The 72,089-nt window shown below is 37.3% G+C and overlaps 2 protein-coding genes across 5 annotated transcripts; one reads left to right on the top strand and one right to left on the bottom strand.

Annotated features, from left to right (window-relative positions):
- Nucleotides 1-31,585: 31,585 nt before the first annotated feature.
- LOC147406257 (protein RSI-1-like) lies at nt 31,586-33,377 on the top strand. Of its 2 annotated transcripts, none has more exons than XM_086434225.1 (3): nt 31,586-31,740; nt 32,708-32,738; nt 33,065-33,377. In XM_086434225.1, the coding sequence occupies exons 1-3, from the start codon at nt 31,657-31,659 to the stop codon at nt 33,244-33,246; spliced, it is 297 nt and encodes a 98-aa protein (XP_086290351.1). In that variant the 5' UTR covers nt 31,586-31,656; the 3' UTR covers nt 33,247-33,377. The 2 variants fall into 2 exon arrangements, with proteins under 2 accessions (XP_086290351.1, XP_086290350.1); XM_086434224.1 differs by lacking the exon at nt 31,586-31,740 and adding an exon at nt 31,798-31,920.
- Nucleotides 33,378-35,762: 2,385 nt separating this feature from the next.
- On the bottom strand, nt 35,763-61,397 carry LOC147406256 (sulfhydryl oxidase 2-like). Of its 3 annotated transcripts, XM_086434223.1 has the most exons (12): nt 60,994-61,396; nt 50,418-50,442; nt 50,241-50,333; nt 48,910-49,091; nt 46,663-46,732; nt 46,498-46,566; nt 46,334-46,407; nt 46,098-46,254; nt 44,724-44,764; nt 36,872-37,018; nt 36,294-36,782; nt 35,763-36,162 (listed from the first exon to the last, which is right to left on the bottom strand). In XM_086434223.1, exons 1-11 carry the CDS (start codon nt 61,209-61,211, stop codon nt 36,305-36,307), a joined length of 1,554 nt encoding a protein of 517 aa, XP_086290349.1. In that variant the 5' UTR covers nt 61,212-61,396; the 3' UTR covers nt 35,763-36,162; nt 36,294-36,304. The 3 variants fall into 3 exon arrangements, with proteins under 3 accessions (XP_086290349.1, XP_086290347.1, XP_086290348.1); XM_086434221.1 differs by having other exon boundaries at nt 46,334-46,566; nt 60,994-61,397; XM_086434222.1 differs by having other exon boundaries at nt 36,339-36,782; nt 46,334-46,566; nt 60,994-61,397.
- Between the last annotated feature and the right edge of the window lie 10,692 nt (nt 61,398-72,089).

Genomic DNA, 72,089 nt, shown 5'->3' with positions numbered 1-72,089 from the left:
GGTCATTCCTTCTTTCAAATTGTTTTTTTTTTTAATATGCGAAATGATTACAATGGCTACATATATCCCTTATGTAACACTCCGGATTTTCAACTCATATCTCGAGGAAATTAAATGGTGAGATTTGGAAGAAAATATCAAATGAGAGACTTAGAGTAAAATACTCGAATATTGTTATGATTAATTTTGAGGAAAACCGACTTCGCCATTAGATTCAAAAGGATCGGAATATATACATTAGCTTGTAAGCAAGTTCAAATTCGAGTTCGAAGGAAAAAGTTAACAAATCCTCGAATTTCGCGTTAAGTGGGACCCAAAACAGTGGAATTTCGTTAGAGCGAGAATCGAAAAGATTTGATGATACCATTAGGTCCGTAGCGAAAAATTATTCGAAATGGTATATTCACTTGTCAATTTTCGAGTCCGAATGGTTAAGTTACGAACGAAGTTAGAAATGATGGGAAAATTACAAGTATACCCTCAGCTTTATTATAAAAGAAATCTTATTTCTTTTATTTCATTTCATTTCTCTTCTTTTCCAAGGAAACCAAACGACAACCACTTCTCAACCCAAGGGTTTCAACCCATTCCCTTCAAGTTATAGCCCGAACGAAGCCGAGTTGAACCTCGACGAAGAAGACAAAGTTGTCGACCACGTCGAGAGCTACAACTTCACCACCTTTGGTTGTTCATTCTTGTTCGTTTTCTCCATCCTTCATCAAAACCAGCCGGGTAGCTCGAGTAAACCTCCACATCTTCCGTCCAAGGACTTCATCAAGTTAGGAGCTAGGTCTATACTTCATTTTAGAGGAGAAGGAAAACGTCATTGTCGGATACCTTGCAAACCCTCACTCGTTTCGCATCCAAGTCAGCCCAACCTCGACTCTTGAGCCATCCAACCTTGAGTTGTAGTGCTAGCTTGTACCCTTGGCGTCCACAACCAAGTAAGGGACTTCCAATTCTTATTGGTAGCTTTAGATTTCTCAATGTGCATTTAGGGTTTTGAAACAAAACTTATTGTTTGCTTTTGAATCGTAGACGGTTGTAGTTTGATTTCAAATTCATGATAGAAGTAGGTGTTTTATCTATGTTTTATCGAATTTTGACAACAAAATCGTGGGTGGGTTGAATGATTCGAAGAATGGAAAAGGAAATCGAAAAAGGGATCGAAAAACCCAAAAATCGCGAGTGAGGTTCAGGCTGTAGGCGGGTAGGGTCGGTTCCACCGGCACCTACCGAAGGCATTCTGTTGGTCCCACCGACAGAATGGAGCTTCTGCCACCGACGAAGCTAAACAGCGCGAGAAATTTTACACTGTCGGCAGGACCGTCGGTCCCACCGACATCTGCCGATGTGTATTATGTCGGTTCCACCGACAGCATCTTGTTCCTGCCGCCGACAGCCACCGACAGACACAGTTCTCTTCAGAACAGTGTTCTGACTCTTGGCTTGACCTCCTCACACCTTATACACTATTTTCCACCCTTTATTTCATTAAAAACATTGGTTTCAAGAACAAAACGTAATTTTCGACGTTTTCGGTAAGTTTTCAAAATGAAATAACTTTCGCGTTCCTTTGAATTAGATTACAAAAACTATATGGTGTCGAATCTCATGATCAAGACTTTCATTTCGAAAAACCCGTTTTTAATTTCGAGAACTTTGAAAAATTGAGTTTCTGACACTTAGCCAAATTTTCACCAGCTTTCATTATTTTTAACAGCTTTTGCCCCGTGCATCATCGGGACCTTGTTTTTGAATAAACTTCGGTGGTTTTTAATGGAAATACCAAAAGAATGACTTTGAATTATTGAAAATGGATGGTCGATGTGAAAAGATGAAAAATGAGAATGTTGAGAGAATGGGAAAAGGGAATGAACGGTAAAATGTCAGAATCACGCCCGAGGGGTGATGTCTGCATTTTACATTGTATGTTGTATGTAGGTTGGTGAAAGGATATCCAGGTTATTAATGAAAGGGTTGCATGTTTATTTCCGATTATGTTAGCGCGTGCGCTGAGTACTGTTATTTATTTTAGGCCGGGTGGCCACGGTTGCATGGTAGGAACTGGATATCCGTTCTCAACCCTGTTCTGTTAATTTCTCTTTTGTTTTAAATGAAAAATCATATATGTACGTAGCTATTTGTGAGCTGTTAAAGGGTTTGCGAATGCCTGAAGGGATAGTGTGTCACATCATCCGGAGGGGTACACTATCCTGGGATGTACGGTAGGGACCACCAAACTCATACGTGGTATGGGACGCGTATGAGAGTGGAGTCACAACTGGAATCCGGGTCCATTCCTTTCTTATCTTTACCAGTGAACGTGTTTTGTAAAGGTGGTCGTATACGAGTGGAGTGTCTTTTGGGAATCACATGCACGCCTGATAGGCATAGACGAAGATGATTAGTCAGTGATCACTAACAATCTAGTAGTAGTCGAACGTTCTGACACATCGAAAAGAGACCCATTGCTTACGGTCACGTCAAACGGCCAGCCTGAGCCGGATAAATGGTTCCGCAAGCGTGGTAGACACGACCAGCCACAAAATCAGGAACTACGATGTTATTGGGGAATATTATGTCCTGACTGGGAGCGATCCAGTCGTGAATCCCAACTCTTTAATTCCAATACTCCACCATTTGTATTATGTATCTGTTGTTATATTTCGAATTATAAACTGGAAAGCATGTCTATCGTTTTAATGTTGTCACGGTATTTGCATAGAATGGAAAATGTATAATGAGTATGGATGATTGATGCAATGTGTAATCTTTAAACTGTTTAGTTGCTCATCCCTGGCTATATGTACCAGTTGATCGTATTTTATCTTGTAAAACCTTGCATGTATTAAAATTTCAGTATGCTTTATTCGACATGCTTAGGAAGGGTTATTGGTAGGAATTGGCTGTGGACTTGCTGGGTAACTTTCGTTACTCACCCTTTCCTTTCTATTTTTTTTAGTTTCAGCACTTGCAGCTGTCGAGGCAGGCGTAGAGGCAATAATTGAGGAGTATCTGGTCGATCAGATCGACGATCAGATTTTATTGCCTGGTGAGCACTAGGGCCACATCCCTTAGTGTTGTGTCAGTTTCATCCAGGATGTATGTAGTTTTTGGATTTGAGAGTTTAGGCCTCTGTTAGAGTGAGAGTGTTTTGGTAAGCCTGTATATTGATAAATCTTCCGCACTCTGATCTATTTGCATGTTAGATGTAATTAGTCTTCCGCTGTTATTTTTTCCTGTATCTACATTTTTATATACAGGTTTTGTTATAAATTGGTTTATCAGGTTTGAGTTCCGTGAAACGCTAACATAAACAGAGGAGACCATGCCGAAATTTCGAGGTGCCACCTAGTACCTTGGGATTTGGCCTTGGGATTTGTGTTAGCGTTTGGCGGGGCGCTACACCTTAACCATTCATTCCTCGTAATTTATTATTTTAGTTTATCCTTCTCTCCTGGCCCAAGTTAATCCATTTTATTCAATTTGTTACAATTGTACTGACATTTTGAAGAATTCTCTAAAGGCTAAATCTCAAACTCTAAACTAATGGATTGTTATTGGGGTTATTTTTTTAAAAGAATTATTAAAAAATAATTAAATAACTATTTTTTTTATGACAGGGGTGTCTGAACTTACATCCGACTAGGGGGGAAGGAAGTGCTAAGGCCGGAGCAAAGCATATGGGTCCTTCCCCCAGGCACGTGTCTCATCAGTCAAGGAAAATTTTCAAAATTCAAGGATTTGACATTTTTTAGTCCAAGGAGAGGTTACCCTCAAAGATCTGGACGCCTTGACAAATTGTCGAATTAGGCTATAAAATGAGATATCACTGGTTTTGGCATTCGGATTTCGCACTATCTACCATAATAGATTGGCCATCTAGTTTGCTTCTACCCTCTGCCAAATAGGGTTATCTGTGAACACCCCATTTTTGCATTTGCCTAATTCGACAATTCGTCACCCAATTGTCATGATTTCCTAATGATGAGTACAAAGAACTCGAAAGCTTGTGAGTATTATTTTTTATTCCTTCCGTTTATAATATTTTCATCCCTTTACTCGTCACAATTCGACATAGAAATTTACGCACGCTAAGGATCGCTACGCCTTACATTTGACTTAGCAAGCACATACGCTTAGGTTTGCTACACAGTTCGATAATTTGGAGACTTCGCTACGCTAGAAAATATGACCTTGAGACCTAGAAATAATCACGTTGGAACTAGAAAAATCCTCACGTCAAAAATCATAAAACTTGCAAAAATCACCAAATGATGAAAATATCCCTCACAAATTTCAGACCTCCGAAAAATCTCGAAAATACTTCCATCGCATTCGGAATATGATTTCAAGTCTAACGGGACCCCAATCGACAAAAACAGAAAAATTTATAAGAAATCACAAAAATGATCGAAATGCTTTTCAATGTCCAATTGTAATGTAGAAACTTGATTCTTAAGAAACCATGATAAAAATTAATAAAATTAAAATCAATTTGAAAATCTAATAAAAATTGAAAATCCAATTAAAATTCAAAATAAAAAATGAACCGGCCAATTAAAATTTAAAATCAATTTAAATTTCAAATTCAAATCAACCCATTCAAAATTCAAATTTAAAACCAAACAAATCAAAATCAAAATCAAATTAACTCAAATTAAAAACAATCTTTGAATTTTGAAAAATTCTCCTTGACTAATGAGAATGCATGTGTGTGCAATAGTGTAGTGATGGTTTTGAAAGGGCACATTTCCATTTTGCGTATTCATGCTGGGAGAATAAAAAACTTAACAATGAACAATTGTGTAAAGTCAACATACTATGTACAAGCTTATCAGAGAAGAATTGTTCGGGCATTTGATAAAAGAAAAAAAAAAAAAAGGTAACACAATCCACTCTTAGGGAAGATGCATCGATTGGACCTTTACTCACCTTCTCCATTAACTTGCAGCAGTCCTTACCTTTATTCACCCATTCATCACGTTTTATAGTCTCATTTATTACGTTTTTACAGCCCTAAACATCACTTTATCCATTCGATTTTACAGCCCCATTCATCAAGGTTAAAGTTTGCGACTTACAAGTTGGAGACCTAGTACTTAAAGAAAATAGAACACCCGTCTTCAATCCTAGAGGTAAATTCAAGTCCAATTGGGGAGGTCCCTTTATTATCAAAGATGTGCTGCCTGGGAAAGCCTTGAGACTTAGAAATAACCACGTTGGAACTGGAAGAAATCTCACGCCAAAAATCATAAAACTTGCAAAAATCACCAAAATGACAAAAATACCCTTCACAAATTTCGGACCTCCGAAAAACGAAAATACTTCCATCGCATTCGGAATATGATTTCGAGTCTAACGAGACCCAAATCGACGAAAACAGAAAAATTTATACGAAATCACAAAAATGGTCAAAATGCCCTTTAATGTGTAATTGTGACGTAAAAACCTGATTCTTAAGAAACCATGATAAAAATTAATAAAATCAAAATCAAAATCAAAATCAAATTGAAAATCTAATAAAAATTGAAAATCCAATTAAAATTCAAAATTAAAAATAAACCAGTTAATTAAAATTTAAAATCAATTTAAATTTCAAATTTAAATCAACCCATTCAAAATTCAAATTTAAAATCAAACAAATCAAAATCAAAATCAAATTTAAATTCGAAATCAAATTATCTCAAGTTAAAAACAATTAAAATTCAAATGAAAAATTAACTGATCAAACCAAACAATTGAATTTAATTTTCAATTAAAAATTACTCAACCAATTAAAATGCAAAATCAAATTAAAATTTAAAAATTAATTAACCAATAAATTCAAATTTAAATCAATCGACCAATCAAAGTGAAATTAAAATTCATTTGGCCGATCAAATTGAAATTCAAATCCAATCGAATTAAAATCAAATTTCAACCAACCAATCAAATTAAAATTGAAAATCCAATCATCAATGAAAGACCATTAAGGCGACTAGCGTGGGATCACCTCTCCCATTCTCCTATTTAAGAAAGGTTGAAAAGAAAATATATATAAAAAAGGGAAACGTTAGAAGAGAAACCAAAAAATAAAAAAATAATTTTTTTTTTTAAAAGGCTGCCTTATACCCACGTTCTCAATTCCTTCTTCTTTGGTGGCTGAATTCTTCTCTCTTTCCATGACCTCTTCTCCAACTACTCCCATCACCCCACGTCCCTGCTGCATTCAACCCCTCGGCCCTCACATCCCTGCAACTGCCCAGCCAACCCCTTTGTAATCTTCATCATCTCCATAAAAAGGGTAACACAATCCATTCTTGGGGAGGATGCATCGATTGGACCTTCACTCACCTTCTCATTTACTTGCAACAGTCCTTACCTTCAACAAAAAAAAAAAAAAAAATTAAATTTCTTTGATTAAAATTGTGGGCTAACTCACTGATTTTGGTGCACATGGTGATTAAAAAAAATCAAATTTCTTTGATTAAAAACATTGATTTTGGCGCACATGGTAATTTAAAAAATCAAATTTCTTTAATTAAAATTATTGAGCCGACTCACTTATTTTAGTGTACGTGGAAGTAAAAATCGATTTCATACCTTTCAAGATGTAACCGAATCAATTTACTAATTGTTGAGTCAACTTACTGATTTTTATGCACATGGCATTAAAAATCAATTTCATATTTTTCAAAATGTGATCGAATTGATCTGTTAATTTTTTATGCCACGTAAACCTTATCAATCGTGAGATTCCACTATGAGAAATTCAAAGAACTCACGTGATAAAGATAAGTATTGAAAAAATCATAATTTACATGAATTTGGATATTCATGTAAACTCGAATTTTTCATTGATTTCGTGATCTTTCTAAAATCAAGTAATATTTGAGAAAAATTTTAATCGTGAGATTTGTCTAGTACCTTTGATATAAATTGATGATGAAGAGACTCGAGTTTGACCTTAGTTTTTTACTTGTTGACTGTAGGATAGTTTGGATCGTAGTAGAGACCGATCATATCGATAGGGTGGGTTCCGTGCCTAACACCTTCCGCAACCCGTAATTTGACCCTTTACCCATTTCTCTTACTTGTGGATCAACCCGATCCATTTTGGAGTTATCTATGGTTCCTAGACATAAACTAGGTGGCGACTACCTATTCTTAAAAATCCTCAATTTATCAATCGAACCCATATCCCCTATTTAGTAGAAAACGGGTCAAGGCGATTTCAGTAGCGACTCCACTAGAGACTCTAGGGTCAAACTTGATCTAATCCAAAACTATACTTAGGTTGACTTTTTTACTTGAGTAAAAAAGATTATTAAATTAGGCTAGATTTTGTCATTTCTTTTATTGGTATGTGATTAGATATAATCAATTGTTTATCTCTTTTGATTGGTTTGATGATTAGATGTATTTGGTTTGTATCGTTGGATATTCGCGAAAATGCCCCGAACGTAGTTTGTCCCATCGTATACACTCATGAGCATGCATACTCATATTTGCATCATGATGTGTTCTTATAAATCCCGTAGTCGGATCCAAACTAACATGGTCCTTCGGGACACTAGGGACGCCCGTAAATGCTACAACTTCAGTACAGTACCTTTGAATATATCAAACTGAAGTACCATGTACTGCTTGATCAGGTAAAATTGGGATAGTATATCAATGTTTCGAGCTGAAGTGACCTAAGCTTTGTCCTAACCTAGCCTCAATCATATAGTAAACCTATAACTTAGGTGCAGTCCCACTAGGCCATGACTTGAATCGACCATAAGTGCTCCTGGGTTGCCTCTTCTCCAACTGTTCCCATCACCCCACGTCCCTGCTGCATTCAACCCCTCAGCCTTCACGTCCCTACAACTGCCCAACCAACCCCTTTGTCATCTTCATCATCTCCACGATCTCCATAAAAGGGGTAACACAGTCCACTTTTGGGGAGGATGCATCGATTGGACCTTTAATCACCTTCTCCATTAACTTGTAGCAGTCCTTACTTTCAATCACCCATTCATCACATTTTTTACAATCCCAAACATCACTCATTCATCACAATTTTACAGTCCCATTCATCATGTTTTTACAGCCCCATTCATCACAATTTCACAATGTGCAATGCCCAAACATCACACGGGCCGGGTAAGTGAAAGTTTGCCCTCGCAGGTGGCCCCAAGGAAACATTACTCATACTATATCGAACTCAGAACCTACAAACTCTCACCGCTTATGGGATTCAAAATTTCCATTGAGCCACCTTCGCAGGGTTTAATTAATTAAATAACTATTAGTTATTAAAATAATAATAATTTTTTATTTAAAAAAAAAAATGAAATGATGGTTGCCTTCTAGTGTAAAACGATAGTCCCATCGTTGTTCTTTAATATTTTTTGTTCGTTGGGGAAAAACTACCCCCCCCTCGAAAAATGACACTTGGAGTCCAATTTTTCTCCTTGAGACCTTGTGGTCTAAGTGTTTTTTTTTTTTTCGTCTCCCTTTACAACTCCCCAAATCCCCTCCATCTTCATTTGCTCTTGCTCCCTGTTGCTTATTGTTTTTCTTAACGCTAGCCATTCAAACGCTATTTTTGAGATCAGGTAATTTTTTAATTTTTAATTTTAATTTTAATTTTACTTTTTTTGTTTATTTAGGTGTTATTAATATAATAAATGAAAATATTATTATGTTATACACATTAAAATATTTCAAATAAAAAATTAGTAAAATTATATTATAATTAAAGTATTGAATAATACAACCTTATGTAATAATTTAATATTTTTAAAATTTATTATAATGAAAATATTGTGATCATTTTCATGATGTAATATTGAATGAAATGGCACATTCGATTATTTCATATATAAAAAATATAGGATAATGATGCGATGGATCATTCAAATGGTGAGGTGGTAGCTATTGTATTTATTGTAGATGTAGTGGTTGTGATTATTGTTCTAATACTACTATGGAAAACCTATTGGAGAATCCTGATGCAACTCGTTTCACAAGAGGTGGTGCTACAACACTTTCAACTTAATGATGTTGAACATGCTTTATTACCTGCTAGAATCGAAGCATCAATATATGAGATGTGCTCAATGTTTCAGTCTCTAAAAAAGACTGGATCCCAAGGGGTTGACCTAATGGCAACATGTAGACACCTCATTTTTGCGTCCGCCTGATTAATCAACTCGTCAACCCAATCGCAACGGTTCCCAATGATGGATGTTTATTCCAATGCTTTATTTTGTTATCAGATATGTTTCAGAAATTCGGATGAGGTATCTCAAACCGACAAAGCCTTAGAAACCGCGCTACGTTAGGAAAATACGACTCTAGAAACATAGAAATCATCATTTTACAGACAAAAAGAAGTTTCACGATAAAAATCACTAAAAAATGACCAAATTACCAAAATACCCCTAACATCAAAACAACCCTAGAGCCTACGTTACGATTAGGAAAACCCTTCGAATACATAAAACAACAAATCGAAATCAAATAAATCATTTCACCAATTTTAACAGAATTCGACAAAATTACGAAAATACCCCTCATAAAGTTCATGATCATTTCACACAAAAAAATTTATAAATGACACAAACTAATATTTCCATTGAATTCCTTACAAAAAATCGATTCTAAAACATCCTAAAACATTAAAAACTGACTTAAAACGTGAAAAGTCCTCTTCAGGGGTAAAACGGTAATTTCACAATTTTCATAATTAAAAATTTTGAAATTAATAAATAAAATATTAAATAATTAAAGTGAAATATTAATGAAATTAATTTAAAATTTTGAACTAAAAAAATCGATCAATCGGGCTCTCATGAAAAATTGTTGAGGGTTCGTGAGATATTTCTTTAAGGACCCCTCCATTTGGGGGTCCAAAGAATTAAAGATATAATAGAGGGGGGTTCTCCAAAAATTTAAAGTCAATCAAGCAAGACTAAAATCAAAAGTAAAGTCAAAATTAAAGTCAATTAAGCAAGACTAAAGTCAAGATATTAAAAGTCAATCAATTAAGACTAAAGTCAAAATATTAAAAGTCAATCAAATAAGACCAAAAGTCAAAACTCTAATAGAATTCTAATTAAATAATAACTCTATTTAATAGAGTTCTAACTAAAATACAATTCTACCTAAAATAACTCTAATTAAAACACAACTCTACCTAAAACAATTCTAACTAAAATACAACTCTAACTAAAAGAATTACAATTGTGGACATAGGATTTTCAATATTTTTAAAATGGGTGTGAATGGTCACCCGAAGTTGTATTTTTGAAAAATATGTCATTTTGACATTTTTTGATGACTCTCGTAGGATAAGGTGCATGGTCCAACCTTTGATTCAAGGTAAGGAGATCCATTTATGGAATAGGGAAGGTGTTAGGCACCCTACTCCATCCACGTAATGTGTAACCTCGGATTCGATCTTTTGAGATAAAAAGAAAATGAAAATGAAAGAAAATCAATGTGCGCCCTCAAGTGTGAGGGACTTTCGATATCGATTCAAATCATTGAGGGCACCCTTATGAAGATGGGGCCCTTGGGTGATTTAGACCATAGTGGTGTGTGCAAATGTGTAGAGAAAGGGAGAGTAGAAGATGGGAGTTGGGGGGTGTGCCTTTTTATTCAAACCTACCTTGTCCCAATCTTGATCTTCAAGGATGTACCCCTTTGAGTTGACCTTGACTTGGTTGAGGTTGTAAAGATGGAAGTTGAGGATTGAAGGTTGAGATGAGTTAAAAGTTGTTAGTGGTTAGGGAGTTGAGTGTTGAGAGTAGAGAGTTGAGGTGAGTTGTGATTTTTTTTAGAGGTTTTTTTGTCAAATTTTTATTAGTTGTTGTAAGGGGAGAATGAAGGGATTTTTATAGAAGTTGGGGAGTTATTTTAGGGGTAAAGTTAGGTGAAATGATGAGAAGTGGTAGAATGGTGTGGGGTTTAAGAGAAGGGTATGTGTAAATTGATGGGGTTTAAGGGGTATTTGTGTAAAAAGGTTAAATGGGTGAGTTTTGACCCAAATGATTTGGATCCTACCCAACCCATTTGGGTGGAGTGTTTGGTGAGGTGAGTTTAAGATGGTGGTTGTGATTAAATGGTATTTGATTTTAAGATAATGGAGGATTTAAGGGGGTGGTTGATGATATTTTGGTAGGGTGAGGGAGATGATGACATGTATCAAAATGGGTGGAAATGAATGGTTGAGATGAATTGATAGGAAATGATGAGTGTTTGATTTGAGAGGATAGATGTAGGTTTAGGTTGTAGAGATGGGTTTTGTAGGGAATGATGAGGGTAGATTAGGAGAGGGTGATGGTTGGTTAGTAGGGAGTGATGGTAGTAGGTTAGGGGGAGGTGTAGATTGTAAGTGTTTGATTTGAGAGAATGGATAGAATAGGTTAGGGGAGAGGTATAGATTGGAGGTGTGGGTAGATGATATTTAGAGAGAAGTTAATGGAAAATTTAATTGTTTAGAGAAAGGTGATGGGAGTTGGTGGTTGGTGAGGGAGGTGAGATGGGGTGATGACATGTGTCACACCTTGATGATTGTGGTGATTGCTTGTGATGTTGGATTGGGTTGAGTTGGGTTTGGGTTGAATGATTTGGGTTTGGGTAAAGTGTTTGGTTGGGCTTAGGTTGTTGGTTGAATAGGAATGGGTTTGGGTTAAGTTGAATAGGCTTGGATAATCGGTTTGGGCTTATGTTGGATTAAGTTGAGGAGTGTAGAAGGGATTTGGTCCGTGGGCCACGTGAGAGGCCTTGGGTTGTTTATTGAAAATAGGATGACAAAATACGTTGTATTTTTGTAGGTTTGGGCCTCGGAGCCCATTCTAAATTTTGCGATTTTTGGGGCATTTTGCGTCGAGGGCCCGATCAAATTTGAGTGTCTACAGCTGCCCCTCTTTGTAGGAATTGCGTGCAAAGAACTGCAAAGAATAGACGAAACCTTGATTTGTACGGGCCCGAGGATTTTGTTCAGACAAGTTTGAAATCTCTGATTTGATTTGACGAATTTGATGGTAAGAAGTGGCTACCCAAGCACGGGGTCTAACAGGGTGAGCCTTTTGATTTCCTAGTCCTCGTGGCATGGAGCTCGTGTGAGGTCTCGGATTTGTAATAGTTTGGAGAAAAACTTTGAAATGAGAGTTTTCTAACAAGTCTTGGACAAATGAGTTGAGTTTTTGCAAAAATGCTATTTTCGATTTTTTTTTTTATTTTTTAGTTTTTGATTTGTTTTTTATTTTTTGATTTTTTTTTATTTTTTGATTTCTTTTATTTTTTTTTGTTGTTTTTTTTGTTTTTTTTTATGGTGCATTTGATTCTCAACGGTGCAAGCAATATGGTTGTTAACAGTTGCCACAGATCCAAGAGAGAGTTTTGCTGTTGGTGCACAAGCAATATGGTTGTTAACAGCTGTCACAGATCCAAGAGAGAGTTTTGCTGTTGGTGCACAAGCAATATGGTTGTTAACAGCTGTCATAGATCCAAGAGAGAGTTTTTCTGTTGGTGCACAAGCAATATAGTTGTTAACAGCTGTCACAGATCCAAGAGAGAGTTTGCTGTTGGAGCACATGTAATATGGTTGTTAACAGCTGTCACTGATCCAAGAGAGAGTTTTGCTGTTGGAGCACATGGAATATGGTTGTTAACAGCTGTCACAGATCCAAGAGAGAGTTTGCTGTTGTAGCACATGCAATATGGTTGTTAACAGCTGTCACAGATCCAAGAGAGAGTTTGCTGTTGGAGCACATGCAATATGGTTGTTAATAGCTGTCACTGATCCAAGAGAGAGTTTTGCTGTTGAACCACAAGCTAATCCCCTCGGCATGTTGTTTACAATACCTTACAAAGAAATTCTTTCAAGTCGAAACCAGAGGTGGAGGGACTTGAAATTCTGCTGTCATCACTTGAAGGGCTCTATTATGATTTTCTACCAGCCTGTTGATACGACCTCAAGAGTCATTGTTCTTGAAACAATGCTAGAAAACACGGTAGGCCACTGATTCACATCTATAAAGATCTCAACAAGGTTAATGTGTTTCATGATAAAAACGACGATTTCTCGAAAAGCTTCTGACTTCAATCCAAATGGTTTTGGCCCAATTCCCCTCGAGAATGTTTGCATGTACTCGTCTTCACTAGAATCTCATAAGCATGATTAAGGTTATGTACCTACAATGGTTCCCCTCAGTAGGCCCGGAGAATGATCTCAGGAGAGGCTTGCTTAGGATTTCTACTCTGATACCTTCGCGTCTTACCTGGTGAGTCATGATGTCTTGGACGCTGAGGTAGTAGTGATGAGGCAAGCTGTCGGAATCCGTGCCTTGGAAGAGAGATTTGATTTTTTTTTTTGTCAAGATGCGTGATTGGCACATATTTTTTTGAAAAGAAAATAGGTTTTTTACTTACTTAGCCTCAGGTGTATCTATTGCTTTGAAAACATGAAGTTTGAGTAAGTCCTAGATTTTTCAACACTGGTCAAAATAATAGTTTTGAAAACATTTGAATTTTTGGTGGTTTGTCTTTGTCGAATAGATATTTTAGATCCAAAATATGAAGTTTTTTAAAAAACCTTTGTTATCTCGATGATATATGTACTTTTGCCAACTACTGAGGATATAGATGTCAGTAGTTCTCAAGTTTTTTTTTAGAGTCATCCCCAATGCCCCAGTATTGGGTGAATATCGATTGAGCAAGGGATTTGGGATTTTGGGAAATTTTCGCCGTTCACAATTTATACTCATGTGGGCCAGGAGTTTTTCATTTTATTTTTTTATTATTTTTATTTTTTTTGTTTTGTTTTGTTTTTTTGTTTTGTTTTGTTTTTGTTTTTGTTCCTTATTGCCCCTAGTGCCAGTTACGATTTTCACCAGACCCGATTTTCACTTTTTTGCGCATCGATGCCTTTTTGGGTTTTCATCGTGCCGGTGGCTTTGATCTTGCCATAGTCTGATTCTTTTACTCATAGCGCCCTTTCAGGTTTTCACTATGCCCTTTCAGACTATGCTTGTATTTTTTTGGATTTATACATTACAAATCTTGTTTGGAGCCTATGTGTCTTTGTGGCTTGATGACTCAAGTTAAGCTGCGAGGTCGGCGACTCTACTTTTGTAGTGGTACTCTTTCTTGAGTAACAGATCTAGATTCCCCTCTCGAGTTTGCTGACGACTATTCGTGGCTTGGCAACTCAAGTTGAGCCGCGAGATGGGCTACTCTACACTTCAAGTACTCTTTTTTTCTGAATATCCGACTTGGATTCCCCTTTCGAGTCTTCCAACGACTAATAAGACTTGAGGTCCGGATCAAGTTACCAGATCATTGGTGCTGCCACCGTCATTATGATGCCTTAGAACATTCCCTGATCCGAAAGGACTTTTGATGGGATGAAGTGTTGGCTAAGGTTAAGTGTAGTAGAAAGATACAAAAAGGTTAAGGTAGGTTCGTCTATTTTTGTTTCGAAAAGGTGATCTATGTCTTCTCCCAGCGTCTCTCGAACTTGTTTAGGCTGGAGATTTTGGTCGAGCTCAGATCAAGTGTCCGAGTTTTTGAATTTTTTGATTTTTTTGTATTTTAGTCGTTCACAGTTTATCCTCATGCGGGCCAGGAGTATTTTAATGCTTTGACTTTTTGATTTTTTTTTGTCTCATTTTTTTTTGTAACGTAGACTTGCCCCAGTCTTAGGTTAAGAAATGAACGTGATGGCTCAAAAGGGTTGACTAGGGTTAGATAGTTATTTTTAGGCTAGCAAAGATGGCCTTTCTTCATCTCAGGGTCAGATCTCAGGCATAGTACTTCTTAACGGTGTCAGGATTGATCGGTTGAGGGAAGACTTGTCCGTCCATCTCTGTAAGGATCAAAGCTCATCCCGTCATCACCTTCTGCACGATGAATGGTCCCTCATAGTTTTGTTTGAATTTTTCTCTAACATCTTCTTGTATCGGTAAAATATTTTTCAAGACAAGATCTCCTGGTGAGAAATTCCGAAGTTTGACTTTCTTGTTGTAGGCCCGTGCAATTCGTCTCTGATAGATCTGTCCGTGGCAAATAGCTACAAGGCGCTTCTCTTCAATTAGATTTAGTTGATCAAATCGAGCTTGAACCCACTCTGTTTCATCCAACTCTGATTCTTTTAATATCCGGAGGGAGGGAATCTCAACCTCAACGGGTAAGACTGCTTCCATCCCATAGACCAATGAATACGGAGTTGTCCCAGTTGAGGTTCGAAATGAAGTCCAGTAAGCATGAAGGGCGAAAGGCAACATGTCGTGCCAATCCTTGTAGGTGACTGTCATTTTCTCTATGATTCTTTTGATGTTTTTGTTGGCAACCTCAACTGCTCCGTTCATTTTGGGTCTATACGGTACAGAGTTGTGATGAGTGATCTAAAAGTCCTCGCACATCTTGATCATATCCTTGTTTTTTAAGTTTTTGGCGTTGTCTGTCACTAACCTGCTGGGAAGCCCATATCTGCAGATAATGTTGTTCTTAACAAACTTCAGAACGCTGCTCTTAGTGACATTAGCATAAGAAGCTGCTTTTACCCATTTTGTAAAGTAATCAATAACGACTAGACTGAAACGGTGCCCATTTGAAGTTTTTGGCGAAATCTGTCCAATAACGTCCATGCCCCAGAGTGAGAAGGGCCAAAGAGTAGTCATATTATGCAATTTCGAAGGCGGCGCATTGATCTTATTGGCGTAGATCTGACAGAGATGGCATTTACGGACGTGTTGATAATAATCACTTTCCATAGTAGTCCAGTAATATCCCATTCTCATGATCTTCTTAGCAAGCATATGACCATTCATGTGAGGTCCGCAGACTCCACCATGTACGATTTCGATCAGTCGTTTTGCCTCTAGTTCTGCTACACATCGGAGTAGGATTTCATGATGTGATTTCTTGTACAAAATGTCATTGCTCAGGAAGAATTGGCTTGCCAGCTTCTGAATAGTCCTTCGATCATTAGACGTTGCATCTGATGGGAGAGTTCGATCTTCGAGATAGGCTTTGATGTTTGATTACCAAGGCTTTTCTTCGGATTCTTCAACTTCGAGGGGTAGACAGTAAGCTGGCTCATCTTGAAGTCCAATTTTAATAGGATCAATGACTAAATCCTCTGAGATACTGATCATAGAAGCGAGCGTTGCTAGTGCATCAACAAATTGATTCTTAGCTCTCGGCATATAAGTGAATGAGATTCTATTGAAGCATGAGCTTAGTTCCTCTAGATACTCATGGTAAGAGATCAATCTCTGCTCTCGAGTCTTCTATTCTCCAATCGTCTGATAGACTACTAGGCTTGAATCTCTGAAAACATCGATCTCATCTACCTCGAGATCCAGTGCCGCTTTCAACCCTGCTATGCACGCTTCGTATTCAGCCTCGTTGTTAGAACATTGGAACTTCAATCTGATTGCAGTTGGCACGTGGGACCCATCTGGTTTGATCAAGACTGCCCCTATTCCGTTCCCTTTTTGATTTGCTGCTCCGTCAAAGTACATTTTCCAACTTGGTTCTTCGTCATCGTCTTCAACCTCCGTGAGTAATATGGCTTCGTCAGGAAAGTTTATCTTCAATGGCTCATAATCAGGCAGTGGATGCTCGGCTAAATGGTCGGTAATGGCTTGCCCTTTGATGGCCTTTTGAGTGACATAGGTGATGTCGAACTCAGATAATAGTAATTGCCATTTTGCAGTACGACTCGTTAACGCTGGCTTCTCGAAGAGGTACTTGAGAGAATCCATTCGAGCGATGAGCATAGTCGAGTAGCTGAGGAGGTAGTGGCACAATCGTTGAGATGCCCAGACCAATGCGCAACAAGTCTTTTCGAGTGCCGAATACTTTACCTCATAATCAGTGAACTTTTTGCTAAAATAGTAAATGACTTGCTCTTTTCTCCCTGGCTCATCGTGTTGTCCCAGTACACAGCCCATAGACATTTCTTGCACCGAGATATACATCAGTAAGGGTCGTCCTGGAGTAGGGGGAACCAAGACTGGTGGATTGAGCAAATATTTCTTTATCTTGTCGAAAGCTTCTTGACAATCCTGGTTTCATGCTTTTGGCATATCTTTTCTGAGTAGCTTAAATAATGGTTCACAGATAGGCGTGAGTTGCGCGATGAATATGCTGATATACTGTATTCTACCCAGAAATGCTCGGACGTCTTTTTCTGATACCAGTGCTTTCATTTCAAGAATGTACTTGGTCTTTGCTGGGTCTATCTCAATGCTTCTTCTACTGACAATAAAGTCCAATAGCTTGCCTGATGTTGTCCCGAATACACACTTTGCTGGGTTGAGCCTTAAGTTGTATTTCCTTAGCCTGTCGAACAATTTCTTGAGATTTATCAGATGATCTTCTTCTATGCCTGATTTAGCGATCATGTCATCTACATAGACTTCCATTTCTTTATGGATCATGTCGTGGAATAAAGCCGTCATTGCGCGTTGATAGGTTGCCCCTGCGTTTTTAAGCCCAAATGGCATGACTTTGTAATGAAAAGTAGGGTGTAATGAATGTTGTCTTCTCTTGGTCTTCTTCTGCCATTTTTATCTGATTGTATCCAGAGAAATCATCCATGAATGAGAACATACCATGCCCTGCTGTGCTATCGACTAGAGTGTCGATGTGAGGTAATGGAAAATCATCTTTAGGACTGGCTTTGTTCAAATCTCGATAGTCGACACACATTCGTACTTTCCCGTCCTTTTTTGGTACCGGAACGACATTGGCTAGCCATTCGGGGTACGTGGAGACTGCGAGAAATCCTGCTTGGAATTGTTTCATTACTTCATCTTTGACTTTGAGTGTCCATTCTGGCTTGAGTCTTCTTAACTTTTGCTTGATCAGCTTGCTCCCAGGAGCGATCGGCAGCTTATGAACAACAAGATCCGTGTCCAAACCAGGCATATCTTTCTAAGACCAGGTGAAGATGTCTTGATAGTTATGCAGTAGTTCAATCATTTCTTCTTTTTGCTGAGGGGTTAACAAAGCTCCGATTTTTACAACACGTGGGTCATCTTCAGTGCCGATATTAACTGAGTCTGTATCCTCAATGTTTGGTTGAACACCTTTTTCATGTCGTTCTAACAGGTCCTTGATTTCTTTAGGAGGGTAATCCATTTCGTCCTCAGACTCTTCTTCAATTCCCATGAGATCGAAGTCATACTCATCCTTTTCATATTCTGTTCTGTCCAAAGGTCCATTCGATTGAGACAAATCCCTTAAATTCTGAGAAAATTATTTTTTTGGTTTTTGAAATATATCTATTTTTTTTTAGATTTTGAAAGCTTTTTGATTTTTTTATTTTTTGAAGGCTTTTTGATTTTTGAAGAATTTTTGATTTTTTTATTTTTGAGTGCTATTTTCCGGACATCTGAAATAAGAAGAGCAATCATGCATTAGTAAAGATAGGGAGCCCTCAAAACAGTCTTTACCCGAGGACGAGGGCTCGTTATGATCCTCAGGCAAACTGATGTTGCCTAACGGTGTTTTTTTTTTAGGCTATGGTAGCCTCAAGGGTTATAGGGAATTCTTCCCAATTGTCCAAACTCTCCCCTTCTCTGAGGGGGCAGATGAGATGTGAAAGTGATTTGGTTTGTGGTTCAGAGATAACCATGATCTCCGAATGATTGTTGTTGTTGTCAGGTTGGGGCATAGTCCCTCCCAGACTCGGTGGGATGACGACTGATGCCCAGTCAATACCAGTAGGGAAAGGTGATTTTTTTCCCTTACTCTCAATTGCTTCTTCTTTTATGGGTTCTTGGGTAGTCATTGACAGACCTTCATCGGAATCCCTATTAAATAGAACATCAATGCCTTCTACGAAGGATGGTTGGGACTCAACAACTGAATCTTCTTGTGTATGTACGGGTTTGAAATTTACCCTTTTTGGCCTTTTTGCTGGTAGTGGTTCCGATAAGCTGTTGGATCTAGTATGAGATTTTGGGAAGCTAATGCTGATATGCGGAACTCTGCCCAAATTCCAAACATTTGGCTCATGATTTTGCCTTCTCGCTAGTCGAAGCTCTTTTTTCTTTTCATTCATTTCTGCAATATCCCTTTTTGTGGGCCTGAACCCGAGACCAAAATAAGGAGTATGCTTTTTGGCTTCGACTGGTGTAGCTCTCCCTCTTCCTCTCGGTCCTAACCCTTGTCTAGGTCGGTAACCTACTTTTTTCATAACCCGACCAATCATCAGATTTGTTCTTGATAGCTTTGCTTTCACATTCTCCTGCCCCTTCTCAATATGATTGACAGCGGCGAATTGATAAGAGTGATAAAGTGTTTTGTCCTTCATTATTTCAATGTCGATAAATGGCGCATCCAGGCTCTCCCAGCCGGGATAAGATTTTCTACCAGCACAGATATCATCTTTTGCCCCATGATGAACTTGACTCTTTGGTGTAGAGAAGATGGTACTGCCCCGGCAATATGGATCCATGGCCTGCCCGGTAGTAAGTTGAAAGTCGTCGGTATCTCTATGACCTCGAATGTTACTTCGAATGTACATGGGCCTATTGTGACAGGTAGATCCACTTCTCCTAGAGAATCCCTTCTCGAACTATCAAAACCTCGGACGACCTTATTGTTGGGTTTGACATGTGACCAATCAACGTTAAGCTTCTTGAAGGTTTCAAGCGGACAGACATTAAGTGCTGACCCGTTATCAATCAATACTCTAGCAACCATCATGCCCTTGCATATGGCCATAATATTTAGTGGCTCGACGTGTTCTGTTCCTTCAGGCACAAATTCACTTTCAGTGAAAATAATAGGATTGGGGGCTATGATTTGGCCAACTGTCTGTTCCAACTGTGCCGGCGATGTAGTTGCAGGTACATGCGATTTTCCCAAGACTCTCAGTAATGCCTCCTGGTTTCCTTTGACTTTTGCATCAGACCCAGAATACTGACTTGAGCTGGCTGTTTGTTTAGCTGGTCCACAATACTATGCTCACTTTTGCGAATAAGCTTAATGAAGTCTGCAGCTTCCTTGTCCGTTACTTTAGCCTCAGCCTCTTTATTTGTTGCTTTCACCTCATCTTTTTTCTGGTCACTTTCGCTCATTTTTCCCTTTCCTTTTACCTTTCTCATCTCTTCATCTGTCATCCATTTTGTCCTTTCTTCAATCTCTTCCTTGATGCTTACCCCTTTTGCTGATGTTTTTCTGCATCTCCCTACCCTTGTCATATTACCGATATCGGCCACCATTGCCTTTTTCATAGTTTCAACCCCTGCGGTTGTGGTGATGGTTGTCTCGTAACTCCAAGGAACTGCCTGGATAAAGTTATATGGGAATGGTTTGGGTCAGTGTATAGTCATAGGAGGCGGCTCGGGTTTTACATTGAGAATGATGGGTGGTAGCGATGATTTAGATGAAATGGTAGCAAGAGTAGTTGATAGAGTGTATGGGATGATGAGTAGTGGACGTGAAGATGCGGTGTATGGTATGTGGAGAGGGGGTCGAGTTGATCCTTGAGCATTTGGCAGTGTGTAGGAGATAACAAGAGGAGGTCGGGCCGAGTTTTGATAGTTTGGTGACCCATAAGGTATAACTAAAGGCGGTCGGGTAGTAGCATTTTGATGAGTGGGATGGATGGTGAGGTCGGCCAATCTGAGTGGTGGTAGTGAATTTTGGGGTGAGTTTGTTGTATGATGGTTGATTGTACTGACTGTTGGTGCTTCTGATCCATGAGTCAGATGGACCCTTGATTTTGGACCCGATTGGCGCTATCAAGACAGACGGATTGAAATTGAGTTCTCTGTGAATGACATTTACCCTGTGTCCACTTCCCCCTTCATTGTGAGTAGGTAGGGGGTTTTGATTGATATTTTGTTGTTGGGGTGGGTTGGCAGGTCCGTCTAGGATGAGAGCCCTTTTATCGATCAAGTTCTGTACCTGATGTTTGAGTTGCCAGCAGTGATCTGTAGAGTGCCCCGGTGCACCCATATGAAATTCACAGAACAAATTGGGGTTGTACCCTGGTCCTTTGGCAGCTTCAGGATTTGGTGGACGTTTTGCAAGATACTCACCCTTGAGCAAGATTGGCAGTAACTCAGATAGTGTCATGGGTAGCCTTGTAAACACTCTATTAACCCTGTTCGGTCTTGCTTGTTGATTCTGCCCATACTGTTGTGCTGCCTGCGCTGGCATGGCTTGTGGAGGAACCATTCGGAAGGGATTCTGTGGTGCTGGAGCCCAAGTAGCTCGAGGTACTGGCGCCCAAGAGGCCTGGGGTGCCTGTGGCCTTTGAGCTGGTGCCTGAATAATGAGAGGTTGGCTGGGTTGTACATTATTAACTTGGGTTTCCTCTTTCTTCTTGACAAAAGATACTGATTTCTTCTGTGCCGATGTCCCCGCTATTGCACTCAAGGCTGTAAAGTCGAATATTAGACCAGTTCGGATCCCGTCCTCGACCCGGTCTGCTACTTGAACTAAATTTGAGAAGGTGCCTGTAGTGTGTCCAACCAAATGAGTGTAAAAGGCATGCCCCAGTGTTGAGATAAACGTAGTGTTCATCTCTTGTTCAGTCATTGCAGGCCGTATTTGTGAAACGGACTCCCGCCATCTCTGGGCATACTCTTTCACTGTTTCTTTGTGTTTCCTTGTCATTCGTGCCATGTCATTTCTATCCAAACCAACATCCGTATTAAACCTGTAGTTGTGCCAGAACATTTCAGCTAAGTCCTGCCAACTCTTGATGAGTGTATGGTCCAATCCTGAGAACCATTTGAGGGCAGGTCCTGTTAGGCTTCTTTGGAACAGTTGTACCAGCAGTCTGTCATCCTTGCCATATTGGCACATTGACCCACAATACAATTTGAGGTGCGACAGAGGACACCCAACGTCATTGTATTTCTCAAATTCCGGGCATTTAAACTTAGCCGACAGCTGTGCGTTGGGATAGAAGCATAGGTCCCTGAATCTTGTTCCTCCCAGAGTATTTGTGCCCTTCATCCGTCGCATTTCCTCTTGGAGAGATTCAATCTGTCTAGCCATTTTGTCATCGGTAGCACTCTTAGCTTCGGGAACCCTAAAGTCACATTCATCATCTGGGATCACCACCGGAGGTGGTTGATTCTGTGGTATATAGAGTGGAGAACCTTGATATATTGGCACAGTAGGTGGGGTGGTTTGTTGGTCTGGTCGTATTTGTTCAGGGAGTTCAGGGTTTGACCCGGATGCTTGGTGTTGAGCTGCCTGTGCTTGCAGAAAATTAATGCTACTCAAAACGGCCGTCAAGATTTGTTTATGCCTTTTCGTTGTTTCTAACAGCTTTGCTATCATAGCATTAGCCTCGGCCAGTTCATTTGTAACGGGCTGTGGGTCATCTGAGTTACTCATTGTTGATGCAGATGATCGAAGAAAGTATGGAGGCTTCTCAGGATGTTTGTACTTTTTTCGTTTGGCCACCTGTGGGTACAGAAAGCCAAGGATTACCATCTTACTTAAAAAGAAAAGAAAATGCATGATGTTTTATTAAGTCCGGTAATTATTAGGGATGGCACCCAAAAGAAAATTTTAGTTAAGTGAATTTTTTAAAAAACATAGTTTGTCAGCGTGAATTTTTTTAAAAAAAATTACATCAGCCAGAGCTGGCATCGACACGGAGTCGATAAAATATTTTGAAAAAGAAATTACATCAGTACGGAGCTGGCATCAACACGGAGTCGATAAAGCATTTTGAAAATAAATTTTTTCAGCACGGAGCTGGCATCAACACGGAGTCGGTAAAGTATTTTCAAAAGAAATTACATCAGCACAGAGCTGACATCGACACGGAGTCGGTAAAACAGTTGAAAAGAAATTACATCAGCACAGAGCTGACATCGACACGGAGTCGGTAAAACAGTTGAAAAGAAATTACATCAGCACAGAGCTGGCATCGACACGGAGTCGGAAGAACATTTTGAAAAGGAAATTACCTCAGCACGGAGCTGGCATCGACACGGAGTCGGTAAAGCATTTTGAAAACAAATTTCCTCAGCACGGAGCTGGCATCGACACGGAGTCGGTAGAACATTTTGAAAAGAAATTTCATCAGCACGGAGCTGGCATCGACACGAAGTCGGTAGAACATTTTGAAAAGAGATTACATCAGCACGGAGCTGGCATCGTCACGGAGTCGGAAGAATATTTTGAAAAAGAAATTGCATCAGCACGGAGCTGGCATTGACAAGGAGTCGGGAGAATATTTTGAAAAAGAAATTACATCAGCACGGAACTGGCATCGACACGGAGTCGGTAAAACAGTTGAAAAGAAATTACATCAGCACAGAGCTGGCATCGACACGGAGTCGGAAGAACATTTTGAAAAGGAAATTACCTCAGCACGGAGCTGGCATCGACACGGAGTCGGTAAAGCATTTTGAAAATAAATTTCTTCAGCACGGAGCTGGCATCGACACGGAGTCGGTAGGTAGAACATTTTGAAAAGAGATTACATCAGCACGGAGTTGGCATTGACACGGAGTCGAAAGAATATTTTGAAAAGGAAATTACATTAGCACGGAGCTGGCATCGACACGGAGTCGGTAAAGCATTTTGAAAAGAAATTATATCAGCACGGAGTTGGCATCGACACGGAGTCGGAAAAGCGTTTTGAAAAGATATTACATCAGCACGGAGCTGGCATCGACATGGAGTCGGGAAAACATTTTGAAGAGTAATTTTCTGAGATAAATCGAGTTAAAATAACCCATAGTTTTTGGTAGCCTCCAATTCAGTTCTCTGAAATCATCGTCGGCCAGGCCGATCTCCAAGGAAGAGGCGGTGCACAATGGCACTCTTAAATCACCTTATTCCCTGAATAGACGTAGTCTATCCCCCTCGTATCACCAGGGTAAGATCTTTCTAGGCACCGACTTTGATCAAGGACTACAATTCGCACTTTTTAAAATCTTTTTTTTGTTTTTTTTATTTTTTTTTATTTTTTTAAGGTTGAATGCATTTGAGTCGATTGATCGGTTCTTATCTTTATTAGATCATAGATGGATCATGGACTTGATTTGATATGGGTCGTGGACCCGATTTGTTATGGATCTGGGTCGTGGACCCAATTCAGGTGGGTCTGGGTCATAGACCCAAACAAAATGGATCTGGGTCGGACCTAGTTGAGATGGATCAGGGTCGAATACCCAAACAAAATGGATCTGGGTCGTGGACCCAATTGAAGTGGATCTGGGTCGTGGACCCAGTTTGGTTGGATCTGGGTCGTGGACCCAGTTGGAAATGGATCTGGGTCGTGGACCTAGTTTGATATGGATCTGGTGGACCCATTTTGACATGGATCTGGGTCGTGGACCTAGTTTGGTTGGATTTGGGTCGTGGACCTAGTTTGACATGGATCGGGGTCGTGGACCCAGTTGACATGGATCTGGGTCGTGGACCCAGTTGGAACGGATCTGGGTCGTGGACCCAGTTGACATGGATCTGGATCGTGGACCCAGTTTGGAGTGGATCTGGGTCATGCCCAGTTAACATGGATCTGGGTCGTGGACCCAGTTGGAACGGATCTGGTTCTGGGACGTGGACCCAAATTGAATGGATATGGGTCGTTGACCCATTTTGAGGTGAATACTCAATGAAGGACAAGTTTGATTATGACCGAGATCGATAGTGAGCCACGTTGGGCAAAGTCCATTTTGAGCGGGATCGATTATGAGTAGTAGGCCCTGAGTTTTACAGTAAAGTGATTCATTTAGTCATTTTCAAGCTTTAAAACTCAAAATAAAAAAAAAAATCCAAGAAGGAAAGTTGTCAGGACTGACATAAGGAATAAAATAAGAAAAAAAAACTTTTTTTATTTTTTTGGGGGTCCATTTTTCAAGTACGGACCTACCATTTTTTGACTGGTCCGTGCTTCAAATACGGACAAGAACATCAAAATTTCTTTTTTTTTTTGGGTCCGTTTTTCAAGTACGGACCTACCATTTTTTGGCTGGTCCGTGCTTCAAATACGGACCAGAACATCAATTCTTTTTTTTTTTTTACACTGGTCCGTGCTTCAAACACGGACTTTACCATTTTCTTGAGTCCGTGCTTCAAACATGGACCAGAACCTTTTCTGGCTTTCTCAACTTGCTCTATTTTTGGTCCTCAACCCATTTTAACCCTGAATTTCTGGGTTTGGAGGCACGTAGCCTCTGTTTTTTGGCTTGAGCCACAAAAATGTCACTTTTTTTTTTGATGATGCACACATAAAAAAAAAACGACTTCCCCCATTTACCTAAGGGGACATGAAACAACACATAAAAGGGGAAACCTCCTAACATCTATACAACTTGCCATCGTGGGCTTAAAAAAAAAATTACATCACATATGAGCATAGGATGGATATGGAATTGATTTTGCAAGCCTTAGTGTCCTTTGTCTATTAATTACGTTTCGATGCATGCGGTTTATAGGTAGTTTTTCGGCTACCCATCCTTCAAACCTCGACGTACACCGAAGTGTACATGTCTTACGTTGGTGAATGGGGTGGATGTTCTCCTCCCAGCCACCCAAAATAGCGATCTCGGGGGCTTGTGAGTACCGGCATCCGGGGTTAGAAATTTAAAGAGGAGGGGGGTGGCTTATGCATAGGGGTATGAATCGCATGTGCGTGTACATGCATTTTTTTTGAAACGTATCCATCCTTACATCCCTTGTCCAAAAATAAAAATAAAACAAAAAACATATGTAAATAAATATTACAACCATTCCCATGTGAAACTTGTGAAATAAATAAAACAAAACAAACAAAGCAAACGTTAGTAGATAAACAAAAAGAAAACACAACAAAAAGGAAGGCAAACATTTTTTTTTTTTTAAATAACCGAATCGAAGAAGAGGGTCGGACCCACTAGTATGTACTCCCCAGTGGAGTCGCCAAGCTGTGGACATGGGATTTTCAATATTTTAAAACATCCCTCCACTTTGGGGGTGTTTTGGAGTCGCCACCATTCATTTTAGGAAATAGGTGTGAATGGTCACCCGAAGTTGTATTTTTGAAAAATATGTCATTTTGACATTTTTTGATGACTCTCGTAGGATAAGGTGCATGGTCCAACCTTTGATTCAAGGTAAAGGGGTCCATTTATGGAATAGGGAAGGTGTTAGGCACCCTACTCCATCCACGTAATGTGGTAACCTCGGATTCGATCTTTTGAGATAAAAAGAAAATAAAAATGAAAGAAAATCATTGTGTGCCCTCAAGTGTGAGGGGCTTTCGATATCAGTTCAAATCATTGAGGGCACCCTTATGAAGAAGGGGCCTTTGGGTGATTTAGACCATAGTGGTGTTTGCAAATGTGTAGAGAAGGGGAGAGTAGAAGAGGGGAGTTGGAGGGTGTGCCTTTTTGTTCAAACCCACCTTGTCCCAATCTTGATCTTCAAGGATGTACCCCTTTGAGTTGACCTTGACTTGCTTGAGGTTGTAGAAGATGGAAGTTGAGGATTGAAGGTTGAGATGAGTTAAAAGTTGATAGTGGTTAGGGAGTTGAGTGTTGAGAGTAGAGAGTTGAGGTGAGTTGTGATTTTTTTAGAGGTTTTTTTGTCAAATTTTTATTAGTTGTTGTAAGGGGAGAATGAAGGGATTTTTATAGAAGTTGGGGAGTTATTTTAGGGGTAAAGTTGGGTGAAATGATAAGAAGTGATAGAATGGTGTGGGGTTTAAGAGAAGGGTATGTGTAAATTGATGGGGTTTGAGGGGTATTTGTGTAAGAAGGTTAAATGGGTGAGTTTTGATCTAAATGGTTTGGATCCTACCCAACCCATTTGGGTGGAGTGTTTGGTGAGGTGAGTTTAAGATGGTGGTTGTGATTAAATGGTATTTGATTTTAAGATAATGGAGGATTTAAGGGGGTGGTTGATGATATTTTAGGAGGGTGAGGGAGATGATGACATGTGTCAAAGTGGGTGGAAATGAAGGGTTGAGATGAGTTGATAGGAAAGGATGAGTGTTTGATTTGAGAGGATATATGTAGGTTTAGGTTGTAGAGATGGGTTTTGTAGGGAATGATGAGGGTAGATTAGGAGAGGGTGATGGTTGGTTAGTAGGGAGTGATGGTAGTAGGTTAGGGGGAGGTGTAGATTGTAAGTGTTTGATTTGAGAGAATGGATAGAATAGGTTAGGGAAGAGGTATAGGTTGGAGGTGTGGGTAGATGATATTTAGAGAGAAGTTAATGGAAAATTTAATTGTTTAGAGAAAGGTGATGGGAGTTGGTGGTTGGATGAGGGAGGTGAGATGGGGTGATGACATGTGTCACACTTTGATGATTGTGGTAATTGGTTGTGATGTTGGATTGGGTTGAGTTGGGTTTGGGTTGAATGATTTGGGCTTAGGTTGTAGGTTGAATAGGAATGGGTTTGGGTTGAGTTGAATAGGCTTGGATAATGGGTTTGGGCTTATGTTGGATTGAGTTGAGGAGTGTAGAAGGGATTTGGTCTGTGGGCCACGTGAAAGGCCTTGGGCCGTTTATTGAAAATTGGATGACAAAATACGTTGTATTTTTGTAGGTTTGGGCATCGGAGCCCATTCCAAATTTTGCGATTTTTGGGGCATTTTGCGTCGAGGGCCCGATCAAATTTGGGTGTCTACAATAATCAAACACTAATTCTATCTAAATCAACCCTTAAAAAAATCTATAAATAGAGGTCCTCACACCCTATTTTCGTATCAAATCATAAATCCTAAGAGAAGTAGGTCAAAAAGCCTCCCTAACCTCCCATAAACCCTAGTTTTTGAGTCCCAACTCCTTACCTAACACCCATACCTCAATTTTAGCTCAAAAAACACCTAGAAGCCCTTCAAAAACACCCCAAAAATTTATAAACAAATCCGAAGAATCCAGATCTAAGGAAGGGATACTTCATCTCGGAGATTAGAAATTAGATCCGGAGACAGACTGAAGCAAGGAATACTGAACAAGTAGTTACTCTGTCAGATCTGAGGGAACAATAAAGTTGTCTTCGGAAAGGTATAATTTCTTAATGTTTTTATCTAGGTTTTTTTTAGCAATGTAATTTATTTGGAAAATTAGTAGAGACCGGCTTTGGCCGGGCGGGGTTGGTGCCTAACACCTTCCAACCCCGTAACGTGATCCCCGGACCCGTATTTTTCTTTCGTAGAATAGTTTATTTGCCTTTTAGAGTCAGTATTCGGTTCCTAGACCATAATAACTAGGTGGCAACTCCCAAACCTCAAAGGTCAAAAGCGGATCCGCGCACCCCGCAGATCGAGGGCGCTTTCACAACCTGAGCCTTGATAAGCTCCTTAGGAAGGGTAGGTCAAGTGTTTGAAATCACAAGAAGCAATGAAATGCTCAAGGCCACCATCTAGGGTTCGATTAACTTTTGACTCAACCAGTTGCATGAAAGACTTTCCGAGGGGGGCGGTGCGTGTGACTGTGGGATTAGTCTCACCCAAAGGGTGTGTCATGTCCCCAAATCCAACATGAATCCCAAGGATTCCTCTATTAGATTTTAATGCATAATTAACTATCCAAATCCATAATAACATGTAATAATAAGTAAAAAATTCATGTTTAATAACTATAACGCAACGGAAATAAAACTAATAACCAATAATCAGAGTTTTGGAAGCTAACATCAATCATAATCCAAATCTATAAACAAACATCGAAAGACATCATCCTTCCAACTATATAAAGACATAAAAAGTAATAGTACTGAATATAACGACACAAAATGCTCTAACACAAGTTCATTGAAACAGAAGATAAAAAAATCCTAAACTCTAATACATTTTAGACTGAAGGAGGTGGTTGCTCATCCTCAAGGACCTCTTCATAATACGTTTCATAAATTGTCTCTTCAACAGTCAAGTAATATGAAATAATGAATGAAAAGATGAGTAACGAAAAGTTATTCAACAGGAAATATATCGTTCACACATCTAGTCATAATACGTATGGTAAAATCATGTTGAACATTTAAATAAATGCACATTTTATCATAACATAGCATTTTGAATAAAGACTACATGAAAAGCAGTAAACATTTGTATTAGTCATTTATCTATCAATTCTATCATCAAAATATTCTATAATGATTTAGAATTTTTGGAAATGAAAGTCTAAATTTCGAGATTTGGCATCATATAATATTTGAAACTTAATTTGAAATGAAGGTCAGAGAAAACGTAGATTGAAAATTTGACAAAAAAGTTGAAGTCCACGTTTTGTTTATTATCCCAAATATTAGATTTTGATTTTTTAGAGCTTTTGATTTTTAAATTATGTATAGTATTTCCAAATGGGGGTATTCTCTTATTTTAATTAAATATCTTAAATTAAACAAAAAACTCAAATTAAATATTACATTTACTTAAATATTTTTAATGAAAATAAATTGATGATTGTGTCTGACACAATACTAAAATGTGTCTAACATTGTGCTGAAAACGTGTCTGGCACAAAAAAAAATAACAATTCTGAAGTCGTTATTTAAAGACCATACCATTATAGTGATCAGAGGGGTGAAACATGCATTCTTCAAGATTTTGTCTCGGATTTTTCCCAAAAAATTTACCAAAACTTATTTTATTATATTTTCTTCTTTAAAACTTGTAAGGTAATGAAAAAAGAATTTATTTAACTTGAATAAAAAAAAAATCTATGTAATCAAACACCTAACCATGTATAATTTAAAGTGAATCAACCCTAAATAAGAAACTTCAACAAAATATCTTTGATAAATCTAGGTTTCATCAAAAACTAATAACTAAAAGGTAGAATGGAAGATTTCCTACTTGTTTTACGTCTTCTACGATGCGATGTCATTAAGAATAGTTCCCCAAAAACGTTCCTTGCTCGAAATTCTAATTTTGTTATTCGTCTCAACACTAACTCTTTGGCTTAGAGTGAAGATCTCAATGAGGCAAAGCTTTTCTCTTTTTGACGGATTCTCGATTCTTGCTCTAAAGTACTTGAATCGTTGCTTGAATGTCTAGGATTTTAGGTGTTCTACGTTGGAGAAAAAAGACGAAGAAGAAAAAAAATCTAGTTTTCTCTCTCAAATTTGCTATTTATATGATACTAAGAATGTAAGGGTGATTTTTATAACTATTTTCTTTTATTAATAAGTTAGCGCCTAAAACTTCGATTTACACAAATTTATAGTCTATTTTGGATAATTTTTTGATACAGATCTAATGATATACTCAGATTTTTCTAAAATCTCTTTTGTAAAAAATTCATATTTTTACCACTTTGCGAGGCATTTGCAAATTGCTTGATTTAGGTTAAATCCAAATATATTTTTTTAATTAAATCAAACCGGACCTGGCCCAAATTACTTGATTTAGATTGAGTTCGGTAATACTAAACTATTTAACACTTTTTGCTATACTTCTTTGCTAATTGCTATACTATTCTATTTTACCATTATAAATAGTTTATTTTATAATTAAAAAAATAAAAATTCATGTTGTATTTAAGAAATATAAAATGATATTTTGAAAAACCTAAAAATGTAATTTTCAAAATAATATATCATTCAGTCCTAGGAGGATATAAGGATGGATCTATATCCAACCGGATCTAATTTAGATAAAGGGAAATAAAGCCCTATTTGGCCCTCTTTTTTATTTATTTGGATCTACTCCAAAAGTCCAAACCTATTAAATATAGTTTTTTGATAAAATCTAACCCATTTCATGCCCTAGAATATATATAAGGAGCGGTTTAGAGGCCCTAAAGTTTGCCAAACATTTTTCAAAACATGAGTTAGAAACTTTGGAATGAGCTGATTTTTGGAGATGATGATCTCTTCACCCTAGTTTACAAATTGAAGAATCGTGGATCGTCCAATTTTTGTAAATCACTTTTGATGGGGTTAGAAGTTTTGGAATGAGCTGACTTTTTGTGAGGATGATCTCTAGGCAAACTTTAGGGCCATTGAGCCACTCCCATATATATATATATATATATATAGGGATGCAACGAAAACGCGGAACTGAAAGCATATATCCGGAATAGGAGGAAGCCGAAGCTGCTTCTTTTTCCTTCTCTTCGACCCGAAGTTCAGTTCTTTATTCGTATAAATAAGGTTCGGTACAGATCGTATGGAAAATTCAGGAAGGTCCGATCTGATCTCTCTTTGCGTAGGTGCTGGCTAAAGGTCTATGGAGATCTAATGGATTCGTTTCTAATCCTTCCGTCCCTACCCTACTCAATAGTCTAGTAGGTCCCCATGAGATAAGGCCAATCAATCAGATCAACTAACTAGTTGTCCAAAAACTGGATCTTTAGGCGAGATTCCCTTCGGGCATATATATATATATAGATTTAATATCAAACACTGGCAATGCAAATCACTGTAATCACAAAACACTACATTTTACTTAAGACTTATCAAACAAGGTTCAAGACTTTTTATCCACCAAACAGTGGCCTATGAGATGGTGACAAATCAATCACAAAAAATCCTCCACAAACAATGCCGCTTTCAACGCATCCTTTATTCACAAGACAAACAGAGGTGATGACTTTTATTTTCCCTAATTTCACGCCACAAAAAACGGATTTATTCTCTTTAAATATGAAACCCACACAATTCTTCCCTCAAACATCATCACTAATCCCTTCCCTTTGTTAATTATTTTTGACAGTAGAAAGAGAGTGAGAGTGAGAGAGAGAGAGATGGCCACACCTCCCTACAACAACTCTCACTTGTGGTTTTTATTTCTATTTCTCTCTTTACTCACACTCTCTAATGTAGTAGAGGTACTACAACTAACTACACTCTCTCATCTTTATTTAGCTTATTTCCCACTCTCTTCACTTCTAACTTCTAACTTCTATACTTCTATACTATACTTCTATGTGCTTCAATATTAAAGAAAGAAGTATCATTCCTTCTTATGGTAGTGTTAATTTAGCTGTGGTGTTTGTCCTCTTTATTAGGTAATTATTTAGAGTCCGACTAGCTTTACTATCATAGTGAGGAAAAAAGGGCCTTACTAAGTCCATCCACCTTAAAAAAAACCTCGAGATGCATAAAAAATTCTTAGAGATTCATAACAAATCTCTAGGTCTTTTTATGGTAGATGAGGGTTGGTAACACATCTTTCCTCACTATCATATAAGGAAAGGATTTCTGAATTATTAATTAGTTCAGTCCAATGGATGGTCCTCTAGATTTATTTTTACTAATATCAATAGATCAGGTTCAGATCGGATTGGTACTAAATTGGTACATCTGATGAGAAATTTATTATTTTTGAACTCTATCAGATCTATCACTTTAACCCGAGACTTGATTTGTGTTGTTTTGGACTCAATTTGAACTGAACCCCTAAATTTATTAGATATGCATTATAAAAGTGGATGTATCCATTAGGATTTGGGGGACTCTGGACAATAATAATTAAACTGGAAGCATAGTCAAACTCATTAAATTTCAACGTGACTCAGATTACAAACTCAAAACAAGACAATTTTGTCCATTGAAAGCTCATAGAGTTGGATTTAAACTCGATATGTGTTATATATGTAACGTTCCTTAATTAATTCCTTTTCATAAAGTAAATTTGAACATTAAAGTATTTTATACTAATAATAATTTACTGACTCGTCGATCATCCAAGTCAAGTCGAGTTCTAGACAAAATGGTAGAAGTTTTATTTTTTTTTATTTTTATAATTTATTCTAATGTTTAACATATTTCTTGTTGTTCACCGTATTGTTACAGGTTTATGGCCATGAAAAGATCCGTCCTGCAGGTAAGATCATCTTCCTAATTTTATTTATTTATTTTCCAATTGTACTAATTAACTAAGGCCTTGTTTGTGAATGTGGTGCATTCTGCGGATGCATTTTTATGGAAGCACATCTGTTAGATGCGCTTCTGATAGAAATGTGGCTTCAAAATTGTCTTTTAATGACAAAATTGTTTAGGAGTTTTTTATTTATTTTTAAAGAAGTTATTTTTGTACTTATATATTTAAAAAGAAATAGAATTTTTTATCATTAAATTAATATCTTATTATAAATGGTCTAGACAAAGGGCATTATTAGGTTCATGCCTGGCTGATGAATTAACTTACAGATTGCCAACCAAGATGCTCATATCGTTGCTCAGCTACATCCCATAAGAAGCCATGTATGTTCTTCTGCCTCAAGTGCTGCTCCAAATGCTTGTGTGTTCCTCCTGGCACGTATGGCAACAAGCAGACATGCCCATGCTACAACAACTGGAAGACAAAGGAAGGAGGACCTAAGTGTCCTTGAGAAGAAGCATTAATTTTGACTTTTGAGTTTCTATGCTACTATGTCACTTTTTCCTTTTTCTTTTTTAAAATTATGATGTATTCTTATACTTATTAGAGAAAAAGTTATTAGTGAGGAATTTATGTTCTCTCCATAGTTGGAATGAGGAATTGAGATTTTACAATATTTATAAAAATGACAATAAAACTCTTGGAATTTTTATAATAATTAAAAATAAATAAAAATAAAAATAGATTCCTTTTATTAGGGGCATTTGTGAAAGTATTTCAAACCGACTTTGGTTTTAACGGTCATGAATCGAAAGATCAACAAAAGCTTCATTGTAGGAGTTGTGAAAATAAAAAAGGACAATGATAGGGGTTGCGAAATTCGTGTCAAATATGAAGTTAAACTTTTGATCTGAGTGTCACTACTATTAAATATTAGCTCATGAAAATTTATCTAACTATACTATAGCAGCTAGCGATCAATAACTATTGATGTGATGTCCAACCTAATTTGAATAACACGTACCTTTATTGATTATTAGTATCATTTACTCTAGAGATAACTCACTAAAATCTATTAACTAAAAATACTATGTCAGTGCGATAATTTTAATTTTTAGGCAGCAGTGAAGCAACCTTGATACTATTATAGTGATGGTGATGATGATGATGGTATCATTGTCATCACTGCTACCATAACATGCACCGTATGTCATCTTTACTAGTCAATGTATCACCAATTTTTTTCTTTTTTCCAAACCAACCTTTAGGCGCTCCACGATGAAAGTGACCATGTTTCCCATGACTGTAATGGGTTTTCTTATGCGAAAGCTCAATAGAAGCTTTATTGCAGGGATTGTGAAGATTAAAAAAAGTAACAAAAATTGCAAATTTCTTGAAAACAAAAACTAAAGCAAGACCCAACTTTTAATCAAAGTATCCATTTGACTATTTCGTGACGATCTATTCAACCAGATGGTCATAGCAAATGCTTTGATATGCAGTGGTGTACCCCATTGTTGTCTTGCCAAACCTCAACTTAATCTGGACCCAACTTTTGATTAGATAATTCATTTGTATTATTATACACACTTTTGGAGTAGATCGTGAGGCTTTCAATCTGAAATATCATAGTAATCACTACAATATTAAAATCATGCCAAACCTGAAATTTATAGTGTAACTTTTGATCTGAATGCCCATTATATACTAGTTAGGTGGCATGTGGAGACAAACATTGTATTACAAAAAATTAGGATTTATTCATGATTAAAGTTTTTATTAATTACTTTAAAAGTAATAACTATTTTCATCATTTAATATATTGTTCGAGCCCTTTTGTAATATAAAATATTAAATAAGGTAATTTTGGTCTCAAGTTCGAATCCCACTACCCATAAAAAACCTTGGTGGCCACGCACTGTTTCACTTAAGTGGGGTAAAGCCTGGGTGCAGGGTGTAGGGACTAGTCTGGTGTGAGCAAGCTGGCCCGAATACCCTTCGTTATCAATATATATATATATATATATAGGGTGACGTTCCTACGACCCTTATTACGACTCACATTGCAACATCGTGTTTGTCTTATATGGGCAAAAAGGTTTGGAATGGACTGATTTTTTGTGAGGATGATCTCTGTGATAAGAGGATCATCCTTGCAAAAAATCATCCCATTCCAAAACTTCTAACCCCATCAAAATTGATTTACAAAAATTGGACGGTCTAAAATTTTTCAACTAGTAAACATGGGGCTAGAAGTTTCATAATGAGCTGATTTTTGGCAAGGATGATCTCCTCACCATAGAGATCATCCTCACAAAAAATCAGCCCATTCCAAACATTTTTGCCCATATAAGACAAAACACAGTGTCGCAATGTGAGTCGTAATAAGGGTCGTAGGAACCCGACCCATATATATATATATATATATATATATATGGAGGCTTCTTTGGTTTTGTGAAATTTGGTGTGAACCACTATAATCCACTTTTGTCATTATAATAATAAAGATATTTTTGGAATAGTTCATGAAGATATATCCAATAACTCTCTAGTAAGGATGGAAGTTATTTTAATAGTTTTGGGAGGATAATTTCAATTTTAGGCAGTATTGAACTAATTGTCACAATATCAAACCTATCTTCCACATTTTTTCTTTTCTTTTCCATCGAAATTGTGAGCATCATTTGGTTTCATCAAATATACTTTTCACAATATTCCTTTGCTTTCGAGTTTAGACAAATGCTTTTGGACTCTGATGATGAAGATAATTATGTTTTCATCAACTGTAGTAGATTTCTATTAAAGAATCTTCCCAAGGTTGCGAAGATCGAGAATAATTACCTTTTATTGGAAATAGGGTTGCTATATTACCGTTTTCTTTAAATGTCAGGAGATGTAGCAAGAAATAGGAGCAAAACCCTTATTTCCGTCCAAAATACATGAATCAGGACTGGGGACATCTATGGCATCAGAACCAGATGAACATCTGATCCCATATTCAAAAGCTGGTGGTAAGTACAAACAAAATGAGATAAAAGTATTAATTAGTATCATAATATATTTTACTATAGCAAACAAAAGCAAAATCCTTGAGTTCTTACCTACAAACAAATCAAATCATAACCACAGATGAAATAGTGGTCGTCTTTTACTTGAAAAAGTAATGTACAACCAATAAATGAGACAAGTATATAGATCAATCTAAAGACTCTAACTACTTTTGAAATTTTAAATTGAGATCAATCTTTACATTCCACATTTAATGCTCAGGCAAAAAAAAAGTTCAAAAAATAAAAATAAAATAAGAGTATATGAATGGTTACCCACATGAGCATAATGAGCCCTAGTTGGACCAAGTTGTGTACCTTAATTAAGGGCAATGCCGCATTTTGGTCTTTAATAATCTCAACTCCAGCTTCTCCTCTGCCTGAAATGTCAAGGGTAGAAAAGAAAATATAAAAAAACATAAACCTTCCAACAAAGCATAATGATTCTCTCCCTAATTATTTTTCTTTTTATATATTTTTTCTTTTAAATACTCGTAAACATGATTATTACCCTCCTACTAATCATATGTTCTTTAAAGAGTGTGTGTGGAAGTACTTCCGATTCTTCTGCTGTGAACGCCATAAGCAAGCAAGTGCTCCAAATGCACAGCTTGCAAGAGCAATACCCAATGCGGCTCCCAAGGGTACAGTAACGACATTCGTTGAAGTCACGATGTCGTCAGCCAGAGACACACTTGCATCACCCTCGAGAAAACCCTTGTCCTTGTACGATGATACGAGTTTCTTCCCGTAATAACCAACCAAAAACTTGAAGACCTCGTCCTGGTTCCAGTCAACCAAAATGGTGCCATTATTTTTTCTGAGTGGAGAAAGATAGCAAGACGGGCAGAGCTGCTTTGGTGGCCACATCATCTTTGGGAATTTTGGATCACCGGTTCTCATAGATGCCTCTTCTTTCATCAGCCTCTCGTTTACTTTGTTATGTGCACCCCATAACCAAAGGACAAAGTCCCGTGTCTTGTTGAAAGGAGTAGAGACACTGCAAGTGAACAAAGTTGCCAAGCGATCAGGTTTGTAGGAGAGCTGAGAGAGCTAAAGATTACTCACTAGTACTCCAACTAATTTTACCTGGAGCACATCTCATAGAAGTGTTCGCGACATTCCTCGCAGATGAAAAAGTTGTGAATGAAATCACAAAAAGTTGTAAATACCACTTGACTCTCTCCATCTTCAATTCTTACAGAGAGTGAATGTAAAAGAACCCATAAACCACAGCTGCAAAATAAAAAGAGCACGTGAGGCATACACATACAATGCAGTGAACAGTATAATGGTAAACCATGTGTTACTCTTTCCCTTCTAACGAATTTCAAGCAAATCTCAAGCAGGTAACATGAAGAAACCAGTGCTTGTAAACAATAATAGTAATAAATAAATAAATAAAACAATTAGTTAACAAAACTGGGGTGTACATTGACATCTTTTTTACTGGATTTCCTAGTTAATAGAACTGCATATTCTCTAATTTTACAAAGTTGCAGTTAGTTAGATCCCATGTTGGACTAATTTAGTGTGCATTCTATTTGGCCACGGTAAAAGCATGTAAAATGGTTTTAGTTTACTAATTATTTTATACTATAATAATGAATGATCATATGTTTGTTGACTTAGTAAGTTGATCAACCCAGTGTTTTTAAAGGCATATGTCTAATCAAGAGTGTGTGATTTTGGAGAAAACTAAATTTTATCGAAAATAATTAAAACTAAGAAAAAATTTGCAATTTAAGAAAACCTAGGGAGAATAAATCCAATAAAATAACCTAGTTAAATATAATCCTAATATTCAAATTCTTGGCAGATAACTCAAATCAAGAATCCAACTAAGGATCTCGACTCGGAATATGCCTAATCAAGGGTGAGATTTTCGAGAAAAAACTAAATTTTATCAAAATAATTAAAACTAAGAAAAACTTGCAATTTAATAAAACCTAGGGAGAATGAATCACCTAAGATCTTGGATTGAAATTAGGGATGTCCGTCAGAAACGAAGGTAAGGTGTCTCAGTTACTCGTTAATGTGGCCCTGAAAACTAGCAAGGGAGTGGAGCTTTGTATGCAGAAGGTGGTGGGACAATGGCCTATTTCAGGGGTTATCCCCTCTGTCAATGGGGGAGTGGAGATGTCACCGAGGGATTGATTCTAGTATGAATTCTCCAAGTTAAAGATTACGAGACATTTATCGTGCTGTAATAATATGATCAAGGAGAAGATTAAAAAACTGAAGAAAGAAATTATTCAACTTAAGAGATCAGTGGAGGACTTTCCACTCACAGTCACAAAAGGGAAGAGAGCCGGAAGGTGCTTAGTAAGTTTAAATATCAATTAGAATCTTGTTCTGGAACATAAAGGGTCTGAATGCGATCTCGAAAAGAGCAACAATCAAAGTCATTTTGCATCATCATAAACCTCATATTGTGGTCTTGCAAGAATCGAAGTTAGATAAGATGGATGATAGGGTGATTAAGGAGATTTGGGGAATTAAATCAGTTGGGTGGTGCGCTCTTCCTTCTTAGGGGGCTTCAGGTGGCATCATTTTATTGTGGAACAGGAAGTCAGTGGTGGTGGAGGACAATCTCATCAAAGTATTTTCGGTGTCGGTCTTATACAGGTTGATTGGAGAGGACTTTACCTAGGATTTTTCAGGGGTGTATGGTCCAACTCTAGAGAGAAAGTGGAATCACTTTTGGGAAGAATTAGATGATATCAAGGGGCGTCGAGACAAACCGTGGGTTTTGGGGGGAGATTTCAATGTCATCCGATTTTCGTTCGAAAAGAATGGGGGGTTGAGAATCACTCTGAAGATGCGCAAATTCTCAGAGTTTGTCAACCGCAATGTGTTGATTGATCTTCCACTCGGTGGGGGAAAGTTCACGTGGTCTAACAATCAAGAGAACCCGAATCTTAGCAGATTGGACCATTTTCTAGTTTCGTTGGGTTGGGAAGAAAATTTTGAAAGGCTTACTCAGGATAAATGGCCAAATCCTATGTCAGATCATTGTCTTATCTCTTTGGTGGCCGGGTCGCTGAGGAATCGGCCTACGCCTTTTAGATTTGAGAATGTGGTTAGAGTACCAAATTTTTGGGGAGATGATTGATACTTGGTGGAACGAGCTTTCGTTTGATGGTAGGCCAGGAAAAGCATTGAGGCTTAAACTGAAGGCTATCAAAGAAAAGTTGAAAATCTGGAATAAGGAAATGTTTGGGTCTGTAAATGATATGAAAAGTGTCGCACTATTGGAGTTACAAGAACTGGAGGGTAAAGAGGAGAGAGGGGGTTTGGGTGTTGAGGAGAGGCTAAGATGAGTGAATCTTAAAGTTGAGTTCCAAAATTTAGTTGCACTGGAGGAAATACGTTGGAAATAGAAGTCGAGAGTTCGGTGGCTCAAGGAGGACAAAAATACATTTTTTTCCATCGTATAGCGAACTTTAATAGCCGGGTAAATTTCATTTCGAAGCTTAAAGTAAATGATTCGTGGAAGGTAGCGGAGGAGGATGTGTGTGAGGGGGTGGTGCATTTCTACTAGGGGTGCAACTCAATTCGGTTCAAACCGAGAACTGAACCAAACCATGCAATTTGGATTGGTTTGGTTCGGTTTAAATTATTACCGGTTCGGTTTCGGATTTAAAAAATGAAGAACCGATGAATTCGGTTCGGTTCTCGGTTTAGATAATATAAAAAACCGAACCAAACCGAAAACCGAACCATTATTAATATAATATTAAATATTAAATTTATAATTGATTTTTCATTTTTTACCCAAAACCTTTCGGTACCCACTTTTCTCTGTTCTCTCTCATTCTCGTCTCTTGCAACAATCGTGCGGCTGCGAGTTCAACTCCGACTGCCGGCGGTCACCTCTCTCTCTCTCTCTCTCTCTCTCTCTCTCTCTCGTCTCTTACCATTTGTGCGACTGTGCGACAGTAGATTGCAGCTGTGTTTGCATCTCAACTCCGGCGACCGGCTGTGAGCTGCAGCCCGTTCTCTCTCTCTCTCTCGTCTTGAGGTAAGGAAGCATCTCTCTCTCTCTCTCGGCGTGCGGTTACTGGCGTGCGACCGCGGGCATGTGGCTGGCTGGCTAGCTGCAGGTGGCCGACGAATCTCTCTCTCTCTCTCGACGTGTCTCTCTCTCTCAGAGTGTTTCTCTCTCTCTCGGCGTGTAGCTGCAGGTACCTCTCATGGAAACCCATTTTGTTTTGGGTTTTGTAGTTTTGGAAAATAATTAATTTTTTCAATAAATTTTAGAAATCCATTTTTTTTTTTTTTGAAATTAATCTAACCGAATTTACACAAATTTATCATGTGTTTACATAATTTTGACAAATTTGTGTACATAATTTTTGACAAATTTTTGATAAATTTGTGTACATAATTTTTCAATTCGGTTCAACCCAACTTAATTCATCATGTGTTTACATAATTTTGACAAATTTGTGTACATAATTTTTGATAAATTTGTGTACATAATTTATAAATTCGATTCAAACCCAACTTAATTCATGTGTTTACATAATTTTTGATAAATTTGTGTAATTTTTTTTTTACAACCCATGGAACCGAACCGAACCAAACCGAATTAAGATCGGTTTGGATTGGTTCGGTTCTACATCAAATCGGTTCGGATCTGGTTCTTATATAATGGAACCGACCTTGGTCGGTTCGGTTCTGATTTTGCTCTAAACCGAACCGACCCGAACCAAGTTGCACCCCTAATTTCTACAGTAATTTGTATACGGAGGAGTACGTAGATAGGTCTACATTAGAATCCTTACATTTTGATAGCATTTCCCTAGAGCAACAGAGGTGGCTTGAAAGACCGTTCAATGTAAACGAAGTGTGGGGAGTGGTGTGTGGTTTGGCTAGTGACAAGGCCCCGGGGTCAAATGGTTTCTCTCTAGGTTTCTTCAAAGCTTGTTGAGAGATAGTGAGAGAAGATGTGATGGTGACTATCGAGGACTTCTACAGAGAAGGATTCTTAGATCTGGGCTCTAACTGTACTTTCCTTGCTCTGATTCCTAAGGTGTCGAGAACAGAAGATATCAAGGACCGATTAGTCTGGTGAGTTCAATTTATAAAATCATCTCGAAGGTCTTAGTTTCCAGGTTTAAGACTATGTTAAGCGATATCATTGGTCCGGCTCGAGGAGCTTTTGTAGCAGGGAGACAAATTTTGGACAAGGTTCTTATAGCAAATGAATGCATTGATTCGTGCAGAAAAGCGAGAATTTTGGGGTTAGTCTGCAAAGTTGATCTAGAGAAAGCTTATGATCATGTGAATTGGAATTTGATGAAGTATATGTTAAGGAGGATGGGGTTTGGTGAAAGGTGGGTCATAAAGTGCATTTCAACTTATATGTTTTCAATCTTGGTCAATGGATCTTCAACTAGGTATTTTAGAAGCTCGAGGGGTCTTCGCCAGGGAGATCTGTTGTCATCTTTTTTGTTTATGATAGTTATGGAGGCATTGGGAAGGATGCTTTCCAAGGCGGTCATTGAGGGAGAGCTTACCGGTTATTCTAGTAGGGTGGGCGGTCATGTGGTTTCTCATCTACAGTTTGCAAATGACACCTTAATCTTTTTGGACTATTCTCCAAGACAGTTGAGTTTCTTAAACGGCATTCTTGGGTGTTTTGAAGTAATCTCTAGTATCCCGGTAAATCTTCGCAAAAGCAAGCTATTTGTGGTAGGTGAGGTAGAAGGGTTGGAAGTTGCAACGGCCTCGATTGGGTTTTAGATAGGGGCCCTTCCATCCACATACTTAGGGCTTCCTTTGGGGATGGGTTACACTAGTAAAGACATTTGGGAGCCGGTGATCAAAAGGATGAGAAAGAAACTTAGTATCTGGAAAGCAAAGCTTTTATCTAAAGGAGGGAAGATTACCCTTATTAAAAGTGTTTTGGCTAGCTTTCTCATCTATACTTTTTCTTTATTTTCCTTGCCAAGATATGTGGAAGTGCAATTAGAAAGAATCTGCCGAGATTTTTTGTGGCATGGTAAAGACGGCTTGAGAAAATATCATTGGGTGAGTTGGAGTAAGTTATGTTCACCCAAGAAGAATGAGAAATTGGGTATTCGCAAATTTTGCTATATGAATTCGGCTATGTTGGGGAAGTGGCTTTGGAGGTTCGGTGAGGAGGGGGACAGTCTTTGAAGGAAGTTATCGTGGACAAATATGGTGTAAATGGGAATGGGTAGGAGAGTGGTTTGGCGAGAGACATGTTGGGGTGTGGAGTGTGGAAAGGCATCCTTAGAAGACTTCCGGCATTTAAGAGCAGAGTGAAATGTAAGGTTGGGAGTGGGACTAAGGTGAGGTTCTAGGAGGACTGGTGGTGTGGGAATGATCCCCTTCAGACTCATTTCCGGATCTATTTCATTTATCTTTGAAAAAAAATCAAGTCGTTTCTGTTTTCAAGAGATTGGAAAATGGCGCGCTAAAATGGGACTTTGGGTTTAAAAGAACTTTCAACGAGGTGGACACGCTAAGGAGGTTAATTGTTATAGTGGGGAATAGCTATGTGCAGAACTCTTCGAAAGATAAGAGATTGGGGGTAGGTACTCGGGATGGGAAGTTTACGGTTAAATCTTTGTATGATAGCATTGCTCCAAGTAGTACAACGTTCTTACCTCACTCATTTGTCTGGGGTGGTAAGATACCTCCTAAGATATCGATTTTCCTTTGGTTGGCGGCTTTAGGAAAATTTGCAACTCTAGACCAGTTGATCAGAAGAGACTTCATTTCACCAAACCAGTGTTATATGGAGCTGTTATGGTCGTTAAAGGGTCATTGAAGTTATTTGATGGGTTTTGAGGGTTAGGAGAAACGTTTTGTGGGGGCGAATATGTAGCTGTTGGAGGGTGAGGGATTTTATTTTGAGGGTGTAGGAGTGATGCAATATGGTTAGAAGGTTGAGGAAGGGTGGTCTGGTGTGTGAGAAGTGGAACGGTTTAGGCAAAACCAAAATTATGGGTAAGGTTCTGCTTTTGAGGGAATTCGGCCTCTCTAGAAGAGTTTCTAGGGGCTGAATTATGAGGGGAATTGTGGGAGGGATGGTGGGAATCCTTTAAATCTTCTTCTCCAAAAGTTTTCTTACCTTTCTCCTTCTCAATGGTGTTGAGAACCATGCCTTGAACACGGGACTCCAACATAGCCATAATTTTGTTGGTGATTCTTTCTTCAAACTTCTCCAATTTGGCTTCCAATTGAGTTTCTAGATAAGATTTTGTGATAAAATCACTTTCACCATCCATCTTTTGTGGATCGTAGCAAAAGCACTGATACCACTTGAAATAGCGGAAGCATGTGAATCAATAGATTCGATAGATAATGTTCAATAGAACACTTAAAGTCAATTTGAATCAATAGATTCAATTGATAAACAAACAATAGCTTGAAAGAAAATAAAGCATAAAGCTTAAAAAAGTAATTAAAAGAGAAAAGATAATTGAATTGATTATTGATTTTCGGATTTGGAGTTCTTTATATAGATAACTCCATCATAACAACTTGTAATCCTATTAAAATATTAAAAATTAATATTCCTAACCTATCTATAATACAATACTAACTTTATAATCCTATTAGAACTCAAATTGGAGACTTCTAAGCACTTCTAATTATAGTCTAAATAATAAAAACGAATTTAAAACAAATTAGAAACTAACAAGGAATTACTCCTAACATAACTATGAAATAGAAATCCTATTAGAAGTAGAAATAGAAATCCTAGTAGAAGTAGTAGAAATAGAAATAGAAATACTAGTGAAGCTCTAACTAGGATTGTAGATGTCCTACATCACCTTGGACCATAATGCATGGTTGAAAGCTTTGTAACCTCTCAAAATGGCTTGATGGAGACTAGAAGAAAACATTGAATGTTTCGGTATGGACTCGGTCGAAATCATATGGTCAAACCACATATGCGGCCATGTGTGACCAAGCATATTTTGTGTGCATATGAAAGTCGCATATGTGTGTCATTTAAAAACTTTGTCATAAATTTATAACTTATAAGTTGTAGAAGATGTTAGAACTTAGAAGTGATGGACTAGATAATGTAGATATATTTATAACCCATAAGTTATACAAACATTACAATGAAGTATATTAACATAATATTGATAAGAAAATATGAAATTTGTAAATAGTAGATGTAGATAAGAGAGTGGTAAGAAATGGGAGAGGGGAGGGAGTATTTATAGACAATCTAGGTTTAAAAAGAAAGAAAATTAGATCTTTCATGTCCAACGGTAAGAAATTTTGACCATTGGACATGTATGAGATTGCATACTACAATATGTGACAGCTTATAGACCCAACGATCAATTTTCACAAATGTGAAATCTGATTGAAAATCAAATATGTGATCGCATATGACAACTATGGTCAAAATAACCTAGCCTTCTCTCCTTACTAGATTTTAAACCTTGCATCTACGACTTGTCCCGACTCCACCAATAGAAGACAAATCTTATTTATGAATGGGAAATTGGTTTGTGTAATGAAAAGATTGAATGGTAACATCAATGATTAGATGGCTTTGGGTAATAGGTTTGAGAAAAAAAACTATATAAAAGATGATACATCGGTTTCAAGAAGATGTTGAAATAGCAAACGAGAATTTACCTTCTAAATAATCAACATTAGGATCAATTTTAGAAACCAGTATTATCCTTAACAGTATGAAATGCTTAAAAAATAATGAACTACAAATGCTACATATGCGATCGTGTTTTCGTGCTTGTGTTCTGAAAAAACAATGGTAAAATACTCATGGATAACTGAATCTTTTGTGGATAAAAATAGATTGGTAGAATGATCAAAGAACAAGTATAGCAAGATCAACATAAGATAGTGAGAAGATACAGTTATACATGTAGGATATATAATAAGACAAAGAACATAAAAAAGAGAAATATAGTATTACCTGAAGCCCCTGGTATCATTCTTGCTACCACGACAATATATCTGCAACATAGAATCCAATGCAGCTGGGAACAATCAGGGATTGATCTCACTATGACACCCATAGATAGCAGCCAGTAATATAAAAAGAAACAGCAAGCCAAGTAGAGGACAAAGTCATGAGAAATAAAATCATACCTCTGTTCACTATTTGGCTTGGAGTGCTAATTCAATGGGGTTACTCTATGGTAACAGTTACTTTTTCCACTTTTTTTTTTTTTTTGATCGGTACTTTTTAATATGGTTTGAACGAGGAAAAACATAAAAAATGTAGAAGACGCTTATGTAATATATATTCATTGGCCTGCAAAAGTAACCTTTAGTAATTAGAAGAGTCATCCTATTCACTTTTTGGATGTGACTGGAATCCAATTACACACTATGTATGGGTGTCTCAACTCCAATGACATCCTGTTAAACAGGATACCTAGACCTTAACAGCCAATCCAATTATTGTCTTCTAAAAACCATGTGACCAAACTAAAAGAAAAAAATAAATAAAACTAAACAAACTGCAAAAACCAACCTGCAATCAAAATCTAAGTTTGGATGTGACATGGATCGAATTGAACACTCTATCTATCTATAGGTGTTTCAACTCATATGGCAACCAGTAAACAGGATACCTAGACCTTATATATCCACTCAATTACAACCTTTTTTTCTTTTTAAAAAGGTTTTAGGCCCAAAATGTTTTATTGGCTATCGTGAAAAGTTTCAACAAGGAAAATGGGGATTTTCTTTTGTTGCCTATGCAAGTGTCAGGTCATGTTTCATAGGCTTCAGTCCTTAGAGCCAGCCATGCAAGCATGTCCAACATCAAAAAGCCTATAAATATTCGAGAACACTTCATAACCACACTAATTATCCTACCAAAACCTTATCCTCATCTTGTTTCCCACCCTAAATTAGATGCCTTCAACAATAGAATTGCCCTTGTGCACATAAATATCAAGAATCGCATATTCTACATTTTAGTAGCATAACCCCATGTTAGATGTCATGTGCATTGCTATATGTACACTACTGTGATGAGTTACCCTGTCACTACATCTTTCTCATAAAATAGACAAGCTGCAGCATCCTAGAGCTCATTAACTTCAAGTTCATATGTTAAGGGATCAAAGGACTTTCCCACACTTGCATGAACAGGATTATAGGTAAATGTTTTCAAGGAAGATCTAACTCAATTGATGTTTTATACTGAGAAACAATCATCTTACTAAAAGTTGTTAATAGTGAATGAGCTAGAGTGAAGAGAAACGTGGTTAGTGTGAACCAAAGCACAAAAACAAAACATCAAATCCAATGTAACGTACAGCCTAATTGTACACACCCAATATCCACGAGGGACTTCTTTTCCGCAAATCCGGAAAATCTTAGGTGCATTCTTTCCCTGAGAAACAACAGCCTCTTGTGTATCGAAGGACCAAATATCAGAAGGCCACAAGTCATCAAAGTTCACGAGTATTTCTGCAGTTCCACTTCGACACCTGATACACAAAATTAGCATAAGTGAAGGAAGCAGCGCGTTACACAGATCAAGTATGCGACAAGACGTTTGGTTTTGACCTCCTAGAAGGGTGATGAGCCACCAAGAGTTGAAGGAACCTTATAAGAGGTGCTCGAGTCTCTGACTTGATCATCTGCAAAATGGGAAATAAGAGACGGGTAGAAGTTGTCATAAATTTCCATAGGTACAGAATACCCAAATTTAACCCAATAATTGAGTCTACCTTGTGTTCTAAGATGATGTCAAATGCTTTCGAGGTTGCCTCCTCAACATCATATATCGCACGTACAATCTTTCATGGGCCATATAAATACAAAGGTTAACATCATATTCTTGAATGAAAAGTGCAGCTTATGCAAAATTGAAGCAGTGTTCTTATCTAAGAAACCTGTTCAGGGTCCGATGCATTTAGTGCGAGATGCTCATTCTCATATTTCTCATCATCCAGGCTGTATGCACTGTGAAGTTAAAGGAGTATCAAAAACATATCCATCATCTTAATCCACCTGAAGCTAGCAGTCACAACGTGACGAATATGATGGCATATACCAACAGAAATATTATTACTAATGAACTTCATCACTAAGATCACAAAAAACACATGGAAAAGCAACACATCATAAGAATGATGCATCTTAAGATTGTTGTCATACAAGCATCACATACAACTAAAAACAGATATCAAGAAGAGAAGTTAAATTTATCTATCATGTTTTTTACATTAAATTGTGGCACATGCAGTTCAATGTATCTTCTACTACATTATATTTTAACAGTAATGATTCATACAAGAATTATAATACAACTGTGTTGATAAGTCTACGTGTCTAGATTCGATGGTTGTGGTGTCTACACTTCATATCCATGTCCTTTCAGACATTCAGAAATCAGAACATGAAGAGAGTGACGAGAAAAGTAGAAGATTTACACAGACAAACACATAATACTACCATACTAGAATAAAAATAAAAATAAAAGAGGAAGAAAACTTAAGGAAATGAGAAAATATTTCACTCAGGCATAACCAAACTATTATTGATTGATCTAGAGTTTAACCACTTCTTGGAACTTTTATCAGTTTGTACTGAAAGGTCACTTAGAATTACCCTAAGAAGAACAAAGAAAACATTCAGCATCAGACACAACAAGGAGCTAGGAAAGAGACCCCATAAACCCAAAATGGGTACATAGATATAATAGAATTGGAAAAAAAAGTTATCATGGCTAAATACAATCTAAATTAATAAGAATTTTTTTTTATCGGGAAAAGCAATTTGCATTAGAAGTGGTCGAGGTGACCAACAAATAATACAAGAGGAATGACAACCAACCAAAAACAGAGAACAAAAAACCCAGCCCCTACTGTTATAATCTACAAACCAATCCCATCTCCCCCATAAAGTCATCAAAGAAAACTCCCTTGAACTCCTCAAAGGCTTTACACACCAATAAAACAAAAAAACCTTTGATAGACACAATGATTTTCTAAAAAGAAGCCGAAATTCCTTCAAAAACCCACTGATTTCTTTCTTTCCAAAATGCCCCAACACATGGCAAAGGGAAGAAGAGGCCAAAGAATTCTCTTTGCAAACGTAAAGGATGAACCCAAGCACATCCAAGAGCCAAAAAGATCCTTGACCATCCTAGGAAGACAAGCAACAATGTCGAAGAGATTGAAGAAAAACATCCAAATATCACAAGCAATAGGGCAGTGCATTAGTAAATGATTACAGATTCGCCATCTTTCCTAGCCTAACAAGTCGATCTGAATCTTGAAACCCATAGGGATTGACCACACAGACGAAGTATCGGATTGAGCAAGGGACTAGAATCTATATACAAGAAAGAGTACTCAAAAGGTAGAATTCAATTTCTAATGGAATTCTGGACTGGATCACGAAGCTCAATTCCATTATGCAAATGACTTCACGACTATTAGACTTCTCATTGGAGCATAGAAGCAAGAAATATATTGATTGTATTTTCTATTTTTAACATTCTAATTAATTGTATTATGCTTACTATTAGTGGATTGGCCATGAGGGTCCACATATATCTTCAACAATGAACTACGTAAATCCGTATGTATTATGCTCACTACTATTTCTTCTCCTTTGAAATCCACACCAAACAGATTCATAGAACCCCCCCCCCCCCCCCCCAACAAATCATTTTAAGGTTTCCACTTTCATTTGTTAAGGTCAGAGGTCTACCTTAGCCCACGCTTATTCAACAAAAGAAAATCTATTCTTCCAAATGGTCTATATTATCCAGATTGTAAATATAGAAATGTTTCATATATCATCGACCAGAATAGGAATCAAGAATGTCACAGTAAAGATTTCAAGTACAAACTCTTGACTTTTGACTAACTGAACCATCATTAAAATTAGTTCAGACCTTGCCCAACGAGAAAAGTCTTTTACTGCAAAACTAAGAAGCATTACTAAGCCTTTCTACATAAATAAATGACAATTCAGAAAAACCAAAATTAAATAAAGAGATATTAAATTAAAAATCATAAATAATCCCTATATCACAGCATTGACATGTGTAGTCCAATATAATCCAACTTTGTGAAAAAAAAACCTACCATAAATGACATTGAAATAAATAAATGGATAAATAAGCATACCTGCCCATTTTCTTGTTGATCCAATTAAGCAAGCGTTCAGCTGTTCGTCCATCATCAATGGCATGTATTTCACCTTTGTCTTGTTTAGGGTCCCAACCACCAGACACAAATTTAGAAGGAGGGCCCCATAGGAGCATAGGATAATGGCTAACCGAAAATCTATCACAAAGCTTTGTATTTATCTGTGCTGTCACAGATTCAAAAAGTAGAACTAATCACCAAAAAACATGCTTTCAAGAAAATGGCCCAAAAAATAAATGCAACACCTTAAAGAGAAAGGAAAGAACAAATTAATGCAAGTCTTCTACATGTTTTGAAGGAAGTGGAAGAGTATAAATAGATAGTAAACAACTTTATCAATTGAATCAATTGAGGGTCCAAGAGGTGTTAAGCCGAGCCCTTTTAAGGTGACTGGAGCTCCAAAGTGCATTTCCTTCTTATGGATGGCAATTGAGGACAAGATCTGCTCATAGTTGTAACTATAATGAAAGTAAATTCATACGAAAAAAATTATGTATTGTGCAACAAAACTGAGGATGTACACAACCCAATTCATTCATTGCATGATTACTAGCAATGACTGAGCCCCCTGTTCTCTCTTTTTTGTTGCCTAGAATGGATGTTGTAGTGTAATTACTTAGTGGTGAAAAACCAACGTAAGGAAAAAAAGACTAAAACATATTTTCTGTTTAGTTTTTTTTTTTTTTTGGAGGGGGTCCATTTTTCATGAAGTATTCTGCAATTTAATGCTAATAATGGGATTTGTCATATTGGACATTTTCTACCTATGCAGACTCCAGCAGTTATAACCCTACCTATTTAACATTTATTATAGTGCATGCCTGGTGATTGCATGGTACTAAGCTATACACCTTTCATATTCTAGGTAGACACAATTTCAATCCATTTTGAGACGTTATTTGATTCATAGTGCTATTTGGGGGAAAAAATCAATATTTCTCTCCATTATGCCCGCGTTGAAATTATGAAGTCCGCTAAAAAAGGATTAAGTGGAAAACCAAGTGCAAAGAAAAAATAATGACTACTTGGGTAGCGTTGGCCATTAGCAGAATTTCGTTTTGACTGTCTGTTGTAAATGTTCTTCTTTTTAAGGGAAAATCCCTTTCTAAATGGATAATAAACAATTTTCTGAAAATGAAATTTGATTACCGATTATGGCATCTGTGATGTTACATGAATAAGCATGGTGGACAAGTTTTTCATCAGATTTAGGAGTACATATGTTTGCAGAAGACCTGTTTGAAAAGAAATTACTGAACATGATCACTGTAGACTAATAAGATAGTTATTTCAGAAACCACTGACTTTACCTTCGATGCACAGTCTACTCTTGTCATTAATATAATCCCAGGATGCACTGCGTCAGGTCCATTAAAAAGCCTTGCAACCTTTTCATAATGAGGCTGCATAATTCATTGAGCAAGAAATACATTAGCAAAGTATATGCATCAAAAGATAGCAAATAGGATAAACGTAGCACAGTATACCTTATAATTCCTGCAAGCAGGACACCTGCAAAAGTAATGATATAAGATTAATATTTTGAATAGCATACATAGTAATAAAAAAGTTCTATAATCAATAAAGCGCGATTATATTTATCAAAAAGAAAAATAAGAAGGAAGGAAGGAAGGAAAGAGAAACAAACAAACAAAAAATTGTGAAAAGTAAATTTTATTAAAGAAGTTCTGCAAAATGAAATTTGAAGACTTTGGCCATAAATGGAATAAGCTCTTGCATTAAGTCCTAGCCATCCCTTTACTGGCTACTCCTCTTCTCTTTTCCTTTCTTTTGCTCTCTAACTTCTATTAATGTGTCTGTTTTTATTGATCAAAGAAAAAAAATCTACTAAATCTGCTAAAGAGAAAACCAATACATTCAGATGTACAATCTACTCAAACCACAGTGCTCCCTGAAATTTAATTTCCAAAATTTTACTCCCACAATCATTCTGCATTCTCATGCCGTTCTCTAAATCCATCCTTCTTGGAATAAAGTGCAACCAACTTACTTAGAAAATCTCTTCCATATTATTTCCTCATAAATGCACTCTAGCATCATGGCTTCCTTTGATAAGAAATCAACATCTAAATATTTTCATTTGATTTACTTAATTATATAGAGATTACAGCACCCAAGTTAACAAATCTAACCACTTGTTAACTCCTTATAAAAAACAAATAATGCCCTAGGTTATAGATACTTTTTCCTATCCAAAATACTGCATATGGAACTGCAACTTCTCAATTCATATTAACACGCCGAGGTAAGATCATGCAGGAGTACCAGCAGTGCAACATATGCGAATAAACAACATAAAGCATAGTGAAAACATTTTACATGTAATCACTTACAATCAATTGAATTATATTAGTGCCAATCACAAATAGTTGGTGAAGGCACTAATAATAAATTAATAACACTTATCAAAAAACTAATAAATTAATGACACTTAATCAAAAAAATAATAAATTAATTTGATGTTGACTTAAAGATATTGGATCCAAGAGAAACAACAAAAGTCACTATCAGAGAAACAATAGTGGATCAATGCCCCAGCAACAAAAACTAGGGCAGTGAATAAAGTTGTGTTGCATCACAGCATATAAGATTGCCCAAAACGAGGTTTTTCTATAAGTGAATGTGAATGCCTTCACAGATCTAAACATCAAGAGAACATCAATAATAAGGCAACTTCCACTATTTTTTATTGAAGTCATTGCCCATTGAGGACAGACACAAATAGATTCCATGTTGTCAACCCCAGTATTTGGGATAAGGCATAGATGATGATTAATCTTTGGTCCTGTACACTGAATTCTAAATGGGAGACTATCAGTCAATCAGTCGAGAGAATCATGGACTTGTTGACCAATATGGTATCCTCCTACCTGTTTTGGAGGAGACAAAGGGGGCACAAGGCTAGTGCAATCATTCTCATTGAGCAATCCACGAGCTCTACCTCCTTTCTCAATACTCTCATCCTTGTCTACCACTAAAGCAAAGCAGCAGTGACCAAACCGCTGTGTTCTCCATTAGAGGCCACAATAACAAAATATCCCAATTGCACCCCATGTAGTATAATTGTAACCATTTTACGACAGAAATAAAATCCTTTTTTCAGATAATTTGCCTGCCCTTGCCCACCCACTGCACTCTCCCCACTAAACTTAAAAGACCAAATTCCTTAATCTCCCAAGGCAATTTTAAATTCAGTCAAGGAAACTAAGGGAAAAAAGCAGTTGCCCCTACTTACATAACTCAAGGATGCCTCTCTTGTTTCTATCAACTCTCCTCTAACAATGTCCAAACCAGACTAAAGATGCCCATACTAAATCCGCCTGCGAAAAAACACAGTCTGGACAGGATTCTTCGCCAGTCACCAAGTTGTTCTACAAAGTTGTATTCTAACATAAAAAGAGGATCCGTCCTATTTGGGAGGAATGATATTTCATGATCTTAAAGATTTAGGTGCTTTCGTGGAATTTTGGCTTCAAAAGGAATTTCATTGATTGGGTGTGTCATGCATCTCTTATTAATTTAATCTCCCTTGTTCCCATGATTTTGAGGGAGGAAGAGCAAATGGTTTGGAATATGAATGAAAATGGAAAATTTAGAGTTAATCCTTGTTATCCTGATAAATCAATATGATGTTTAAAGGTTCCCTCCAAAGACTGTTTTTCTATATTGGCTATGGCAATGGGAATTACTTCAATAAATTTTTGTTGTCTTTGCAAAGAGAGTGGGGAGTCAGTCAATCAACTTTTCAATCATTTTTTTAATGCAAAGAAATTTTGGAATCATTTCATCTCTATCTTTCATATCTCCTGGTGTTTTCCTAATTCCATTTTATTGGAAAATCAGGTCCTTAAGGCATAAAGAAAGGATTTTGTGATCTATTACCACTTTTGCAGTTTGTTGGGAAATCAAGAAAGAAAGAAAATTTTCATCTTTTGACAAAAAGGGGAAAAATCTTTGTAGAAGATCATAATCAGCATACGGGTCTGTAGAGGTTAAATTTGTGATTAACCTTGAGATTTGATTTAAAACAAGATCATTCACCACTAAATCGCACGAATAATGAAAAAAGAACGAAAAAGAAAAACTACACAAAAGGGTTTTTTACGTGGTTCGGCACATTGTGCCTACATCCACAGGCTCAGGGAGCCGTTCCACTATAAATCCCATTGTTACATGACCTTCTCTCTTCGGTATCCCCCCTTCCTCAACTTCTCCCTTTCCCCCTTTACAATGGCCTTAGCCCTCTTTAAATAAAAAAAACTCTCCCACCTAGGAAAGAAATCATAATCCTAATTAAATTACAATTGCCCTTCTTACCCCTTATCCAAATTAGGAAATCTTGCTAATTAGACCCCTTTTTGACTTGGTAACTATTATTAGTATGTATAGGATATGTGAGAACAAACTAGTATTTTCCAGTTCCACATGTCTCACTTAATTGTAGCCTTAATTCTCTTATATAAATATAAGAGAGGAAGCTAATAGAAACTACTCTATTGAGCCTCTCTCTAAACTTCACCTCTAAATCTCTCTCTCTTCCTAACACTAACATGGTATCAGAGCAAGATTTAGATCTTGAAGTTTGAGAACCTACCTTCTCTTCCTACTTCCCTTTCTTCTTCTTATTCGATCTACTTGGTATTAAAATCTTAGGCTTTTGATTATAACCCAGGGTTTTAATCTTCTAGTTAATGAATACTCACAGTACGTGAGTATGTTTGAAGTTGGTGTTTTGTAGTTTGGTGGTGCAAGTTGTGATTTAGCGGTGTGTTTTTCTCTAGGAGGTTCAGATCTACTTTCCGAATATCCACGATTTATCAAAAGGGGACTTTAGTCATCTGTGATTTGATATGTAAGTACATAAACCATATTCGATTAGATCTAGTTATTACAATCTAATTTGTGAATCAGATTGATTTTTTTCTCCAAAATCTAGCCACGAAGCGGTGAATCCTCGAGATTTGCACAGATCTGATTGGTATTTCAAATCTGGTTTATTTAGTGCGATCTGTTTATTGTGGAGTGATTTCGGATGGAGATGAAGTCCAACGTCTATCTCCTCCCAAGTTCTTTAATTTTCTGATGACCTTGATCAAATTAAATGGAGATAATTTTATCCCTTGGTCGAAATCTATTGAGGTGTTACTTAATGCCAAGGGAAAGTTTAAGTATCCGAAAGATGATCCTCCTAAGACTGAAGATCCTCAATATTTTGAGTGGGTTCAGGAAAATGCTCAAATTATGACGTGGTTGTAAAATTGTATGAATTCCACCATTGATGTAAACTTGATATTCATATCTTCTGCCAAGGAAATTTGGATTCAGGTTAACAAGTTGCATTCTGGAGAGAATAATATTTCTCGGATTTATCAGTTGGCTGAAGAATTCTTTTCCATTCAACAAGGTGACCAAAGTTTACCAACATATTACTCTCACCTTCAAAATATATGAAACGAGCTCAATGTATATCAGCCCCTCACTACTGATTTGGTCGTACTACGTCGACAATGGAAAAAGATGGATGTTGTTCGTTTTCTTTCTAGTTTGAAATCTGAATATAATTCTGTTAAATCTTAAATTTAGACCAGTAAAGAATTATCTGCACTTACTGAAGTTTTTTTTCACTTTCAGAGAGTTTTTATTGGTGGTTATGGTGCTACATCATTGGTGTTTGAATCTGACCAATCAGCATTGATTGTTTCTGAAAGTACAGATCGTGATTATAGCCATAGTAGTGGTCGTGGTGGTAGTCGTGGGTATCGTGGTAACCACGGTAAAGGCCGTGGAGGGAATTGTGATTCTAGTGGGGGTCGTGGTCGTATATACCCAGAAAGTGTACCCACTGTGGACTTGATGGTCACTCTGTGGATTTCTATTGGGATTGACATAGTCCGCCCACAAACTGGGCCAATCAAACTATTTCTAGTGACATTAATGGTGGTGGTTATGTTGATCCGCCTCAGGTGCCTTCCTAAACAAATATGGTTACTATCTCTCATGATGAGTATTCCAAGTTACTTTATCCTCCTCAACCTAGTGCCTTGTCCTCCAACACTGCGACTCTAGCTCATTCAGGTATATCCTGTCTTGTTTCATCTTCATCCCCTTGGGCCATTGATTTAAGGGCGTCAGATCACATGACTGGATCACCAGGTTTGTTTTCAGCCATTCAACATTTTTCCTCTTCCACTCAGTTTGTCACTCTTGCTAATGGTACTACTTCTAGGGTTTTTGGTATTGGAACTTTCATTCCCTGTTCTACTCTTTCTTTATCTTCTGTACTATATGTCCCTAAATTTTCTTTCAGTTTAATGTCCATTAGTAAGTTAACTCAAGCTCTTCATTGTTCCGTGACGTTTTACCCCTCATATTGTGTTTTTTAAGGTCTAAAAACGAAGATGACGATTAGTGGGAGATATGAATCTGGAGGTCTCTACTATTTGGATGGTGGTGGAGGCCCGCCTACTCTTCATGCCACAATCACTCTGCAACAATGGCATTATCGACTTGGTCATCCTTAACTCCGCTTTTTAAAAAAGATGGTTCCCACATTAAGTGATATTCCGTTTTAGATTGTGAGTCATGTCAATTAGCTAAAGATCATCGTGTTTCTTATCCACCTAGGTCTGCTAGTAGAGTATCGTGTTAATTTAATCTAGCTCATTCTGATATTTGGGGTCCTTATAGGATTGTTTCTCGTTGTAGGATTTGATATTTTATTACTTTTGTAAATGATTTTTCGAGAATGACATAGCTTTATTTAATGAAAGATCATTCTAAGTTATTTTCTATTGTTAAATTGTTCCATACTGAAATTCAAACTCAATTTGGTGTGCAAATCAAGTAATTTCATAGTGATAATGCTAGAGAATATGATTCTGAACCTTTGAATGACTATCTTTCATCCTTTGGTATTATTCATTAAACTACATGTACACGCACCCCTCAACAAAATGATGTTGCTGAACGTAAAAATCAACACCTTCTTGAAGTTGCACGTTCTCTAATGTTTCAGATGCAAATTCCCAAACCTTACTAGGGGGATGCGATTCTTATAACATGTTATTTAATTAATCGTATGCCTATGCCTGTTCTTGATGGTCAATGTCCTTATTCTGTTATGTTTCCTTCGAGTCCTTTATTTTCTTACTTCCACGGACCTTTGGTTGTATTTCGCTTGTTCATCTATTCTCTCCTGGTTTTAACAAATTTGACCCACGTTTAGTGAAATGTGTATTTCTAGGCTACTCTCGTACCCAGAAAGGTTATTGTTGTTATGATCCTTTAGCCCGTCGTGTTTATGTTAGTGCAGATGTTACATTTTGTTATTATGTATCATATTTTATAGATCCAGTATAGTATGATGATCTTTTATTGCTCTTCCTCTTCCTCTACTGTTCCATTTCCACTCACTTATCCCCATCCTCCTCCAGATGCAGACACCTTACCATCATCTTCACAGTCTGCAGATCAGGTATCTAGCACTTTTTCTGATATTGATCTTCTTATTGCACAAAAGAAAGGCACTCGTAGTTGTACTTAACACCCTATTTCTAAGTTTGTTTCTTTATCTCATTTGTCTGCTTCATATCGTGGTTTTGTTTCAACTCTTTCTTCTGTGTCTATTCCTCGTAGTGTACAGGATGCTTTGTCTCATTCAGGTTGGAGACAAGCTATGGAGGTTGAGATGGATGATCTTCATCCCAATGGTACTTGGGAGTTAGTGTCCTTACCTGCTAGTATGTGCACTATTAGTTGCCGTTGGGTATATGTGGTGAAGTATTTGCCTGATGGGTCTGTTGAGCGGTTGAAGGCTCGCCTCGTGGCCAAAGGTTATAATCAAACTAATGGTGTAGACTACTCAAAAACTTTTCTCCTGTGGCAAAAATGACCTCTGTTCGTATTGTCATCTCCTTTGCTGCCTACTTTTAGTGACCCTTATGTCAACTGGATGTTAAGAATGCATTTTTGAATGGTGATTTGGAGAAGAACGTGTATATAAAGCAACCTACTGGTTTTGTTGCTCAGGGGGAGTCTAACATGGTAAGTTGAAAAAGGCCATTTATGGCCTAAAACAGTCTTCACGAGCTTGGTTTAAGAGATTCAGTGAAGTAGTAGTTCAATTTGGGTTGAAATAGTGTCAGACAGATCATTCTGTGTTTGTGCACTTTAGTTCTTCAAGGACTATTATTCTGATAGTTTAAGTTAATGATATAGTCATCACAAGTGATAACACTAATGGAATAGAGGAGTCGAAAGCCTTCCTTCAAACACAGTTTCAAGCAAAAGATCTTGGCAAGTTGCGTTTTTTCTTAGGGATAAAAGTTGTGAGATCCAAGAAAGGTATTAACCTGGCTCAAAGAAAGTATATTCTTGATTTGCTTGATGAGACAGGTATATTGGGAAGTAAACCTATGGGCACCCCAATGGACCCTAATTCAAAGTTGATAGTAGATAGTGGAGAGTTGTTTGATGATCTAGGAAAATACAGAAAACTAGTTGGTAAACTCAATTATTTGACTATCACTTGACCAGATACTTCTTTTGCAGTAAGTGTAGTGAGTCAGTTTATGGAAACGCCAAGGATTCCAAGCTTTTGTTCGGATCCTTCGATTTCTTAAACGATCTCCAGGACGTGGTTTGTGGTATAAGTCTAAAGATCATTTAGACTTAAAGGGGTATGTGATGATGACTGGGCAAGTTCTCCATCTAATAGGAGGTCTACATCTGAGTATTGCACTTTCTTAGGAGGCAACTTGATTTCCTGGAGAAGTAAGAAGCAAAATGTGGTTGCAAGGTCTAGTCCAGAGGCAAAATATAGAGCAATGGCTCTTGTGACATATGAACTGACGTGAGTTAAGAATTTTATCGAAGAATTGGGTGTTAAGATAGTTACTCCTATGCGATTATATTGTGATAATCAAGTTACAATTCATATTGCTTCCAATCCAGTGTGTCATGAGCGAACAAAGCACATTGAGACAGATTGTCACTTTATCAGAAACAAGATTTTATGTGGGGTAATTAGTACACCGTTCGTGAAGTCTAAAGATCAGTTGGTGAATATGTTCACTAAGGCACTTAACTGTAGTCACCTCAATCTTATTTGCTCCAAACTGGATTTACTTAATATTTATGCTCTAGCTTGAAGGGGAGTGTTATCTTTTCTTTAGTTTCTTTTATTTTCTCTTCTTTAGTAGTTTATTTTATGTAGTTTCTTTAGTTTGTTCCAAGTTGGACTTTCCAACTTGAGGGAGAGTGTTATTGGTATGTATAGGACGTGTGGGGGCAAACTGATCTTTTCCAGTTCCACATGTCCCACTTAACTGTAACCCTAATTCTCTTATATGAATATAAGAGAAAAGGCTCATAGAAACTACTCTATTGAGCCTCTCTCTAAACTTCTCCTCTAAATCTCTCTTTCTCTTCTAAATACTAACAGTAATATTCTAACAATGAAATCCTTCCAAAATCACGCTCAAATCCTGCCAAATAAGAGATTTGGCGTGATCTGCCATGGCACGTCATTCGAGAGAGAATTCCCCCGACCTAACCTTAGGTCTTCTGGTTCCAACCCTAAATTCTCCCGAGCAATTAAACCAGTTCGGCAAGGTACACTATTTGATCGAAATCTTAAGACGTAAACTTGATTCAATGGAGTGTTGTGACTCAACCAAGTTTTTGATAAATAAGTTCGACTCAATAGATTTGGACTTGCATTTAGCCCCCATGTTACTTTTTGCCGGTCGAAAAATTAACAAATTGGGTCACATGGAACCCCTAATTATGGGCATGGATCCAACCCTCGAGCAACTAAATTGCTCGGCCTATTGTTTGTTTCAGCAATTAATAAGATCTAAGAACTTTGAATTTAACATAAATACCTCCTCGTATTTTATTGAAATACTGTGGAGCACCTTCCTCTCCCATAGCACCTTGTCGACACATGCTTTTCATAGCAACACCCTATAATTTTCACACCAGCCCTTGCACCTCTACATGAATTTGGTTATAGAAAACTAGACTTGGCTATGTGGTTGCTTTGGCCAAATCAACATAATAATTCAGTAGCATTCCTGGATCCCAATTAACATGTGTACATACACCTTTCCTTTCCTATGGTGTACACCTCTTCCCCCAATAAACTTGGCCATATCAATATAGACTTGGCATTATTATTGCCATTAATTTAGTAGCATTCCTGGATCCCAATTATCTTGTGGTGTACATACACCTTTCCTTACCTATGGTGTACACCTATTTTCCATTCCACCTTTTTTAAGTATTTAACCTTGGACTGAGACAATGCCCTCTTTTCTCCTTCCGCACCGCCATTTCGTTTGATAATATTTCTTTTTTTTCATACTTTCCTTATTTACCCTAGACAAAGGGAAGGAAACCAATTCGAATCAAAGGATTTAAACCAAATCCAACACGTGGATGTAACCCCCAAATAAGCAAAGTACAATGACGTGCACATTCACCTTCAATCCTGACTGAAGGATTCAACCGCAAAATGTAATCCATCGATCTGACCCCAATAGAGTAATCGAATATTGTTGAAGCACGATCGTGAGTCACTGAGTCATGATGATTTGAATCAAACAGACTCTAATTTTAGATTCATTTGCCCAGTTTTCGTACCTACCGACAACATATAAATCGCAAACCCCTTTCTGTTCCTGGATCATAAACATGATGAAGGGTAGCAAATCAACTTGAATCACCCCAATAATTCTGTCATGTAGAGATTCTTCGCTAATACCACCAATATAGATTTACACAACACGAGCCACTAAAGAATTCGATCGAAAAACTATGACACAACTTGGGGGAAGCCCCCTAACTCCTTATTGAGATCCCAATCGTACGATGTGGTTTTTCGTGGTTCCCTGTTCTTTCCCACGAACAACACCAATTATAGAGGTTAAATTTGTGATTAACCTCGAGATCTGATTTGAAGCAAGATCATTCACTAATAAAACGCAAGAATAATGAAAAATTAACGAAAAAGAGAAAGAACACAAAAGGGTTTTTTACGTGGTTCGGAACGTTGTGCCTACATCCATGGGCACGAGGAGTCATTCCACTATAAGTCTCACAGTTACATGACTTCCTCTCCTCGATCTCCCCCCTTCCTCATCTTCTCCCTCTCTCTCTCTCTCTCTCCCCCCCCCCTCCCCTCCTCTCCTCTCCCCTCCCCTCCCCTTTTACTTTAGCCCTCTTTAAATAGAAAAAACCCTCCCACCTAGGAAAAAAATCCTGATTCGAGTTAGATTACAATTGCCCTTCTTACACCTTATCCAAATTAGGAAATCTTGCTTAATTAGAGCCCTTTTTGACTTAGTAACATTCTAACAACAAAATCCTTCCAAAATCACACTCAAATTCCGCCAAATAAGGGATTTGGCGTGATATGTCATGGCACGTAATTTGATAGAAAATTCCCCCAACCCTGACCTTGGGTCTTCTAGTTCCAACCTTTTGTCTTCTTATTCCCACCCATCCTTTACCCCTAGCTCTATGCTAATCTTCCTTTGCCCCCGACCTTCCTACTCTTCTGGTTCTTCAGCTCTCGACCCAAATAACTCCATGTGTCCACTTTGGGATATGTGTTGATGGTGCAAATGAAAAGTCCAGATGGGACAGGAATTTATCCCTCCACAGGGCCTAATCTTCCTTTTGGCAAAATTGTTTCTTGACTTCAAGATTTTTTTTTCTTTGAAATTTTCCTAGGTGGGAATCAATTTGTAACTCTTAAGGTTGCTTTATCTATCAAAAAGAAAGAAAAAAAAGATTTGGGTGTTACACGAACATCCCAAACTTCCAAATTCATTGCAAACTCCTACTATTGAACAATTTTTATCCAATAATAATTTCCCTTTAGGTTTCTCGTTTTGATTTTTCTGACATAGATCACATATAACACTAACTAATGAACACAAATAAAAAACTACTGAATTAATTTAAAAGCAACTGATTAATTAAAGAACTTAATCATAGGATACAAGATCAATCATATTTCGATCTAGGTTTACTCACCAATGAGCGAAGAATTCAACAATTGCGAACGAAGCAGGAGAATGGCCAAGAACTGAATCAAAACTCGTACTGTTCAAATCGACAGCTGCGTCTGGTGGATCAGGGCCACTTAGAGCTCGAAGGATCGAGCGAGATCCGACTGAAACAGATGATGATGATGATGCTTCGATGCTTAAGAGGGATAGAAAGATCATATAAAGAATCGAAGCCATAGACATAGATATATCGATATCGATAGAAAGATAGAAAGAATTGCAGAAAAGCCTCTGAAAAGTTATTTCTCAAAGAGAACGTTTCGATCGAATTAGGGTTCTTATAACCGCCATTTTAAGGAGAGAGAGGTGAAGATGGAAGCGGAATGGAGACTCAATCTGTGGGAATTTTAATTTGTTATTTGTGTTGAAACGTCTTTGTTTATTCGGAGGGTATCAGTTTCTTGACGTCATGGAGATTTGAGTCAGAAATTCCGGGAAAATCGGAAGAAATCGAGTCGACTCGGACGAGTCCAATAGAATATGAAGAGTTGGAGGCACACGACCAGGTTGAAATTTGAATGGTACCATTTTTTGAGAGCTTCTATTAACAGACCAAACTTTGTTTACAACACACCATTCTGTACATACGAAATCACGAACTAGGGCTGCAACCTGGACAAGTTGGAGAGTAAACGCAAGCTAAACCCAAATAGTAGAACCCTCAACCTGAGCTCATCGGGCCTAAGCTCACTAACCCAAGCTTTAATATTATAAAATCAGGTTGATTTCGACTTAGCCCAAGTTTAGATAATTTTGGGTGGTTTGATCCAACTATAATTTCATTTTGATTAGCAAATAAATTTAATATTCTTTAAAAAGCTATACAACATCAAAAACAAAACTACTTATAAATAAAATCACATACAACGTTCAAATCCATCATTGAGAGAATATTTAGACAAACCAGACTAAACCAAAGTTCACATTAATATTAACTAATTGTCCACAAGTCATAATAATAAGATGGAATAAAAAATATATAATTAATATAAAAATATTTATATATTAATCTATGGCATCAGGTTTGGGTTGATTTGATTGCTCGTACCCTCAACCCAAGCTCAACCCGAATTGAAATCGAGTTGAGATATTCTAACCCAGGCTTAACTCATTTATTCTCTTGACACAAAAGTTTGATAGTTTGTTGTTGCTCTTGCATCTGAGTTTGAACCCTTTGGAGTTGTTCTTACAGAGTCTAAAGGATCTCTGCTTGGTTCTATGGTGGATTAGAAGGACTAGTTATAGGATGATATGAAGAAGAAAGTGAGATGTTTCTAAGGCATTGCACTACTTGTGTAAGATCGCCTAAGAAGGATATCTTGTTAGTTTGACTTCGGCTAAAAAAATAGCCACCTTGTCAAGGAATAAGAGTCTTCTTAGTTGAGAATGATGATTTGTAAAGCATACCTCTGATTGATCATATACAGTGTGTGCTAGATAAGTGTTATGAACTTCCTTAAAAGGAAAGTTAGTGATGAGAGGCTAAGAATCAGGGACAGTTGAAGACCTTTAAAGGTGAATAAGTGTATATTAAGGATGGAAGATGGTGAAGAAGAAGACTTTTGGTTGGTGGAATCTTTGGGTTAGTCTTCGTTCCCCACAGACGACACTAAAAAATGTTGGGGATTTTTTGAATCTCTCACTCCTCGAGTTATGTGTTATAATAAATGATCAAATCTCCCTTGAGATAAGTGTTACAAAGAATGGATTACTCCTTAGGATGTGTATTACAATAAATAAACAACTTTGGTCGTCTTTTCCGATGAAACTTCTAAGTTCCAATCGTCTTCTCTAATGAAGCTTCTGAGTTTTCGATTATAGTGTGGTGTCACCTTAACCTAAAAAGACATCGGTGGTATGCCAACTATGGAGTCTCCGATGATCAAGTTAGATCTTAGTTTAGATGCAAAACAAAAAGAAGATAATTTAATATAAGAGAATTATGTATGGCTTGTGCCTCATGGCTTGAGTAGGAAAAGTCTCTCTATTTATAAATTGGAATCATTGAAGGAAGTAGTAAACTCAGTTGAAACCTCTTTCCCATGTTATCCTACATTTATGGCAATTAATGCCCATAATATTTTGATGATAATGAAGATCCACCCCTCATGGTTCTTGTAACCTACATAAGGACAGGCCTTAAATGTGTAATCAACCTAACTTGATGGCGACTCAATTTTTGAGTTAAGTCAGTCAAGTTATGTAGATGGAGTTCTTTCAGGCACCATGTGTAATTTGTGCCACTTCGGTAGGTTATCATAAGAGTATCTTTTTAGTTTTAGCGGGAATTTCTCCATTATTTGATAGTTATACCACTTAGTGAAGCATGTTTGGATGAAGAGTTAGCCAAGGAGGTCAAACCACCTTAGTGAGCACGTATGGATGAGAGGTCGATCAAGGAGGTCAAAACATCTAGTAAGCACATATGGATGAGGGGTTGGCCAAGGAGACCGAACCATCTAGTGAGCACGTATGGATGAGGGGTCAGCGAAGGAGGCCGAACCTTCTAGAAAAACAAGTGTGGATGAGGGGTCGGCCTAGGAGATCGAACCTCCTAGTGAAACATGTTCGGTTGAGGGGTCAACTTAGTAGGTCGAACCTCCTAGTGAGCACGTTTTGGGCTTGATCCGATCCATTTTGATTCGGGTTGACTTGGGTTGTATCGTGTCATTATACCTTGATTTATTAACTTTATTAATCCCGAGGAAGATGGGTTTTTTGGTTCCTACAATCTAGAAACCTTTAATATTTCTTTCCAAAATCAATCATCTTCAACCTGAGCATATGATTATGATGATGATGATAATGATTATGAGACGATGATGATGACAATGGTAATAATGATCCTAACGATGATTATGGGCGAAGATGATATTTATGGAATTGAAGTTGTGTCTTATTAGTCTATAAGAAAATATTAAGGTCAAGGGGGCATATAATCCGTCTAAAAAAAGGAGTTATCTCAAATATTCTTTCAAAATTTTAAATGGGGAGTAAAACATAGTCAAGGGATGTATGTCATTAGTTAGAAAATACATGTGTCGCACTCCCTCGATCCAACACAAATCCCAAGGTTCATTTGCTAGATCTAGAGGCATAATAATCTAACCCACCTCATTTTATCATATAATAATAACACAAATGAATCATTAAAGAGATAAGTAACACTTAGGAATAATAACAATCTAACTATCAAAGTTGTGGAAGTTAAACATGAAATATTATCATGGTCCATAATTCAAACCTCAAAGTTAAATCTCACCAACGAAATTGTAAGACATAACTAAATAAATAGTGCAAAATATAAATGGAACGCAGTGCCCTGACATAAGTCTTTCAAACCACAAAAAATAAAAATAAAATAATAATAATTAAACTCTAAGTCCTTAGGGTGTGTAACGAAAATTATCCATCAGGAAAACTATCATTCTAACATCTAGTCATACCATGCAACAAGCATGCACATTTAAATAATACAAGTTTCATCTTAATATAACATTAGATCACAATTTTAAATGAATCAAATAAAATAAATATAATGATAATAATTTTTTCAACTTATTAAAACTAACCTTTATAACATACTATCATTTTAGAAAAGTAAATTATCTATCTATCCATCACAAAATAATAATAAAAAATACATTATAAAAAAAAAAGATGTAATCGATAAGAGTGTTGAGGAATATGCCGATATAAACACCTCGACTATGGCAAAACGATATTCTAATACTTAACCTTTAGTGTGGAGTCTCATCGTTATTATCTGATTTTGTGTCGGTCCAACTGAAAGCGCCCTCGATCCGTGGGGTGCGCAAATCCGCTTTTGACCTTTGAGGTTTGGGAATCGCCACCTAGTTATTACAGTCTAGGAATCGAACATTGACTCTAAAAGACAAAAGAAACTAATCTACGAAAAATAAGAAACTAAGTTCAGGGATCACGTTACGGAGTTGGAAGGTGTTAGGCACCAACCCCGCCCGACAAACACCGATCTCTACTAATTTTCAAATAAAACTACATCGTTAACAAGACCTAAATAATAATATAAAAAAATAAAAATAGTTACATTTTCTAACGCAATGGTTTTGTTCCCTCAGATCTGATAGAACAATTTCTTGTACAGTATTCCTCACTTCGTTCTGTTTCCGGATCTGATTTCTGATTTCCAAGTTGAGGTATCTTTTTCTTAGATCTATGAGTTTTCTGATTTTTTTATGGATTTCTAGTGTATTTTTGAAGGATTTCTAGGTGTTTTTTGAGATAAAGTTGGAGTATGGATGTTAGGTAAGGAGTTAGGACTTCAAAATTAGTGTTTATGAAAAGCAAAGGAAGCTTTTTGACCTACTTTTTCTAGGGTTTATTTTTTTATACGAAAATAGGTTGTAGGGACCCCTATTTATAGATTTTTTTAAGTGCCTTTTAGATAGAGTTAATGTTTAATTATAATTCTTTTAAAGAGAGTTATTGTTTAATTATAATTGTTTTAGGTAGAGTTATATTTTAATTAGAATTATTTTAACTAGAGTTATTATTTAATTAGGATTGTTTTAAATAGAGTAATTATTTAATTAGGATTATTTTAAATAAAGTTATTGTTTAATTAGAACTCTATTAGGGTTTTGACTTTTAGTCTCACTTGATTGAGTTTAAGATCTTGACTTTAGTCTTACTTGATTGGCTTTAAAATTTTAGAGAAACCCCCTTTATTATATCTTTAATTCTTTGGGCCCTTAGATAGAGGGGTTCTTTAATAAATATATGGGCAACCATCAACAATTTTGACTGAGAGCCTGATTGATCAATTTTTTTTGTTCAAATTTTTAAATTAATTTTATTAATGTTTCATTTTACATTATTTAATATTTTATTTATTAATTTCAGAATTTTAAATTTTTTTAATTGGAAAATTATCATTTTACCCCTAAAGAGAACTTTTGCGCTTCAAGTCGGTTTTTGATGTTCCAGGATGTTTTAGAATCGATTTTTTGTAAGGAATTCAATAGGAATATTGGTTTGTGTCATTTATAAAAAAACTTTTGTATGAAATGGTTGTGAACTTTATGAGGGGCATTTTCGTAATTTTATCAAATTTTGTGAAAATTAGCGAAATGATTTATTTGGTTTCGATTTGTTATTTTATGTGTTTGAAAGGGTTTTCCTAAGAGTAACGTAGGCTCTAGAGATGTTTTGAAGTTAGAGGTATTTTGGTAATTTAGTCATTTTTTAGTGATTTTTATCGTAAAATTTATTTTTGTCTGAAAAATGATGATTTCTATGTTTTTGAGGTTATATTTTCCTAGCATAACGTGGTTTCTATAGTTTTGTCAGTTCGAGATACCTCATCCGGATTTCTGAAACATATCTGGTAATGAAAGCGCCCTTGATCCGCGGGGTGCGCGGATCCGCTTTTGACCCTTGAGGTTTGGGAGTCGCCACCTAGTTATTGTGGTCTACGAACCAAACTGACTCTAAAATGGATAAAAACTACTCTACTACAGAAAATCTAAATCCGGGGATCATGTTACGGGGTTGGAAGGTGTTAGGCACCAACCCCGCCCGGCCATTGCCGGTCTCTACTTATCCCAAATAAATCTACATCGCTAATGACAAACCTAGATAAATAAAAAATTAAAAAAAAGCTTACCTTCGATCTGCAAAAGTGTTATTCCCTCAGATCTGGCGAAAACGGCTCCTTGTATCGTATTCCTTACTTCGTTCTATCTCCGGATCTGATTTCTGATCTCCGAGGTGAAGTATCTCCTTCTTGGATCTGGGTGCTTCGAATTTGTTGTGGATTTTTGGGATGTTTTTGAAAGGTTTTTGGGTGTTTTTTAGGCTAAAATCGGTGTAGGGGTGTTAGGGAAGGAGTTGGGGCTCCAAAATTAGAGTTTTGGAGGGGTTGTGGAGGCTTCTTCACCTACTTTTTCTAGGGTTTTTTCTTTGATACGAAAATAGGGTGTGGAGGCTCCTATTTATAAGGTTTTTAAGGAGAATTAGGGTTTCATTAGGGTTTCTTTTAGGGTTTCAATTAGGGTTTAGACTTTGGTCTCATGAGATGGACTTAGTCTTTAGGGTTTTAATTTAAGGTTTTGACTTTTAGTCTTATGAAATTGACTTGATTAGTTTAGATTAGGGTTTTGATTTAGGGTTTTGACTTTTAGTCTTATGAGATTGACTTGATTAGTGTTTTGATTTAGGGTTTTGACTTTAGTCTTATGATATTGACTTTAATACTTTGACTTTAGTCTTTCTTGGTTGACTTTAATGTTTTGACTTTAGTCTTACTTGACTTTAGTCTTACTTGATTGACCTTAATGTTTCTTTTTACATTTTTTAATGATTTATTTATTAATTTCAAAATTTTTAATTATTAAAGTTGTAAAATTACCGTTTTGCCCTCGGAGAGGATTTTTTACTTTTGAAGTCGTTTTTCAATGTTTCAGGATGTTTTGGAATCAGTTTTTCGTAAGGAATTCAATGGGAATGTTGGTTTTTATCGTTTATGAAATTTTTTGTGTGACATGATCGTGAATTTTATGAGGGATATTTTCGTAATTTTGTCGAATTTTGTGAAAATTGGTGAAATGATTTATTTAGTTTCGATTTGTTGTTTTATGTGTTTGAATGGGTTTTCCTAAGGGTAATGTAGGCTCTAGGGTTGTTTCGATGTTAGGGGTATTTTGGTAATTTGGTCATTTTTAGTGATTTTTATCGTGAAGCTTCTTTTTGGTCTGCAAGATGATGATTTCTATGTTTCTGGGGTCGTATTTTCCTAGCGTAGCGTGGTTTCTAAGTTTTGTCAGTTCGAGATACCTCATCCGAATTTCTGAAACATATCTAGTAACAAAATAAAGCATTGGAATAGACATCCATCATTGGAAACTTTTGCGATCGGGTTGATGAGTTGATTAATCAGGCGGATGCAAAAATGGGGTGTCTACAGATGCCCCTCTTTGGCAGAGGGTTGAAGCAAACTAGATAGCAAATATATTTTGGTAGATAGTGCGATATCCGAATGTCAAAGCTAGTGACAGTTCATTTTGCAGCCTGATTTAATAATTCGTCGGGGTATTCAGATCCTTCAGGGTTAAACTCTCCCCGAACTAAAAGGTTGTCAGGTCCTCGAGCGAGAGCTCTCACTGATGGCGTCAGATCCTTGAATTTTAAAGAATTCTCCCTGACTAAAAGAAAAAGTGTGCAAGTGTGTGCACTGTGTGAAACTGAGTAAAATCTGAGCATAAACTAAGCATAACTGAGCATAAATTGAGCATAAAAAAATTGAATGTCTTACTTTACCTACCCTGGGTGAAAGAATAATAAACAATTTTTTTTCGAAAGTTTTACTCTACCTACTCGGGGTGAAAGAGTAATGAACTATTTTTTCTAGGAGTCCTACTCTACCTACTCGGGGTGAAAGAGTAATGAATTCTTTTTCGGGAGTTCTACTCTACCTACTCGGGGTGAAAGAGTAATGATCTATTTTTTCTAGGAGTTTTACTCTACATACTCGGGGTGAAAGAGTAATGGACTTATTTTCTGAGAGTTCTATTCTACCTACTCAGGGTGAAAGAGTAATGAACTATTTTTTCTAGGAGTCCTACTCTACATACTCGGGGTGAAAGAGTAGTGGACTTATTTTCTGGGAGTTCTACTCTACCTACTCGGGGTGAAAGAGTAATGAACTACTTTTTCTGGGAGTCCTACTCTACCTACTCGGGGTGAAAGAGTAATGGACTAATTTTCTGGAGTTCTACTGTACATACTCGGGGTGAAAGAGTAATGAACTATTTTTTTTTTTGGAGTTCTACTCTAAATGCTCGAGGTGAAAGAGTAATGAACTATCTAAGTATAATTTGAGAAAACCCTCGGCGATATCTGACTAAGCATAATCCGAGAAAGCCCTCGGTGGCAACTGGCTGAGCATAATCCGAGCAAACCCTCGGCGGCATCTGGCTGAGCATAATCTGAGCAAACCCTCGATGACATCTGGCTGATCATAGTTCGAGCAAACCCTCGGCGGCATCTGAACATAGTTCCGAGAAAGCCCTCGACGGCATCTGAGCATAATTCCGAGAAAGCCCTCGGCGACATCTGAGCATAATTCCGAGAAAGCCCTCGGCGGCAACTGAGCATAATTCCAAGAAAACCCTTGGCGGCATCTGAGCATAATTCCGAGAAAACCCTCGGCGGCATCTGAGCAAAATCCAAGATAACCCTTGGCGGAAACTGAGCAAAATCCAAGATAACCCTTGGCAGCAACTGAGCAAAATCCAAGATAACCCTTGGCGGAAACTGAGCAAAATCCAAGATAACCCTTGGCGGCATCTGAGCAAAATCCAAGATAACCCTTGGCGAAAACTGAGCAAAATCCAAGATAACCCTTGGCGGAGACTGCGCAAAATCCAAGATAACCCTTGGCGGCATCTGAGCAAAATCCAAGATAACCCTTGGCGGCATCTAAGCAAAATCCAAGATAACCCTTGGCGGCAACTGAGCAAAATCCAAGATAACCCTTGGCGGCATCTGAGCAAAATCCAAATAACCCTTGGCGGAAACTGAGCAAAATCCAAGATAACCCTTGGCGGCATCTGAGCAAAATCCAAGATAACCCTTGGCGGCGACTGAGCAAAATCCAAGATAACCCTTGGCGGCATCTGAGCAAAATCCAAGATAACCAGATAACCCTTGGCAGCAACTGAGCAAAATCCAAGATAACCCTTGGCGGCATCTGAGCAAATCCAAGATAACCCTTGGCGGAAACTGAGCAAAATCCAAGATAACCCTTGGCGAAAACTGAGCAAAATCCAAGATAACCCTTGGCGGCATCTGAGCAAAATCCAAGATAACCTTTGGCGGCATCTAAGCAAAATCCAAGATAACCCTTGGCGAAAACTGAGCAAAATCCAAGATAACCCTTGGCGGAGACTGAGCAAAATCCAAGATAACCCTTGGCGGAAACTGAGCAAAATCCAAGATAACCCTTGGCGGCAACTGAGCAAAATCCAAGTTAACCCTTGGCGGAAACTGAGCAGAATCCAAGATAACCCTTGGCGGCAACTGAGCAAAATTGGCGAAGGAATGAAGGACTTTTGGGAAAGAATGAATGAATTTGGAAAATACTGATCAGAGTGAATTGGATAAATCTGGAAGATACTGAATCTGGAAGAGAAATGATTGATTCCAAGAATGATTGAATCTGGGAAAGAATCTGGAGAACGAAAGAATGCCATATCTCCTATGTGAGATCCAAAATGCTTTTATTTGAACCTCAAGGATTTATCAAAAAGTTTTATGAATTTGAAACCTGAGTTTTTATTTCTTTTGAACCTCGGGAGTTTTTCGAAAAACTATTATCAAGAGAGTAACCTTAAGTTTGGAGTTCTCTTCATCTTTTAGGATTAACATTGCTCAAAAACAAAATGCCCCTAGTTTAACAATGTACGTAGCATTGAACACATCATTAAAAAAATGCCCCTATTATAAGGGAGGAACTTACATATTTAGAGGAAAAAAAAATGCCCCTTGTATGAAGGTTTGAAATATTTGATGACCACAAGCGCAATAAAGATCCAACTTTTAATTTTGATTAACTTTATTGAAGATTTTGAGTCAGGCTCAAGAGAACAAAATATTTCCTTTTGAGACTCATCATAGAATTCACCCTTCTCTCCATTGGTTCACTTGGGAAAGTAAGAATTTTCAGATCAATCGTAGACAAGATACTTGTGACTTCTGAATCTATGCCTGGTTTAAGCTGAGTATTGAATTTGATTATTCGGACTTCTGATGTTTCAGCTCGAACCGCTCTCAGCTTTGGATTTTCTTCTGTTTTTCTTTGTTGCTCTAGCTTTTGCCTAGATCGCCTTTTCAGGTTTTCAATCTAGCGAGCTTGCTCTAACTTTTGCCTAGATCGCCTTTTCAGGTTTTCAATCTAACGAGCTTTTTCTTTTTTTCTTGGCTCTGATTGTTGCCAAAGTTGTCCTTTCAGATTTTCAACCTTGCGAGCTTGCCTTAATTTTTGCCTAAGTCGCCCTTTTCGAGTTTTCAACTTAGCAGGCTTTATCAATTTTTTTTTATCTCCTCTGAACTTCTAGAATTACTGTCTGATCATGCTCTGCTACCCCTCCTTGACCCTTTCACACGGTACTTAGAAGGACTTTTATAGGTAGGTTTGGGACTAGGCATAAAATGAAAGGGATTTTGAGACTCAAAAATCCAAATGCCCCTTGTGTGGCATTTCATTTAAAAAATTTCTTGAATTTTCTTCCCCATTTTGGATGATATATTTTTTTTGCATTTTTTTTTAAAGATTTTTTCTTCATCAGGGAATCTATTTTTTATTTTGATGTGGTCGGACCTGAAGTAACTTCTCAGGTTGCCTACGTACCCCAAATTTTTGGGATCAGACCAAAACGTAGTTCAGATTTTTCCCTCCCCTAGGTTAGGTGATCGGGCTGAGAAAGAAAAAGGCATCATTTTTTTTAACAGGCTGCAAAGGGGTTGAGAAAGGACATAATGAACTGGGTAGCAGGAAAATTGATTCGGCCGAAGATGGCCTCCTTAAATGTAGTACCATTTGATCCGGTCAAGGTTGGTTGACTCTGGTAGTTCACTTCCATCATGATCTTGAAGTTTGACAGCTTTTCCTAACAGTATTTCCTTAATGAATGAATTTCTCCAATTGGGTTCAGACTTTCCTATAGTCGAGGAGGAGTGTTCAATTTTCTTTGAAGTCTGATAGTTAAATCCTTGACTTGTAAATGATGAGCTTTGACCTTTTTGTCAAATGCACGGGTGATTCTTCTTTGATAAGCTTGCAAGTGGTACAAAGCTCTTAGTCATTTTTCTCCGATCAAGTTTAATTCTTTATGCTACTGACTAGCCCAATCTGTTTCTAACAATTGACTTTTCTTGAAGGCCTTGAGATACGGGATTTCCATTTCAACTGGTAAGATTGCTTCCATATCATACACTAGAAAGTAGGGAATAGCTCCAGCAGAAGATTGTATTGAAGTATGATGTGCCCCTAGTGTGAATGGTAACTTCTCTAACTCATCC

Source organism: Akebia trifoliata, chromosome 3 (genome assembly GCF_017979445.1).
Source record: "Akebia trifoliata isolate Shusen 1 chromosome 3, ASM1797944v1, whole genome shotgun sequence".
NCBI lineage: Eukaryota > Viridiplantae > Streptophyta > Magnoliopsida > Ranunculales > Lardizabalaceae > Akebia > Akebia trifoliata.
Note: the sequence above shows the minus strand (reverse complement) of the source record. Positions and strands in the feature narration are given on the sequence as shown.

Coding starts and splice junctions, on each gene's coding strand:
- LOC147406256 (XM_086434221.1), bottom strand. CDS start 61,211: ATGTCTATGGCTTCGATTCTTTATATGATCTTTCTATCCCTCTTAAGC. Junction 50,334..50,417: donor CTGCTTGCAGGAATTATAAG/GTATACTGTGCT, acceptor TGAATTATGCAG/CCTCATTATGAAAAGGTTGC. Junction 36,783..36,871: donor TTCTATGAGATGTGCTCCAG/GTAAAATTAGTT, acceptor GTTCACTTGCAG/TGTCTCTACTCCTTTCAACA.
- LOC147406257 (XM_086434224.1), top strand. CDS start 31,838: ATGTGCTTCAATATTAAAGAAAGAAGTATCATTCCTTCTTATGGTAGT. Junction 31,921..32,707: donor GTGTTTGTCCTCTTTATTAG/GTAATTATTTAG, acceptor GTATTGTTACAG/GTTTATGGCCATGAAAAGAT. Junction 32,739..33,064: donor TGAAAAGATCCGTCCTGCAG/GTAAGATCATCT, acceptor ATTAACTTACAG/ATTGCCAACCAAGATGCTCA.